The sequence below is a fragment of the Apium graveolens genome, chromosome 8, assembly GCF_009905375.1.
Source record: "Apium graveolens cultivar Ventura chromosome 8, ASM990537v1, whole genome shotgun sequence".
Lineage (NCBI taxonomy): Eukaryota > Viridiplantae > Streptophyta > Magnoliopsida > Apiales > Apiaceae > Apium > Apium graveolens.
This window is the reverse complement of record NC_133654.1, coordinates 157197225-157269313: the sequence shown is the minus strand read 5'-3', so window position 1 is coordinate 157269313 and position 72089 is coordinate 157197225. Positions and strand designations below refer to the sequence as shown.

Here is a 72089-nt window from a genome sequence, read left to right as displayed (position 1 = left end):
CCCGAAGCTTTTGTGTTTTTCATTTTAGTTTTTATTATCTCGTATCCGTTGCAATTAGTTGATAAAAATGAACGATAATACATTCACCCCCCATGTATTAACCTACCGGACCTAATAGAGGATTTTGACCCTATGATACTGATAGATACCATGTTTGGAAATAGAGATATCGTGAAATTTCAAATTACTAATGGAAGGTTAGTTATCACTCTAAATATTAAATCTCATTCAAATCTTGCTTTTAAATTGAAGAAGATTCTAGTTATACATATATTCCATCTTTGGTACTCACGCAAGGTTAGTATCTGGGGACAACTTGCTGCGGAGACTAATAAGAATTATGAGAAGGCTAAAAAGGATCACATTATCATTACAATCGCCACAAGCTCCAACCTTAAAATATATAAGAGTAACCTTTTCAAAATCATTGCTCTAATATAATTTATCTAGGTGAATCATTTGTCAAGGACTATTTAACCTTTAATCAGAAAATTCTACAGGTTCAGTCCAAATTAGTACACTTCCTTCGTCAAAGATCTACCTCAATTTAGAAAATGATTATGTGAATGGAATGAAGATCAGTTATATATTTATGTCTATCTATCCGCTTACATTACATTGAAATATTTACCAATTTTTATCAAATGTTCTTTACTAATAAGTTAACATGTTCTCAATGATCTAAGGCTGCAGGAAGAAGGTTACAAAGTAGCTCCCAACACACAAGGTTCTTCGATTCCAAGTTCATCAGTGCATGTTATGGAAACTATAATAGTGCAATAGCTCAACCAGAAGACTAATTATGATGACTTGGAGGTGATAAAATTCTGTTTTGAGTTTTTCTTTATTTTTTTCTAAGTTAGAATCTATAATTACTAAAGTAAGTGTTATGCTGAGAATTACGCAGAAAATCTTTATGTACTCCGTAAAAAAATCCGTTGTAGAAGAATCCGAAAACTGGTGGTATTTGAGCTGCATAAAATGTGAGGAAGATGCGTACAAGTATGAAGGAAAGTATAAATGTTCGAAATATAGTTCTATTATGTTGGTTCCTGTAAAGAGGTATAGTACAATAAATAATTATGCATAGGTTATTTATTTTAATGCTGAGTTTAATATTTGTTCTCTGCGTCTAACCAATCAGATACAATTATTGTTCTTGTTTGTTGTTAGGTAATGAATTATACACAGGGGGGTGAATGTGTTTTAGTATTTTTATGCTTTTCTTGAACTATTTTGGTTTTGAACAAAGTAGATCAAATCCTGTAGTAAGATGTGTTAAAACAGAAATTAAACATGCAACTATGAATAACACGGATCTTTCAAAATTCACTTAATTTCATATTAAAATTAAGAATGTTTTGCTATAAAATTTCTCGGCTCTTTGTTACTAAAGAGCTTACCTTCAACCTTGAGAGAAATACAAGAATTCCTGATCTAATTGTTACAACTAACAAAGGACCAGTGTTAACTTTATATCATAATTAACTACTGGTTTACACAGTGTATAATAAGAGATGCTATTCACTTTAGTAACATGTTACTTATCATTTCCATTTTAGGAAAAGTATATCTTCCATTTTTGGCTTAGCATATCTTTGCATACAGTGTTAACTTTGATCTTCCTTTGTCGGTTAATCTTCACCCTTGATCTTGCACACTCTTCAAGCTACTTTCTGTAGACTTGTCAATTCAGCTGGTTGGATTGTTTATTGATTATTAATCTTAGATATTGAACTGATCTGCAATTTGTACTTTGAGATTTTATCTCGAGATCTCTAGTTAGGCATATAGAGGACTTGACATCTCGATAAGTATATTGGCTTATCGAGATCTCTAATCACTCTATTGTTGATTTGACTTGTAGAGGTCTCTAAGTTCTCTATAAGAGAATTTGGCTTGTCGAGATCTCTCCACTTCATGTCTTCACTTTGGCTTATCGATATCTCTGAGTTTTCTAGTGACTTATTGACTTGTCGATAACTCATATTTCTCTAGTAAACTTTTGACTTATCGATAACTTAGAGTTCTCTAATGAATTTTGACTTGTCGATAACTGTGAGTTCTCTGGTGAAGAAATGACTTGTCGATATCTCCAATCTTCATGTCTTCAATTTGGCTTGTCGATATCTTTGAGTTCTCTAGTAGCTTTCCTGAGTTCTCTATAAGTCATTCTGGAGTTTTCGAATGACTTCTCTATAACACTAAATATGTCACTTGTAGAGATCTTGACTTAGAACATTTTTCCTAAAATAGATTTATTCAACTCCAAATTTCTTCATAATTCTTCTGAGGCATGATCTTCTTGATCTTCTTCCAGATAAAATTCTTAGGCTTGATACTGTTTATAGAAAAAGACTCCAGTCTGCTCTTTGACATTTTTACAGACTTTAAATGTTACAAGTACAAAATGCAAACTAAGATTACAATACAACTTACTTAGGATTGTCAATATAACTTAGTCTTGTAAAAGTATAGGCATGTCTTGCACAAAAATCTATCCCAATTTGTGAGAAGATTGCTCAACACAAATTCATGCCTGTTAACAAGACTAACCCCAAGTTAAAATGGAAAATAAGACTAATATAAAAATTGACACAATTACAACAATTGTTCATTAAATGATTTTGAGTTTGAGTATTTACAAGCATCAGACGAAGATTGGAACTTCTGATTATTTTCTCATGAGGTCTTTTAAATATACAAGAATCTCAAGTTCCTCTATGATTGGAGTCCCTGTTAGAGCTTCTATGAAATTGAGTCTGTCTTGCTTTGGATAACCATCTAACATTTCAATTCTGAATCTTGAAAATCAGCCAGCTTTTACAATTAGAAATCTTCCATGTTTGGAAATTATGCTCATCCATTTTGCTTTAAGTTCTTCTGATCTTTTGATGTACATTTCAATCTCTTCATCATACTTCCTCTTTTTCTCCTCATATTATGCCATACCCCTTGCTCTTCTTTCCTCCCTTGCATTCAACCATTCAGCTAGAACTGATCACCATGCTCTAGTAGGAATATCCTTGTCCTTCAACAAACTTATCACTCTTTTAAATTCTGTTGGAGAGAGAGTGTCCATCAAATTGCTGCCAAGAAAAGTGAAGGTCCCATCTTGAAAGTAGATTCTTACTTCCTTTAGAGTGACAACCCAGACTCTAAGTATTTCCTCAGCCAGTTGTTGAAAATAGTCTTCATCTGAACAGCACAAATTTAAGGGTAGAAAATCATTCTGCTTGAAACAATTCCAGATGGCCCTTTCAGTAACTTCAACTTTTTTAGTAGGCTTAGCTTTCTTAGGTTTTCTCCCAACAAACTTGAAATAAGTTTTGTGTGATGGTTTGACAGAAGGTACGTCTGTGATTTTCTTTAGAGATGTTTGGCTTGTGGTGATTGAAATTTTTAGAAAAGAGTTAGCAGTTTTTTTGTATAGAAATTTGGGCTTAGAGGTTTGAGGTGGTTTGATGTTTGAGATTGTTGACTTTGAAGGTTGAGCTAAAGGTTGAGCTAGTTTTGTTTGAATTTTTAGGGTTTGTTGTGGTTCTGAGCCATCATGTCTCTTCTTGCTTCTTCTCTCACTTCCTCTCTTCTTCTCATCATCCTTCTTTTCATCCTCCTTCTTCTTTCCTTGACTATTGTCCTTGCTACCAGTTGCTTTAGAGGCTTGACTTGGATTTGAGCCAGAAGGCTTTTGTTTGTCATCCTTCTGCTCCTCATCATCCTCGTCTTTCCTTAAATTGTATTGAGTATTTGGCAACATGGTGTCAAGATTCAAGAGATATATGTCCAAGATTTTTATCATTTCAGCATTCTCATGCTTCTTGTTCCTTTTATGCTTTAAATCAGAATGCAATGTCATGATTAGCCTTATGTTTGATCTGACACAATGTTTAGGAACAATGAGATGTCTTGCTTGACTGGTTGTTGGACATACATAAACTACTCATTTGTGTGGATATAGATAGGCTTCTAGAAAAGCTGTTATCTGTGCCTTTTTGAGATCTTAGAGAAGTTGAGTGTCTTCTTGAATAACTGGATTTACTCTGTTAATCATTACATTCAGTTCAGATGCTCTTAAAGTTTGAAGATATGGAAGAGTCACCTGGAGACACCTGTCCACACCACCATCATTGATATTCATGACAATCCTTTTCTCTAGGAAGTTATCAACTTTCACTACCACTGCCCTTATGAAATTGATGGTCTTGCTCAAAGCTTTCTTGCAGCCCATATAATTATTTTTAAGAGCACTCTTAGTGCTACAAGAAGGTCATTAAATTACCGATCTTGATTGGGTCCTTCTGCACCCTTTAGAAGTCTTTCTTTTCTAGTATCAACTTAAGCACTTGAGCTTTGTCTCATCTCAACAGGCTCTTTAGATTTTGCCTTAGCATCCCTAGATTGTTAAATCCTAGCCTCAATCTCCCCCTTAGTCTTGTTGACAGGCATGAGGAGGGGATTTGGTAACTCTGGCCTTATTTGTTCAGGTAAAGCAGGAAGTGATATATTGAGCTTCCCCATGATGGCCCCCAAAGCAACAGAATTCTGCATTTGAAGATGCTTGTGAGAGTCCACCAGGTTCTGGATGTCTGTTTGTTGACTCTTGACTAGAGAGGTCAAAGCTTGGACTTAGGCATTGAGTGAAGCATTGGAGGTCTGCAAGTCTAAGACTTGTTGTTGAAGAGATTGGATTTGAAGATTTGTAGAAGTGGAGCCAGGATGATAAGAGCTAGTAGATGTTAAGGAGCCAAAAGTTGCTTCCACAGCCTGTTTGATGCCATCCATGAGCAAAGCTGAAGGCTAATATCTGCTCTGGTGAATTTGTTCCAACTTGACCTTTGTGTCATTTGAATGAGTGATTTGTTGTTGGACAACTGTATGAAGAGCAATGAAGGATTGTTTGAGATTTCTGGCTTCTTTTTCAATGGAAGTAAGATCCATCCTTGACATTTGATCAGCAAAATGCTTGAACTTGGAGGTGATCTGTACTTGAGATGGTATAATCTGATCCATTTTATCCTTCACCGGCTTCCTTATCTTGTCTTCATGACTAGTCAACTTGAGTTCTAGAGCTTTACCAAATAGGTGAAAAGCCTTGAGTTGAGCTTTGTAGACCTCGGTGACTACATCATAGACATCATATAGAGTCAAGGCCTTGGCATTGCTTCCAAGAATAGTGGCATATTCATCCCTAAACGTAGCCAAGACTTGATCCATCTCTAATACAAAGTTCTCAGACAACCATGCATCTACATTCCCATCCTGTTCTTCAGCATTCATAATTTTCTCCTTCTGTTTTTCAACATCTTCATTATATGTGAGCATAATGGCTTGATAGTCTTGATTGCTCATGTCAGAAGTGAGTAGATGCTGTGAGATATTTGCCAATCCTAAAATATGCTCAACAAGAAGATCATCTATAGATGTGAGTTGAGAGCCAGATTCTTATAGCCATAGAGAAAGAATGTGTTGTGGTTGAGGTTGTGAGGTTAAGGGTTGAGCTGTTGAGGGATCAGAACCACATGTGACTGAAGTCAGTGTTTTACTCGCAGATTGCTCTGTGTTTATGACAGTGTGTTGTCCTCCACTTGTAGTGGGAATCTCCAATTGAATTGGAGGGGATTTGACTGGGTTACTGTCATGTACACCAGCCTCAAACCCTTGTGCTTCTTGCAAAGCACTGTCACATGAATGTGATAAACTTGCCTCTCCCATTACAGGGTCATTGGCAATTGTACTCCTAGCATCAACTGCTAATGTAATTTCAGCTAGAGTTTTGAGGGGAGTTGTTCCTACATGACTAACCTCCAATTGAATTGGAGAGGATTTAGATATCTCCCCCTCTGGAGTACTACCCTCAAACCTAACAGTATGTGAAGACTGATTTGCACATGAAGGTGCATTTGTGACATTTATGGGATCTTCAGTAAAAATTGATAAATCCCCCATATTTTTTATGGTGTCATCAAGGTCTATCCCATCTAGTAGCCTCTCACCATCTGATTGTAGTGTCTGGGTGGTGAGCAAGGTTTCTTGAACCAAGTCACTTGATTTAGCTTGCACTTGAGAATTGGATTCAAGTGTTGTAGGTGGAGAAGAAATTTGTGAGATTAGAAGTTGTTGTTCAGAAGTGAGTGTTGGCAGCTCCCCCTGAATGGATGAGGGAGCTTCAATAGATGTGCCCTCACTGTGTGTGCCATCCTTATATCTTCTACCATACACTTGGATTTGATCAAGTGCAAGCTGTGCAGACTCTATACAGGATGTATTGGGGTGAATGCTCTTTTTAATAGACACACCCTGTTGAGAGGATGTATCTAGAGTCTGTTTAGTCCCCATTTTTACAACTTCATCCTTTTGGGAGGATATAAAGGTGGCTTGAGTGGTCAGCTCAGATTTCTTACTCTTCTTTATTCTCTTGACCAATGGTGACTCAGCTTCTGTTTGGTCCTTACCACTCTCAGTCAAAATAGTTAAGGTGATCTCATTTCTCTTCTTTTTACTCACCTCATCCTTTTGGGAAGATGAGGTGATTGGTTTCCTAGCTGATATTGGTTGGTTTGAAGAAGTGGTTTCAGCTTGGGAAGGTCCCTGTGGGTGTTCCTGTGTTTGTACTTCCACAGGTTCAGGAACCATAGTTGTGCTAGATTGTACATTGGATCTCATGTCAGGCATTGGGTAAGGGTAAGTCCTAAATTTCTCCATCATAAATGGAGTGATTTTCAGGCTCACATTTACCTTATTCTTTGTAGTAAGTGAACCAAATATTATTTTGGACACTTGTTTACAATTGCCTATTTTGATGCTATCTACACCATTTAACAAATGTATGTCTGTTACTTTATGATTTGAAGTAGACGTAATGAATCTAGGAAAGAAGATTTCCTTACCTCTAGCAGACATGGGCATGGTCAGCCTGGTTGCAAGTTCTTCCAGGATCAATAGACCAACATTCAAGTGTCTGTTGTGGGCTATTGAATACACCAATTTCTGCACCATACTTGAAATGTTGGCATACCCTGTCTTCCTGCATGTGAAGGCCCTCACCACAGAATCAAACACAAAGGACCATTCTTTTCTTAAGTTTGTCATGTTCAAGCTTGACAAGTTGATTCTCCCACCATAGTTGATGAAGTCCATAAACTCAGTCAATTCATCCTGTGTTGGCACCTCCACTAAGTTTGCAGTTGGAAGACCCAAGGCTATGTTCATATCTTGCTCATTAAACTCTATATGTTGGCCTCCAACTGAGCAAGTTACCACCAGAGATACAAAATTGTCATTCATAACAATCCTTACCACAACTGTTGTCCAAAACTCATGCAGAACATCTAAGTACAACACTGGGTTAGCAGTCAAAGCTCGTGCAAGGTAGGATTCATAAAAGAATTTTACAAACCCCTTGAAACTATCAAGGGCTTGGTTAGCATCAGTAAAAGCAAGGTAGTTTGTTCCTTTCTCTGGGATAGTTGCTCTAACAACATTGAGTGCCATTTGTGTTTAGTAAGAGTGAATGGGTAAGAAAAATTAGTGAGAAAGGAGTAAAAACGAGAGAGAAATTGGTTTTGGGTTGAAAATCTAGGTCACTTGAGATCTCGAAAGTTGTAAGTATGTATATGTATCGAGATGTCGGGGTATTTATAATAAAAGCAAATGGCTTATCGAGAAGTCAAAAATAGACATTTGAGTTATACTTATCGAGAAGTCGATTTGGAAAAGAATTACATATCGAGAAGTCATTTTAAATTACTCTTATAGAGAACTAAAAATTGACTTATCGAGATGTCAAATAAATACCCAGTTTGTCCAATAGTGGACTGAATTTGATTCCAATTTTTATCTGAATAAATTCAAAATAAAATTAGAATAATTTTGTCAAAAGTAATTTACCAAAATAATTTATTGAATTAAATTATTTTAGTTCTCAGTTATCTATAAATCTAAAAAGATACTTGTAGAGAACTCTGTAAGTTTACACTTATAGAGAAATCTACAATGACTTATCGATAAGTCATAATAATGCTTATTGAGAAGTCACTCGAGAAGTCAATATATTGGCTTATAGAGAACTCACTCGAGAGGTCTTAAAATGACTTGTCGATAAGTCAGTCAGACTTATCAAGAACTCAGTTCTCTGTATACTTTTGATCAATTTGATTCTGCCTTGTGTTAATTTCACATATTAAAGATGTAAATTAACAACTAAGCAGTTTACTTAGAATTTGAAAAATTCCAAGCTGAAATTTTTGTTTTGAAAAATAAATATGCAGAGATTTATGAAATATTTATAATTCATATTTCAGTTAATTTCCAGTCGAATCAAATTAATTTTGATTTACTAGAAATTAATCTGCTGCACCACATTAGCCGAGTTCTTGCCTTAGGATGAAGAATTAATGTGACGGCCTCAACCCCGGGGTCAGGAGTTGACGTCACCAACAACAATAATAACAAAGATAATATAATGCAAATCAATAATAATACATAATCACGATCCCTTTATCAAGACCTTTTCCAGGTTTAAGTATGACTTAGGTTACAACTATTACCAAACCAACTTATAACAAACAATCCTGAAGCAACTAACTTAATACAACAACTAAACAGACCACCTTTGGTCTGACACAACTAACTCAGAGGATCCTGGTACGGGAGGAACTGGAACTCTGCCCTAACTATGATGGAAAAGTCTCATGGGCATCTGCAATACATATGTACAAAATATTCTGCAAGGGTGAGCAATCAATTGCTCAGCAGTACCGCTATATGAATAACAAGTAAAATAATTTATGGTAAAAGAATTATCGGAACAGAAGTTTTAACTTGTTACAAAACAAGTAAAGCATATATAAACTGGATATCAACATCTAGCATGCGATGTAAAACAATAACATCAGTCGTGTGCTGTGTATAAATACTAAAGTCCAATTTTAGCATGCTATTTTCCTTTCTGAAACCACTGTTCCATTACAGGAATCCACAAACCATTTGTCCAGTTACGGGGACCACCAAACCATAATCATATATATATTGGATGTTATCTGGGGACGGATGATCAGGCCTCCACACAAGTTATCTAGGATAGTTGGCCGGGCTATCACACAAATTGTCTAGGAAAGCTGATCGGGCTTTCACATAAATTAATCGGATCCGCAGAGACTAGCTAGGTCTCTGATTAACTATGCTGGACTAATTGGTGAAGATAGGGTGCGCAACCGAATTAGCCACTTACGCAACGTTATCCAATTTTTGATTTGTTTTATCCAGTTTTCAAAATCACTTTTACCTATCTCTTGTTAAAAACAATTTTGTCACAGCACACTATTCAAAACTTCCTTTCATTTTAATCACATTTTAGAGATAGATACTTTCAGAAGTTACTTTTCCCCAAAACATATTTTAAACAATATTTTCCAATATAAGGGATACGTAACTTAAAATATTTTTGTTCCTGTTCGAAAACAAAATAACAGTTTATTTATATACACTGAACCATAAAAGAATGGTCAGGGGTACTTGCCTTGTAGAGCTTTACAACTATCTTTGATTGATCTTGAACCGATTTGGATGCTCGGATTTATCGCCTTACTATTAGACTACCCTAGATCCGACCTCGACACTCAGGCCCTTTGATTGGAACCTTGCGGAGTTTGTCAACTGATCACTTGGTTATCTTTAGTTTAACGCCAACTCTCGGCTTTCCGACTGGAACCTATAGAGTCGAAATACCTTAATTTAGACATTCGATTATCCTTGACATATCCTCGCTAACAAATCTACCCATTCGATATCAAATCCCAACTCGTAATTATTCGTATTACCATAATACACATAACAGATAAGGTCCAAGTACTCAAACTTGGTTCTGTAATCTCTAATTGAAAAAAATACATATACCCGTCGCTACGGGAAACAAGATTGTCAGTTATTATACAAAATAGTTGATCATGTCCTGCAAGTAGTGTTTGCAAAATATTTATAATTATCTAAGTATATATGCTCGACCGATATTCCCGATAATTCAAAGGATACGTTTCCGAATTTTTTTGGAATTAATTTCCCGAAAATCGGGCAGCGTCTCTTTTGTTTATCGGGCTACCCGTCGAAACATAAATCGACGTCAAATCACAACCACAACCAATTAATCACAGTTCAAACCAATCACGCAATCCAAAAAATCTCGAGAATAACTATTTAACTGCTACCTTCATTTCGAAAAGTTATAAAATAAAAATTATAAATTTATTATTTATTTATATTAGGACTCAGAATCACGTCATCACATTCCACCGTCAGCTCACCGATGTTCATCGCTGACGGCAGCGAAATCGGTCGGTGCCCGAATAATTCAAGTGTCCAGACCGATTTCACCGATTATTCAATAATAATTTTTTGCACAAAACAATTATTTCATGAAACTAATCAATATTTCATGCCGAATTAATAAAAATAATAGCAGCATAAATAATCAAGTCAAGGTAAGGGGCAACAATACGCGCCACGCGCGCAATCAGAAAAGGGAAGGAAATAAAGGACGACCACCAATGGCCGGAAACACAGGGCAAAAGCCCACCACACACTCGAATACTGTAAGACACACACACATACTACTCCCGCACACACACACACACACTGCTACATACACGCATACGTGCACACATAACGCAAAGACACAGCATCGCCCAAGTCACCTCACCGGAAAAGAAGCCGGCGGAGGCCGGCTACAGAGGGGAAAAGAAACAGGCGGTACCAGCACTTACCAAAACCGAAGGAGAAAGGGGAGGAGGAAGAGGGATTAAGAAAAGATCAGGGAAAAAAGAAAGAAATGATCGAGAGGGGGAATTAGAGTGAAGCAAGAGAGAGATTAGAAAGAAAGAGGGTGATGCTGGAGAGATAAGGTGGAAAAATAAAAATTGGGGATTAGTTTAATTATAGTTATCTACTTGCGTATCCCGCTAATCTGAGTTCGCACTGTAATTTATCAATCTAACGAATAACTACGGGTAAAAATTAACCCGTAAATTATCAAAATGGCTTTAAAATATCCTAAATAATTCAAAGTTATTAAAAATAAATTTTCATAATTCTCAACCCATTTTTGAATCGCACTTTATACCCGCAATTTACGATTGAACGAATCAACGCACGGTTTAAATTAATCCAAACAATTTCAAGAATAATTTTAAAATTCTCATAATATTATAAACTTCATAAAATGTGAGTTTCGTAATTTTTGAAGAATTATAGAATTAAATACTGATTTTACAATTAAATACAATCAGAAAATCGTTTAAGGATAAATAATTAATGAAATATTGATTTCTCAATTCTATAAATTCCAAAAAATAGTTATTGAGATTATAAAATCATAAAACCAATTTTAGAGACTATCCAAATATCTAGGAAAATAAAACTGCAATAAAACCACTTTTTAAAAGTGAAAACAACTCAATACAACTATATATTTAATTACGCAAATAACCCTGTTCACCAATAACATAATTAATATTAAACAACACCCTGCTGTCAAAACTAATGCATATATTTTATATAATTAATTATTCAATAATTATACTTTTAAGATAATACAAAATATACGAGTCGTTATAATTAAGCATTCCAATTTCACCTACAAGTCTAGTAAAAGTTGCTTCATCCAAAGGTTTAGTAAAAATGTCAGCTAATTGTTTTTCTGTTGGAACAAAAATGAGCTCAATAATACCATTTGTACCATGTTCTCTAATAAATGATACCTTACATCAATGTGCTTTTTTCTAGAATGATTAACTGGATTAGCCACTATAGATATAGCACTAGTATTGTCACACATAATTGGAATTATGTGTAACACTGGGCCATAGTCCATTAGATGATTTCTAATCCAAAGCACTTGAGCACAATAACTTCCTGGAAACTATGTATTCAGCTTCTGTTGTAGAAGTTGACACAGATTATTATTTCTTGCTATACCAGAATACAAGTCTTTGTCCAAGTAATTAACAGCTTCCACTAGTACTCTTCATGTCAACCCTGCATCCAGCAAAATCTGCATCTGTGTATCCAATAGCTTCAAAACCAGTTCCCTTAGGATACCACAATCCCAAGTTTGGAGCCCCCTTCAAGTATCTGAAAATTCTCTTTACAGCCATCAAATGTGATTCTTTTGGATTTGCTTGAAATCTTACACACAGACATGTAGCAAACATGATGTCTGGTCTACTTGCTGTAAAGTAAAGCAATGATCCAATCATCCCTCTATAGCTTGAAATATCTACACTTTTACCCGTTTTATCTTCATCTAACTTGGTTGCTGTAGACATTGGTGTAGATGTGGGTGAACAATCAACCATACCAAACTTCTTCAATAAATCCCTGACATACTTAGTTTGGCTGATGAAGATTCCATCACTTCTTTGACTAAATTATAGCCCAAGAAAGTAACTTAATTCCCCCGTCATACTCATTTCATATTCACTCTGCATAAGCTTGGAGAATCTTTGGCAAAGCTTTTCATTTGTAGAGCCAAAGATGATATCATCCACATAGATTTTAACTAGGATCATATCATCACCATATTTCTTGTAGGATAGAGTTTTGTCTATAGTTCCTCTAGTAAAATCATGTTTAAGTAGGAATTCTGACAATGTATCATACCAAGTTCTAGGTGCCTGTTTTAGTCCATATAGAGCATTGAGTAACTTATACACAAAATATGGAAATTCTGGATCTTCAAAGCCATGTGGTTGTTGCACATAAACCTTTTCTTCTAGCTCACCATTTAGGAAGGCATTCTTGACATCCATTTGATACACTTTAAAATTTGAATGTGCAGCAAATGCTAGAAAAATCTTTATTGCTTCAAGTCTTGTAACTGGAGCAAAAGTTTCATCATAATCAATTCCTTATTCCTGTGACTAGCCTTTTGCAACCAACCTTGCTTTGTTCCTGGTAACTACGCCATTTTCATCCATCTTGTTCCTGAATACCCATTTTGTTCCAAATAAACTTCTATTCTTTAGTGGAGGAACTAGCTCCCAAACTTTGTTCCTTTCAAACTAATTAAGCTCTTCTTGCATTGCAGATTTCCAATCAGGATCCATTAGAGCTTCTTCAGTTTTTTTGGGCTATACTTGAGACAGAAAGCATGCATGTAGGCACTCATTAGCAGTTGCACTTCTAGTTCTCACACCAGCAGTATGATCACCAATAATTGCTTCTCTAGTGTGACTTCTATCCCACTTCCTTGTGTGAGTCTGATGAATTGTGCATTCATCATTTTCTTCATCATCGGTATGACTTGTTGACCCTTCTTCTCTTTCTCCCCTGAGTTTGTGCTATCAAATTCAGGTGTTTGAGATGAGCTTCCATTCCCATGATTTTCCTGTTCAGTAGTCTCTTCATTCAACATCTGTTGTGCGTTGACTTCATCTTCACCATCAGAATCACTATCAATATTGAGGTTTTCAAATGTAAGGGCTTCAGCTTCATTTTCATCAAGGCATTCCAAGCCTGGACACTTGTCATCATCAAAAGTCACATTTGTGTTTTCCATACTCTTCTTTTGATCAATCACATAGACCTTGTAGGCAATCCTCTCCAATGAATATCCTAGAAAAATTGCTTCAAAAACCTTCGAGTCAAATTTTCCCACATATTCAGAGTTGTCTTTTAAAATGTAACACTTGCTTCCAAACACATGAAGATGCTTTTTCTTAGACATGATTGAGTAAGGTGATTTTCCATGGGCCTTGTTAATAAGATAACTGTTTTGAGTATAGCATGCAGTGCTAACAGCTTCCTCCCAGAAACTTGTTGGCAACTTGGCATCTTGCAGCATTGTTCTAGCAGCTTCAACTAATGTTCTGTTCTTTTTTTCAACTACTCCATTTTGTTGAGGTGTTCTAGTAGCTAAGAATTCTTGAACAATGCATTTTCTTTTGCAGAATTCACTCAATATTGCATTCCTGAATTCTGTTCCATTATCGCTTCTCAATCTTTTTACACAATTATAATCTTCAACCTGTTTTTCAATCTTCTTGATGTGCTCAATTATGATGTGTGGAGTCTCATCTTTAGAGTGCATGAATTCAACCCAAGTGTATCTTGAAAAATCATCCACCATCACAAGTGCATATTTATTTCTTAAAATTGATAAGACATTTACTGGCCCATACAAGTCCATGTGAATAAGCTGCAATGGTGAACTTATAGAATTCACATTTTTTGACTTGTGACTTGATCTTTTCATTTTTCCTTTCTGACAAGCTTCACAGACTTCAATTTGAGCAAACCCCAGATTAGGCATGTCTTTTACTAACTTCTTTTTTACTAAGGTGTTGATTGCCTTGAAATTCAAGTGAGACAACTTTTTATGCCATAGCTTGCTTTGTTCTTCTGATGCCTTGGTGTAGAAGCAACAAATACCATCCTTATTTGTTGAGTCCAAGTCTGCAATAAACAAGCTTCCTTTTCTTGCTCCTTTCAGAGCAACTTCACCAGTTTTCTTGCTGATAAAAGTGCATTCTTCTTTGTTAAATAAAACTTCAAAACCTTTGTCTGCAAATTGGCTAACACTAAGAAGATTCACTTCAAGACCTGCTACTAGTGTTACATCATCAATGACAACATTTCCAAAAATAATCTTGCCATATACCATTGTGAATCATTTGTTGTTATCTCTAAAGGTCACCAAAGGTCCAGCCTTCTCTTCAAACTGTGATAGCAGGGCCTTATCACCTGTCATATGTCTGGAACATCCATTGTCTATGATCCATATGACCTTCTTCATTCTACCCTGTGTTGAGTGGCATTTATGACACTTTATAACGCTCCATTAAGATTTGAATTGGTGTATTTGTCCTCAAGTTGTTGGTGTTTTAATGTGTTTTCTAGTGTTTTTGCATTTCAGGCATTAATCCGGAATTCAGGTGAATTAGCATTGATTTGTTGCTAATATGGTGTTAGGATGGTGTCCAGGGAATAAAGCTCGGGAAACCAACTCATTGCAGCAAGAAAAGAAAGAAAGCAGAATTTTATCCAAGAGGTCAGCGCACCCGCGCTGTCATAACGTGCGCCCGTGCCTAAACTTCAGAGACACAGCGCGCCCGCGCTGATCAAGCGCGCGCCCGCGCCGGTTCAGAATGTTAAAATCCTGATTATACTTGGCTTCTGATTGGAGGACTTCTACTTTGCATGGGCTGCTATATATACCTAAATAAAATACATTTTTCATAAGAGAGAGACATAACGGAGCTTAAGGAGAAGACGACAAGAAGACCTACAACACAATTCAACGTAGGCGAAGAAGAGCTAGTTTATTCTTGTGAATCTTTGTTCTAAGTTGTAATCTTGGATGCTCGTTTCTTGTTTTGTTGAACCTAATACTCTGGATTACGTACTTTGTTTATTATTTGTTTATAAAGACTACGTTTATTATACCATACTTTCATTGGAACCCACGTTGATGATGAGTCCAATTATGGGCTAATCATTATCGTGGGGTTCTAGCGGATTTATTTATTGATTTATTTAGTTAATTTATTTCGATGCCTTAGTGTGTGGTGATTGTATGATAACCTAGTATTGGTTGTGCTTATTCGTGTTCTGAGCGTCGCAAATTTATAAGATAACGTGTTAATTCTTAATGAAGTGAAAGTGAATTTAAGGATTTAGAACTTGCCATGCTAGCATAGGTTCATGTATTATTGTTATGCATGATTCGTAGGTAATTTTAACCATCTTACTTGCCCTATGTAATCACGATAGATAACTTGTGCATTAAACCGTTATATTGTCAAATTCTATAGACATATAGGGTCTCAATATAATTGGTGTCTATTCAGCTTCTATCTCTTTTGTGGATGTCTAGTAGTATGGTATTCGTACAACGAAAGTTGGCGTTTATCAGTTTCGTATTATCTGATTAGTGTCATCACCATTACATGCTAAGGTTAAGAACAAAAAGGCTATTGAATGAAGTACTTAATGAAATTAGAATCCCATGTTTGTGTCATATATTATTCAACTCTATTTAATCTCTTTAGTTAATGTTCTCTAGTATAATTCTCAATAGTTAATAATAGTATAAATAACCCAAATTGTTATTCGTCTTAGCATTGAATAATAGCCATATCATTGTTATATAAGTGCATAAATCATAAGGTTAATCTAAGCCTGTCCCTGTGGGAATGAACTAGAAATAATTCTATATTAATTGCGATCGTGTATACTTGCATGAATTATTAGTGCGTGCTTAGTGACTAACACCCCGCGCACAATGAGTTTTAAGTGTGTTTAGTAACCCAAGCAGTGTTGGGTACTTTCTTCTTGTTAACTGATTTAGCAGAAGTAGAATGAGTTATTTCAGATAAAATGGAGTTCATTGATTGTTGTGCATTTTCCCTATCTGCCGTAGACCTAATTTTTGTTTCTTTAAGGTCTACTCTCAGCTTGTGGCAACTTTTCATTAATTTCAAGTTACAAGGGATGCAATCAAACTTCTCACAAAATGAGTAGGGATCATTTGCATCTATTTTATTGTATTTACAGGCTCCTTTAACTGGCTTGCTAACAACCTTTTTACAAAAGGTGAGTTGGATAATTCACAGAGCCACATTTTTCACATTTCTTTCTTGGAGCATCTGCAACATAAGCAAAATTGTTGCTTTTGTTTATCCCAATTTTCCCAATTCTATTTTCTTCTTCTTTCTTGCATCTTCAGTTTTGATTTCTTTGACATGTGTTTTGGAGCATTGGTTGTCCATGATCTTCTCTTCAGTTTTGAAAGATTAAGTTGCTTCTGTATTTTTCTTTTCATTATCTTCACTAGCAATTTCTTTCTTTATAATCAAATCTTCGTCACTGAAGTTAACTTCACATGCCTTGAACATAGGTGAAACAACCTTTTTCAGCATTGCTGGAACATTTTCATTTTCCGTTGTTTTTCCTTTGTCACATATATCTTTCTTTTTGTTGTTAAAGGCATCATAATCAAGACCAATAGCAATATTTGCACAAGGCTTTTGTTTCTCATGATAGTTTCTAGCTTCTCCTTTAGCACTGCTTCAATTTCACTTGCACACTTGACCTTGTTCTTTAGATATGCATTTTCTTGTCTTACAGCTTCAAGCTCTACCAACAACAGTTCAGCTTCTTGTTTTTCATTTTCAAGCTTCTAATTTATCCTTGTCAGTCTGCTAACTTCTTCATTAGCAGCAACCATACTTGTATGAATATGAAACATTTATGTGCTCATCTTTTCTGCAGTTTCCTTATATTGACTCAAATTTAAATCAATGGTAGTGAGAGTTGGTACCTGTGATTTTGATGAGGATGATTCTCCTTGCTCCAAGGCCATTAGTGCATAATTTCCAACTTCCTCATCTTCATCATTATCAGAATCATCCCAACTTTTTCCCTCTGCAATATAAGCTTTGCTTTTCTATTTCTTTAGAAGAGCTTCATACTTTGCTTCCAGTTTAAAATAAGTTTTGTCTTTCTTTGCTTTCTTGGGTTTCCAGGACTATGTAGCAAAATGGCCTAGTTCATCACAATTGAAGCACCTTATCTTTGATCTGTCAACAGATCCAGTTTTGTAACCATATTTGCTATCAGATGTGTACTTCCCTTTTACTTTCCAGCTGTTGTCTTTGTTGAATGACCGTCCTTTACTCTTGAAGAATCTTGGCTTCTTTACTTTAATGTTAGAGAACTTTCTTTCCACATAGGCCATTGACTGATAAAGTTCATCAAGTTCATCTAGGGTGTAGAACTCATCTTCTTCCAATTCCAGAATGACTTGTTCCTGTGAATCATTGTTTCTTTGCTCACTTGCTGAGGCAACTAGAATCTGAGATCTTGGTTCATCATTAGAGGTCTGATTTTCATTGATAATTAGAGCACTTGAACCATCCACAATATGCCCTTGACCAGTTCTTAATGATTTCCTTTGAATCATCTCTAATTCATATGTTTTAAGAATTTCAAATAGAACTTCCAGTGTTATTCTGCTCAAGTCTCTCCCATATCTGATTGCTGAAATTTTCTGTTCCAAATAATCAGGGAGTGTAAGCAAAAATTTCAAGTTCACTTCTTCAGCTTCATAGTATTTGTCATAGAGTTACAAGTCATTTATCAGCTTATTAAACCTTTCAAACACATCAGTGATGCTTTCTTTTGGCTTAGCCATGAAACCCTTATACTATGAAATCAGTATCCTTATTTGATTAGATCTAACTTCCTCAGTTCCTTCACAGAGTATTTTAATCTTTTCCCAGATCTGCTTAGCAGTGACACAGTTGATAATGTTGTTGTACATTACATTGTCAAGTGACTCTATCAATATCAGCTGTAAGCCACTATCCAGGGAAACTTTCTCTTTCTCAGGATCAGTGTACTCAGAAGGATCTTTTGGAGCATAATGAGCTGGAATGACCATATCACCATCTGTAGATTCCTCAACTCTAACCATAGGAGTGAAAGGCCCATTCTTGAGAATCTGAATGTAGAGTAGATTGGCCATCCTGATAAACAGCAACATTTTCTTTTTCAAAAGAGTGTAGTTAGCTTTGTCAAAAGTAAGAATTTTGATGCTACTGATTTTCTGTGTATTCATTCTTCCAAGATCTTGAATCTGTCTACTTTCAGATTTTGCTCTGATACCACTTGTTAGGTAATGAATTATACACAAGGGGTGAATGTGTTTAGTTTTTTATGCTTTTCTTGAACTATTTTGGTTTTGAACAAAATTAATCAAATCTTGTAGTAATATGTGTTAAAATAGAAATTAAACATGCAACTATGAATAACACAGATCTTTCAAAACTCACTTAATTTCATATTAAAATTAAGAATGTTTTGCTACAAAATTTCTAGGTCTTTGTTACTAAAGAGCTTAGCTTCAACCTTGAGAGAAATACAAGAATTCCTGGTCTAATTGTTAGAACTAACAAAGGACCAGTGTTAACTTTATATTATAGTTAACTATTGGTTTACACAGTGTATAATAAGAGATGCTATTCAATTTTGTAACCTATCACTTATCATTTCCATTTTAGGAAAAGTATATTTTTCATTTATGGCTTAACATATCTTTGCATATTGTGTTAACTCTGATCTTCCTTTGTCCGTTTATCTTCACCCTTGATCTTGCACACTCTTCAAGCTGCTTTTTGTAGACTTGTCAATCTAGCTGGTTGGATTATTTGTTGATTGTTAATCTTGGATATTGAACTGATTTGCAATTTATACTTTGAGATTTTACCTCGAGATCTCTAGTTAGGCATATAGAGGACTTGACATCTCGATAAGTATATTGGCTTATCGAGATCTCTAATCACTCTATTGTTGATTTGACTTGTAGAGGTCTCTGAGTTCTCTATGAGAGAATTTGGCTTGTCGAGATCTCTCTACATCATGTCTTCACTTTGGATTGTCGATATCTCTGAGTTCTTGTAATAACCCCAATTTTTTTGGAATTTTTGAAACTCTTTTGAATAGTGATTTTACCGATTATGCTGAATAAGAAAACTTTTCATGCCACACTATGTAGGGGTTCTTTGATTGATATTCTGAGATTTTATTAGTACTCTATATGGTATATAAGTGTATGTAAAGATCGTCAGAATCCAAATCCGAACACTTTGATTTTTCCCGAAAATCCACCAGATACCGAAAGAATTTATTATAAGGTAACAGGATAAAAAGGATTTAAATTCAAGGATTTTAAGAGGGGATCATAAAAGGAATATAATGTATTGAGAAAGGTTAAGGGAACCCAAGTAATAAGATCCCGGGTATGATCCCTCAAACGATAAACGAAAACGAAAGTTAAGCGAACCGTATAACAGATCAGCGGTCATTAGGCAAGCAATTAAGAGTTAATCAAGGAGGTTAGGGATGACGATGTCATCAAACCAACAAGAAGAGGACAAGTGTGGGAGGGTGACATCACATGATGACCTAAGCATGACATAAGAGAAGGAGGTGTGGTTGATTAATAACCACACAATTTTTCATGGTTAAAAAGGTAATTAATCAAAAACAAAAGCTAGCAACCAAGAAAACAAATCATAAAACACAAAAACACAAAGTTTATTTCACTTTCTTCATCAAAGCTCTCGGCTTTCTTCTTCTTCAAAGAAAGAAAAAGTCAAAATCCTAGATCCAAGCTTTGTTAATTAGCAAGGTAATTATCTAAGGTTCCTTGTGTATAGATATAGATATCCTATAAGTTTAAGCTTCAATTTCCTTCAGAGTCTCTTCCTAAAAATCATGGAAGAAGAGGGTGAATAGTGTTTTTCAAGAACTTAAAATTTTGTTCTTAAGTTTTCATTTAGATTAAGCTTTGGTAAGGACATTCAAGGGTGATTCCAAGCTCCTTAGTTACTTTTACTCACCAAGGAAGGTATAACCTCATACCCTAGCCCTACTTTTGTATATTTAGAGTTTTTTGTTTTGTATGGTTCGTAAAATGCTTGGTTATTGTGTATTTAGAGATGGGTTGGTGTTATGATGTGTTTGGAGTTGTAAATCTTGATAATTAGTTAAAGAACTTAAGTAAGCTTTTAGTTCATGATTGGGAAGTAGTATAAGTTGATAATATTGAGTTTTTGGGGCTGTTATGGTGAAGTATGGATGGAGTTGGTTGTGATGTTGATTGTGGGTTGATTGTGGGTTGATTTGGAGTGATATAAATTTGGGTAATCGCGTAAACATAGCCGTCGTAATGCCCAATTTACCTTAGACTGTTTTTGTTCTTAACATCAGAACCCTTGAACTCACTTTTAGATTTTAAACATTGCCATGATTAGATAGATCATGTTACGAGCTTCGTTTTGATATGTGGTTCGTTTGAATCCGATGTACGGTTTAGGAGAAACGACCGTTTTAAGTAACGGCGTTTCGCGAACGGACCATTACCCCTCGCCTTACTTTGAAACATAGGTTAAAGACCTTAAAGGACTAATTGGAGTATGAATCATTTATGTAAAGTGTATTAGGCAGTTGGTAAGGCACTCGCGAAAGAATCGCCTTAAAACTCTTAATGGTTAATTTATTAAAAATGGTGGAGCCGAGGGTACTCGAGCGACTTAAGTGAATCGTTAAGCGCGAAAGCGAACGTTAGGGCCCTAAATGGTTAAAGTCTAGTTTCTTAAGCGACCGTGGTTTAATTCCGGCTTATGTTGTTGTTCATAGGTTACCGGACCCACTCTAAGCTTAAGTCTATCGGGAGCACTCAGGCAAGTTTTCTACCCGTTATACTGTTGTTGTGATGTATACATATGTATATGCATTATCTTGTGATAGATGCATGATGTTTAATTAGCAAATCTTGCGATATATAGGAGTATGTGATATGGTATATATGCATGTTTGTTTCGTAATCTTGACATATATCTGTTGATTCAGTTGCATAATACCTATGCTAGAGATAAGCAGTAGTTGCGTATACCCTTAGTATATGGGACCCCAAGGTGAACATTTTCTAAAACCGGGAGTCGATGTTCCCGAGTATATTATATATATATATATATTTACATATATATATATTGATATAGTTTTCAAAACTATAAATCGAATAAGGTTTATTCGATAACTTTATTTTATTTAATGAATATTAGTTGAATATTCATTTGAGGACTTATGACTCGGTTTATTTTATTTAATGAATAATATTTGAATATTCATTCGAGGACTTATGACTCGCTTTATTTTATTTAATGAATATTATTTTGAATATTCATTTGAGGACTTATGACTCCGCTCATTTATTAAATAATATTCTTTATTTTATTAAAGAATAATGTTTCGATAATCAAACTTATTTTCAATTATTTAAAATAAAGATTATACTTTCGTATAAGTATATCTTGGGTTATTTAATATCCATTTCAAGTATGAGTTTTAAAAATTCTATTTCAATTATTTTTATAAAGATTATTCTTTATGGGAATATTATTTAAATAATAATATTCAGATATTTTCTAATATATCAGGACTGATTTATTTTATTAAATCGGCATTACTCCAAACATTCTTAAAGATGTTTTCGAGTCTTCAAAATGATTTTTAAAAGTTAGAGCGGATCCCAAAACTCATTTTTTTATATTTAAGATCTTCCTTTCAAGGGGATTTAAATACTCGCTTAAAACCTGAAGGATCCGGCTCTGTGGTGTAATTTATATTCGCAACATGGTTGCTGTTTTGAGACAACAATTTGATTACTTGCCCAATATTTGGGAAGTAAGTCCATCTGATTGAGTCGGCATAAGCGACAGGACGGGGTACGGTCTATGAAGGTGTAAGAGGCTGGGTGACAGTCCATCCACGCGTGAGTGGCCGGGTAACGGTCTAGCGCGAGGTCCGAATGCGGCCAGGGTGATGACCGGCGAGGAATTCATCCATCTACAGTAGAAAAGGTTACTTATTGGTATCTTTGCCTGATCAGCAAGATATCAGGTTTATGTCAAGGTTTTCTCCTTTCCAAATTCATTGGATATTACAACTCTGTTTATAATTTTCATAACAGAGGTTTTCAAGGAGTGTATGAAATATATATATAGGTGTATATATATATATATCGGGACTTAATGAAGTATCTCGTAACTTCATTATTTATAATGATATTTCAAGATTGAATCTATTCAAATCTTATCTTGTAGTCTCATCTATGTGATGAACTTTTGAAACGGATTATACCTTGAACAGTGGTAGTTCAAGTAGTATTCGGAAAATATATAAGTATATTGGAGTATCTTATAACTTCATCTTTTAAACTTATATCTAGTAAATGATTTCATCTGAACTAGGAGTGGCGTAAGTGGTCGAGTGGCGCCGGCCCAGCCTTATTATATTGGCCCAAATGGCCTGGAAGTTCCGCTAAGGCGGTCCATTTCTTAGGAGTTCAGTGTTCGGTTGACAAGTAAATCCGACAGGTTCTCCTCTACATGTAGAAAATGGTGGGGTTGCACTACTACGATTGATCATCGTAAGTGGTCTTCCTGGCGCGGCAAACTCCCGTAATGAGTTCATCATCCAATTGGATATTTCTGCAACACTACCCAGAGCACTTCGATAGAAAGGCTACGGTTGGGCGATTGTTGAGTGTTGGCAGGGTCAAGTTTTCAAAATGATGTTTGCATCAAATGAAGTATCTCGTAACTTCATTGTATTTTGATGATATTTTAAAAGATTTAATCTATTCAAATCTGGTCTTGTAGTCTCATCTATGTGATGAACTTTTGAAACTAATTATAACTTGAACGGTGGTAGTTCAAGTAATATCTGGAAAAGATATAAGTATATTGGAGTATCTTGTAACTTCACCATTTTAAACTTATATCTAGTTAATGGTTGTCTTATGAATGACAGAGACTTTCAGAAAAATGTTGAGACAAGGTTAGATATATGAGATCACCTTGCAACGATATTTTTATATAGTTATAAACTGGAACTCTGTGTATATTATACTTGTTAGAGGATTTCAAAGATTGTGAAAAGTATATATATGTATATATATACTGAATATTTTGCGACTTGGTCGCGTTAAGATATCAGCTTGGTTCATTTCTTCTTGACCAAGACTTTCATGAGTACTTTGAGAATGCTCATATATTGTTAATTATTATACATATTATTTCGGTGGGCTTGTTGCTCACCCTTGCTTTCTTCTTTCATCACACAACAACAGATAGAAAAGATGAACAGGACCAAGCTTCCAATTCGTAAGCGGTTAGGAAACGTTCCGCAGTTTTCTGGAAGCGTTGATGTCGCTGTAGCTGAGGTAGAAATTACCAATAGGCTAGGCTTTCGACTTCTGATGTACCAGACTTATGTATCTATATGAATTGTAATAATGGCAAAGAAATATAAATTTATTCAGAAACCCTTTTAAGGTGTAACGGTTTATAATTGTGGAATAAAATGACTTGTGTTATTTTTGGTATTCATCTCTGAGACTATAACTTGTGGTGTGTGTGTATATTGTGGGGTCACAGTACTCAGTAGTTGGTTGATTGTTAAGATTAAGTATTGATAAGGGAAATGGAACTCGTGACAACCCGAATCCCTGACCCCGGATTTGGGGGTGTTACAGTTCTCTAGTGACTTATTGACTTGTCGTTAACTCAGAGTTCTCTAGTTAATTTTTGACTTATCGATAACTCAGAGTTCTCTAATGAATTTTGACTTATCGATAACTCTGAGTTCTCTAGTGAAGAAATGATTTGTCGATATCTCCAATCTTCATGTCTTCAATTTGGCTTGTCGATATCTCTAAATTCTCTAGTAGCTTTCCTGAGTTCTCTATAAGTCATTCTACAGTTCTTGAATGACTTCTCTATAAAACTGAATATGTGACTTGAAGAGATCTTAACTTAGAACATTTTTCCCAAAACAAATTTATTCAACTCCAAGCTTCTTCATAATTCTTCTGAGGCATGATCTTCTTGATCTTCTTCCAGATAGAATTTTTAGGCTTGATACTGTTTACAGAAAAAGACTCCAGTTTGCTCTTTGACATTTTTACAGACTTTAAATGTTACAAGTACAAAATGTAAACTAAGATTACAATACAACTTACATTAGATTGTCAATTTGACTTAGTCTTGTTAAAGTACGGGCATGTCTTGCACAACACTGGTGATTCCAATGAGGCTTTTAACTTCGTACTAATGGACAAGCTTGTGAAGTGTATGGTTGGACAAACTGCAACCAAGATGATACTGGACAGTCCTAAGATAAACATAACGACTGTTTAAGTAAACTAACAGTCCTAATACCTTTTTCCAGTTTCAATGTAGTTTATCAATGCTTAAAATAAAAATATTGTGTAGGATGAAGATGGCTATCCAAGAAAATCAGAGACATTGCTGTAAAGGAAGTTACATTTGTCATTCGGATAAGTGACGACAATGTGAGTTGGAAAGCCAATTCTATAAGGTCATTGACTGTTTTGATAAAGATTATTCAATCTTTTCTCCTTCTGATACTACAATGGCTGGCTTTGTTGTATCAAGTTCTTCAGAGGTAAACAGAAGACAAAAAAATGTTGTTAATTAACTGTTTAAGTTATTCATTGTCCTAAATTATTTCTTCTTCTACTCAGAATATGGTTGATCTATCAAATTATTCTGAAACTCCCAGCTCTGTTCACTTCACTTCGAAGAAAATAAAAATGGTATGATGCTTGTTTTATATAAGGTTTTATTCTTCATAGTTGATAATGGAATTTTCTAAAAGATGCTACAATTTTTTTTAAACAGGAAAAGTGAAAGAGGGTGATGAATTCTTTGTCAGATTTGTTAACATTGCAACATTTATTTCGATTAGAAGGAACTATCGTCGATTCGTAATAAGTTTTATTTTCTTTCCCATTAAGAAGATTGCTTTGATTTGCTTTTCAAACTTATTTCTTTTTAATATTGTCATAATTTCGTAATTTGTAGTGGATTCTTTGAGTAATGGACGTTTTTCTTCAAGTATTCAAGATTTAATAATCCATTTATTTGGTGTTTATTTTACACTGCATATTTGACGTAATACAGTAAGATCAACAGTAATTGTCTTTGCCAACAAATAAATCGCTCTAAGTTATATGTTAGGTCATATAACACTATAGAAGGGGGTTGAATATAGTGTTTATACAATCAAATCGATTTAGAATACAAGTATGTAACAGTAATCAAGTATATTCAATATAATAAACTCTATTACAATAAAATAGTTGTTCTCTCGGTGATGAACAATATCACTAAGAGCTGCTAGGTTACAATTAATCATGTTCTCGTGAATAATAACACATATAGTGTAAACCCTAAGCTGTGTTTATATAGTACACAGTTACAAGATATCTTCTAATAAATATGGAATATAATTCTGTCTCCTAAAATATATCAATCAGATATTATCTTCTACAAGTCTTCTAGCTGTCCAACTCTTCATGCATATCTTCTATTGTTTTAGTCCAGATCCTCTCCTGTAAATCAGCTGCATTCCTTATCCGAAGTACCCGCATTTAAGTCCCGATATAAATCCTGACGGCCTTAAGTTCTGATATAAGTTCTGACTTCAGTAAGTTCTGATTTCCAGTAAGTCCTGATATTAAGTTCTGAAACTAAACATAACAGATTAGACATGACATCTTAAATATATCTAACAATCTCCCCCAACTTGTAAATTATGAAAAATATACAAGTTACTAGATTTGATGATGTCAAAAATATTTAAGTACAAATACAATGAGAGTTTATTTAGACAACTAACTACAACTTACAGTCCTTACAGCTTTTACCAATTTTACTGAGTCAATCTGAATCCAAAGTGATTCTTGACAAAGTTTGATATCAGCTTCTCTTCTGCATTTCTCAGGACTTGAGCTAATGTAGCCTTGACTTGCTTCATTTCTTCATCTTGACTTCCAATCTGGTAGATTGCAGTCCTAAGTGCTGAGATGTGATTTCTTTCCAAACCATCACCGAGTCTGATTACCCTTGGATGAGATGAGTCTTCATTATAGCACAGACATTTCTCCTTCAGAATAAATTCAAGTTTAGCAGAATTCTTCTTCATTGTAATTTCACTTCCATCATCTTCAACTATCTTTGGAATTAATTCTGCAACCCTTCATCTAGAGATTCTGACTTTATCCCTTATGGTCTTCATGATGAAATTTGACCATCTTCTGGTAATCTCAGACTTTATCTCTAAAAGATAATGAAAGAATCGAAGTTCTTTCAGGGATTTGTTCAACACATCTGATTCTGACATTCTGTATGTTCTTCCATCTTCAAGAAACAGAATCATCTTTTCTTTGATATTACTCTTATCATGAGTATCCAGTACCACTTGAACAGATATAACCTTGTCAAGGTGTTTCTGTGTAACTTCCTCAAGTGGTTTGTCAGTTAATAAGAATGGATCTCTGGTAATTACTTCAACTCATGTTTTGATCTTGGCTTCTTCAGAACCTAATCCAGCTCTGTCTCTTGCTTCTCTGGCTTTCAATTCAATAGTCATAAAATCAGATAGTAGTTGACTTTTCTTAGGATCTGATGGTTTAATATTTTGCCATAGGAGTTTCCTCTTATCAGTAACTGTCATCTTGTTCAAATCAACTTGAGCTCTGTCAAAGGTTGATGTCTTGATGACTTGTTTGGGATTTGCAGATTCTTCTGTAGCTTCACTCTGAACAACTTGAGCTATGTCAAAGGTTGTCTTGAATTCTTCTGTCATCTTTCTTCTTTTTAGAGTTTCAACAGCCTCATCTTCTGTAGCTGTATCATCATAAACTTGAACCATTTTGCAAACAGGCTTCATTAGGATTTGAGTAATCTTCATCTCCTATTTCTTTGTTGGTTCATCAATCTTTCCTTCCCCTTTTGCTTTGGGATCAATTTCAACTTGTGATCTTGTCTTGGGCTTTGAAGCCTCAGAAGTTGACCTTTCCTTGATCATAATGCCTTTTGCCTTAGGCCTTGGAGGTTTCTTTGTATTAGAAGTTTTAAACTTAAGATTTGTCTTCTCAGCTGCAAATCTAGCTTCTTCCTCTTTTAGAGTCTCTAAATCCATTCCATGATTATGCTTGAGAAATAATCTTCTAGCAATCTCTTCATCAAGTGTCTGAATCTTGGGATCCTTATAATAGACAGTAGTCTCCCTTCCCTTAAGCTTCAGAGTTTGTAAAAACTTCTGAGAGTCTTGACTTTCAGCTTGAATCAGAATATCAGGCTTTGTAATCAGAATTTGATCATCAGAACTTGCTTTCAGAACTTGAGCATTCACAGCTTCAAAACTTGTATTCTTCTGTGTAGAAGATCTGCTAGAATCAGAAATTAGTTTCTGTGATGGAACTTTGCTGCTTTTCCCTTGACCTTGACCTTGACCTTTGCTAGGGTTTCCCTGGTCATCTCCTTTATCATCCTTCTTCTTCAGTGTTTAAATAGTAGAGCATTTGGACTTAACTACCTTCTCCTCCTTTTTGGTATCATCTGGTAGGAGTAGAGAGAGAAGAAGTTCCACTGAAGATTGGATTTCATTCAGTTGAGTCTGTTGAGAGGCTTGATTCTGCAGGACCTCAGTCAGTTGGGCCTGTTGCTTTTCTTGAACTTTCTCAATAGCCTCTACTTTTTCATGAATAGGTCTGATAAACCTGTTCTTGTCTAGATTGAGCATCAGGTCCAGCTTATCAGCATTTTCCTGTAGTTTATCAACTTTGGCTTGAGTAATTGAGTGTTGACCTTGAAGACTTTTAGTACTGAGAGTTGTGACTTTAAGTTGAGCTTTGAAATCAGAATTTGTCAACAACTCATCAGCTTTTGCAATATGATTTGACAGAACTTTTGAGCTGGGAATGAAGTCAGATTCATTCCACTTCTTGGTCCATTCCACTCCTCTGTGAGTTTCTTCCCATGGAACAGGAGTATCTTCTTCAACAAACTTTTTAAGTAGTGCCTCATTTCCAAGAATTGGAGCATTTACTGGAGCACTGTCTCCAGAACTTGAAAGAAGCTCATCATCTTCTGACAACACAAGAGTGTGTGTGGCTGTAGGAGATTCTGGTACAACTTCATTTGTTTCCATATCCAGAATTGGAGTAGTTGGTATTTCAGCATTTAATGGAGAAACATGTGGAGTTGTCACTTGTCCTTGTGGTGCTTTCAGAAACAGGACAGATGGAATGTCCAGCCTATGAATGTCAATTTCAGGACTTAATCCTGAATCTTCAACAGTAGCTGTTTCTCTGATTGGAGAGACAAGAGGTGTGATCACTGTGTCTGGAACAGTGTCTTCAGCTTGATTTGGAGGTGGCAAAGCTTCAATCACTATTCGCTCTGATGAGATCAGAGATTCCTGATCCCCTTCCTTAGCTTCTTCATATTGAGCTTGTGTAATTTTCACACCTGCTCTCTTCTTCTTTGATCTTCTGGATGGTGGAGGAGTTGCTTGAGTAGCATCAGATTTTAAAGTTCTTTTCCTTTTTAAAGTACCAGAATCCTCAGCTTCATTCTCCTTCTGAGGAGTTACCTCTTTAGCTGCTACCTCCTTCTGAAAAATTTCTTTTTCAGCTTCTATTATCACAGGTTCTGATGCATGAACCTGGACTTGCTCATCTTCATCTGATTCATCCCTGAGAATAAGTTTTCTCTTTCTCCTTGGTGGAGATTGAGGAACAGACTTTGCTCTCGAAGATTTGGGTCTGGATGTTGTAGCAGATTTTATAACTGGCACCTTTTGGGAAATACCAGAGGTTGGTTTGGTAGTAGGTGCTGATGGTTGTGGCGGAGAAGATTGTGCTGGTTGGAAATAAGTTCTAATGGTAGGCTGTGGTTGAGAGTTGGAAGGTTTTGTTAGTTGAGGTTGTGCTGGTGCTACATCAGGATATATGGTATTGTATGTGAGAGGATCAGAATTTACTAAGAACTGTTTTACTGATTGAGGAATTTGGAGGGGTCTTAGTATAGTCTTCTTATTATCAGTAGATAATAAGTCTGAGAAAGCCCTTTTAGCATGTTTAAAGGGTTCAATTGTCTCACTAAAGTTTTGAGGTGCATCAGAACAACAGAAATTGTATATGAGCTGACAGAATCTAGCAAAATAAACTGTTTTCTATCTTCTTTCAACCTATCACCTATAAAACCTAGCACAACACTAGCATAATTAAAATGGGTTTGATGAAGAAGAGCATACCCAATTTGCTGACTCATGATTGGTATAGCATCAAAGTTGGAGCACTTGTTGGCAAAGTCTTTGGTGATGCAATCGAAAAAGAAACTCCAGTCTCTCCTGATGTGGGGCCTCTTCAATTTTCCCAGCTTGGACAGAGATTTCTCATAACCAAGATTTGTCATCATTTGTTGAAGAGCTGGCTCCCCAACTTGTGAACTGTAAGTACAGTTTTCTGGAAGATGTAAAGCTTGTCAAATAGTTGACAAGGTAACCAAGTGTTCATCTTCCCCTGTTGTGAAAATAATACTTGGGGACCCAGCTTCACCACCATCATCATAAACTCCACTCCTCCAAAACTCCGGTATATGTTTACCGGAAAGAATCTGTGGTTGGGGCAGAGCATACCCAATTTCACTTCGAGCAAGAAAGTCTTGAATGAAATGAAGTTCAGAAGGAGCCTCGTCCTTGTTGAGAATAGCCATGTAGTTGTTAGGAACAAACTTGGCTCCATCATAGATAAGATCCTTAGGTACCATATCTGTAAGAAATTAAGTAAAAAGTTGTGTGTACGAAAGGTGTTTGATAAAATGCTTGTAAGAAATAGCTTCAGAGAATATTAGAGAGTGAGAGAGAATAAGAGAGATTAGAAAATAAGAATAGTAGGTAAAAGATTGTAAAATATTTTAACTCTCTTATTTATACACTCCACGTGACAACGGCTATTTTTGTGAAGCAGAACAAACTTTTTACACCTGGCAGCATGGCAACAGTCAAAACAGTAATGAGTGGGCACGGTAAACATGTAGTAATTATTGCTCACATGCTGTTACCAAAACAAACACGCAACCCATTAACCAAATGATTATCACTGTTTTTATCTCACTTAATTATTTTCTGACAAAATATAACTGTTACAGTAAATACTAAAAATAAGTCAAGTAATAAAATAATGCCACGTAAGCATCAAAGTTTCCATCAGGATTTGCATCAGAACTTGACTATTATCAGAATTTAACGGTCATCAGAATATGGCTTCTGTACTTAAAAAGTTAATGAATGTTTCTGTGATTCTTCACACAAATACTGACTGGTTTCTTCAGAGTTTAATCATCAGAACTTTCATCAGAACTTGTCCTTAGAATTTATGTAAATAATACTTAACTGTTTATCTGAAACAACTTAATCACCATAGTAATTTTTATCATTCATATGGAGTGAGAGTGTGCATATGTGCAAATGATTAGATAAAGATTAAAGTCTGATAAACTTCAGTATATCTTAGAAATAAGGCATAACTAAGAAAAATGCATAAAATCTGTCTTGAATTGTGAAGTCTACTACAGAATAAATTTATGCAAGAGTCCACCTCAACTGTTAGTGCTCATTTTATGCATCTTTTGAAATTATTTTCACAGCGGCTTCTCAGTGTAAATGAGTTACTACCGCTATCAGAATTTATGCTATTATCAGAATATTTCTCCAGTAATCAGAGAATGTGAAAAGTCACCAAGAAAAATTTGTTTTTCTAATGCATTTTACTTAATACCAGCAATGCACTTGGATCTTCCCTTTCACATATTTACTCTAGATCTCAAAGGAGTACCTGATTCCAATTTTTCTTTTCTTTTGTTTTGTTTTCTTCAGATAAGTGAGGCTTATCAAGCATGTAGTTCATCCTTAAGATTTACTGTCATCAGAATTTGACAGATAAGAAGCAATAATCTAGTTTGTGACTTAATAATAAGATACACAAAGTAAATTTGACTGAGATCAAAATCAGAATTTGCTTGTGTTATTGATTTCCACATAAACAACTAATTCAAACATAGGATACATATTTTGTTAAAGAATACTGAGTCAGCATCTAACAAATAATCCTCATTGAATTGAATAGTCACAGAACATTCAAAACACTATCAGAGTATATAGAATCACATCAGATAACAATCAGTATTTAATATATTACAATTTAAGCACAGATTATATGGAGATAAGACAATCTATAAACACTGAACATAAAGTCTGATGCATGAGAATAAAAACTAAACAGATTTTGAGAAAGAACCTGAAATCATTCCAAGTTCATTTACCAATCCTGTAAAAGTAGCTTCACATAGTGGTTTTGTGAAGATATCTGCTAATTGTTGATCTATTGGAACAAAATGCAATTCCACTGTACCTTCCATCACATGTTCCCTTATGAAATGGTAACTTATGCTGATGTTCTTTGTCATTGAGTGTTGAACTGGATTTCCTGTCAGAGCAATAGCACTTTGATTATCACAGTAAATGGGTATTTTAGAAAATTCTAACCCATAGTCCAGTAGTTGATTCTCCATCCAAAGAATCTGTGCACAACAGCTTCCTACAGCAATATATTCTGCTTCTGCAGTTGATGTGGAAATTGATTTATATTTCTTGCTAAACCAAGAAACCAATCTGCCTCCAAGAAATTGACAGCTTCCACTAGTGCTTTTCCTGTCAATTTTGCATCCTGCAAAATCTGCATCTGAGTAACCTATTAGCTTAAAATCTAATTCCCTAGGATACAACAATCCTAGACCAGCTGTACTCTTGAGGTACTTGAAAATTCTTTTCACAACTATTAGATGAGGTTCTCTTGGATCAGCCTGAAATCTTGCACAAAGACAGGTAGCATACATGATATCAGGTCTACCTGCAGTTAAATAGAGTAAAGAACCAATCATACCTCTATAGTTAGTAATATCTACTGATGCTCCAGTATCTTTATCTAACTTGGTGGCAGTGGCCATGGGAGTTATTGTAGTTGAACTGTCTTGCTTTCCAAATTTCTTGAGTAAATTTCTGGTGTACTTGGATTGATTTATGAAAGTAACTTCTTCAGTTTGCTTGACTTGAAGTCCCAGAAAATAGCTAAGTTCTCCCATCATACTCATTTAATATCTTGACTGCATTAACTTGGAAAATCTTTCACAAAGTTTTATATTTGTAGAGCCAAAGATGATATCATCAACATATATATGTACCAAAAGTAAGTCATTTCCATGGTTGAGGTAGAACAGAGTTTTGTCAATTGTGCCTCTGGTAAATCCACTTTCCAGAAGAAATTGAGCTAAAGTCTCATACCATGCTCTTGGAGCTTGCTTAAGTGTATAAAGTGCTTTGTCAAGCCTGTAGACATGATTTGGAAATTTTGGATCTACAAATCCTGGAGGTTGTTCAACATATACCTCTTCTTCTAATCCTCCATTGAGAAAATCACTTTTCACATCCATTTGAAAAACTTTAAACTTCTTGTGAGCAGCATAAGCCAAAAAGATTCTTATGGCTTCCAATCTAGCAACTGGAGCAAATGTTTCATCATAGTCAATACCCTCCTGTTGAGAGTAACCTTTAGCAACCAGCCTTGCTTTGTTTCTTGTAATTATTCCATCATTGTCAGTTTTATTTCTGAACACCCATTTTGTGCCAACAATTGATTTGTTCTTTGGTCTTGGCACTAGGGTCTAGACTTTATTTCTTTCAAATTCATTTAACTCTTCTTGCATTGCTTGCACCCAATCAGCATCTTGAAGAGCTTCATCCACTTTCTTTGGTTCAGTCTGAGATAGAAAGGAGTGATAGAGACATTCATTTGATGTTGTTGTTCTAGTTTTGACACCTGCTTCAGGATCTCCAATTATTAAGTCAGGTGTGTGTGATTTAGTCCACTTCCTTGCAGATGGAAGTTGATCTCTAGAACTGAATACTCCCCCCCATGATCCATGTTATCTCCATCAGCATTTTATAATGCTCCCCCTGAAGTTATGCTTTCTGAGATTCCAGAATTTGAGTTGGATCCTTCAAGAATTGAAGAATCAGAGTTTCCAGAATTATCAGAATTTGGCTCATCAGAACTTGATGAATCAGAACTTGAGGAGCCAGTGACAGGTTCTGATGCTTCTTGAGAGCCTTGAGATGTGGTATGTTCATCAGCTTGCTCCCCCTGAACAGGTGCATTTTCCCTTGGAGTAGTTACCACAGTTTCAATGACATCAAAACTTAACCCGTCAGAACTTACAGGATCAGGATTTAGGTCATCAGAATTTACAGAATCAGAATTTATATCTTCATTTTCAAATCTCAGCTGATCATGATCATTGAAATCTTCAAGTCCAGTAATCTTTTTATCATCAAAAGATACATTGATAGATTCCATGACAACCCTTGTTCTTAAATTGTAGACTCTAAAGGCTTTTGTGGAAAGTGGATATCCAAAAAAAATTCCTTCATCAGCTTTTAGATCAAATTTTGACAGCTGTTCAGGATGAGTCTTAAGAACAAAACACTTGCATCCAAATACATGAAAGTATTTCAGATTTGGCTTCTTTTTCTTCACCATCATATATGTTGTTTTTCCATGCTTGTTTATCAGTGTAGCATTCTGTGTAAAACAAGCAGTCTGCACAACTTCATCCCAAAAATAGGTTGGTAGCTTTGCTTCATCAAGCATAGTTCATGCAGCTTCAATAAGAGTCATGTTCTTTCTTTCTACAACTCCATTCTGCTGTGGAGTTCCAGGTGCAAAAGATTATTGTTTTATTCCATGTTCTTTGCAGAACTCTTTCATGATTGAATTCTTGAACTCAGTGCCATTATCACTTCTTATGATTTTAACAGAATCTTTGACCAACTTATCCAGCTGTCTGACATGATCAGTTAGAGTAGATGCAGTTTCATTCTTCTTGTGTAAGAAATACACCCAGTGTATCTTGTGAACTCATCCACTATAACCATAGAATATTTCTTCTTTGCAATGGACATGACATTGACTGGACCAAATAGATCAACATGCAGTAAGTGATAAGGCTCAAGAATTGAGGATTCAGTTTTGCTCTTGAATGAAGATTTTCTTTGTTTTGCTTTTTGACATGAGTCACAAAGACCATAAGGAGCAAATACTAATTTTGGCAGCCCTCTCACAAGATCTTTCTTGTGCCAATTCCAGCTTTCTTCAATTGATGATCTGCTTAACAGACAGATTGCAGAACCATCAGAGTTTGTTAAAAGTCTGGCTTCATATATGTTACCATGTTTGTAACCTTTCAGAACCACTTTTCCTATAAAATTACTTACAACTTCACAGTGTTCTTCAAAGAAATCCACATGATAACCTCTGTCACAGATTTGACTCACACTTAGCAGATTGTGTTTAAGTCCTGAGACAAGAGCTACTGTTTCAATGATGACATTCCCAAGATTGATATTGCCATATCCCAGAGTCTTTCCCATGTTGCCATCTCCATAAGAAACTCATGGGCCAGCTTTCTCCATAAAGTCTGATAGCAGGGCTTTATTTCCTATCATATGTCCTGAACATCCACTGTCCAGAACTAGGATGTTTTTCTTATTGCCCTGCAATCACAAAGACCACTATTGGTTAGTTTTAAGGACCCAGACTTGCTTGGATCCTTTGGCCTTTTTAAGTTTGTTAGCATTTGCAGCGGATTTAGTTTCAGAGTTTATGCTAACATGCTTTTTATCAGACTTTATATCAGACTTTGCATCAGAATATACACTAGAAGGAATTACACTAACTTTCTTTAAAGAAGGTTTTATTTCATAATAATCATAGTACAAACTATGATATTCCTGACAAGTATAAATGGAATGCCATAAACTACCATAATTAAAACAAGGATTTTGTGGTTTAAACCTAACAGACTGACTCTTAACTCCTGATCTAGGAGGTAAAGAGTTTATATCTTTATTTTTCCTGCAAAAAGAAGCAAGATGGTTAGAGTTTCCATAATTATAGCATTTCTTTCTAGGAGCATTAGGAACAGGCATATAATTATTGCTTTTATTCGCACCTTCCTTTCCAATCCTATTTTTCCTAGCTTCCTTGATCTTGTTCACATTTCTAATCTCTTTCAGCTTATGCTTAAGCTGCTTCTTTGTCATTAAACCTATGTTTACTTCAGCTGGTTTATCCTGTTTTAATTTATCAGAAGTTGACTTTTCTTTGACTTCTGTTTTAGAATCATTCACCTTTTTTAGATTTTGACACATCAGTTTTTGCAAAAAAAATAACAGGATTTACCTTTGGCTTTTCAGATTTCTTGCTAAAGTTTGGTTTAGATGACACAGTTTCCTTTTCTTCTCTATCATCTAGGTAACCTAGACCTTCTTTTCAATTTCCATTTTCTAAGATTTTCTGAGTTGTTCTTCCAGAGTTAGTCCAAGTTTTGATTATCTCCTTTTCCTTTTCCAGTTTAGATTTAAGAGATTTATTCAATTTTAGTAGTTCATCTCTAACATACAAAGCCTTATCTCTTTCTTTCTAAGTTTGATGGAATATAACTAACTCTTTTTCTAAGTAGTCATTTATGTTTCTAAGAGCAAGACTTTCAGATTTTATTCTTTCATTTTCTAAAGTCAGATCTCTAAAACTAATGAACATGGTTTTCAGATATAATCTTAGCTCATAAATATCATCAGTATAAAAAGCAAGAGTTGAATGAGGTACCTTCAATTTAGCAGTTTCAGTACTGCTATCAGCATTTGCCATCAAGGCATAGTTCACCTCTTCTTCAGAATCTGAAGTGTCTGCCCAGTTTTTCTTTTTTGTGATAAGTGCCTGGCCTTTATCACTTTTTCCTTTCTTGTAGTCGGGAGAGATGTGGCCTCTTTTACCATAATTTTAGCATTTGACACTTGAGTTGTCTCCTCTTTCAGACTTTCCTCCTTTGCCTTCAGACTTTCTGAACTCTTTCTTTTCATAACTTCCACCTTTCCTGGAAAACTTCTTGCCTTTTCTGAATTTCTAGTAGGCTATCTTTGTGATACCCTTCACCATAAGAGCACACAGTTGCATCATCTCTGCATCAACATCCACTTCAGATAAATTTTCAGATTCCGAATCATCATTATCAGAATATGATGACTCTGAATCAGACTGTATGATGAGAGCCTTTCATTTGCTCCTTTTTGAGACAACCACTTTAGGAGATTCTTCCTCAGCTTTAAGAGCAACTGTCTTTGACTTTCTTCCATGCCTTTTGGTCCTTTTATCCATCTCAAGCTCATGAGTCTTGAGCATACCATAAATGTCATCAAAAGTAGTTTCAGTAAGGTCATAGTTGTCTCTTATGGTAGTAGACTTCAAATCCCAATTTTCAGGAAGAGCTAAAAGGAATTTTAGATTTGAATCTTCAAGATCATATTCCTTGTCCACCAGTGACAGATCATTCAAAAGTTTGGAAAACCTGTCATATAAATCAGTTAATGACTCATCAGCTTTTGAGTCAAACTGCTCATACTCTTGTGTAAGTATGGTCTTCCTGTTCTTTTTGATGGCTTCAGTTCCCTGGCATCTTGTCTCCAAAGCATCCCATATTTTTGAAGTCTTGCATCCAATTACCCTGTTTGACATGACATTATCAATTGCACTATGAAGTAGATGCCTTACTCTGGCATCATTGGCAATAGATGAGATGTCTTCAGGTGTGTAATCACCTTTCTCCTTTGGTATCATCTTTGCTGGTTGATCAGCAACTGCAACAGAGAGCTTGGTAGGCTTATATGGTCCATCATTAATTCTATCAAGATATTCTGGATCTGTGGCTTCCAGAAACATAGCCATCTTTACCTTCCATATAGGATACACAGATGGTCTCAGTATGGGAACCCTAATAGTCTCATATCGACTGTGGCTTTGATTGTTTTGAGTATCTTGAGTTTTGGTGGGCTTAGGTGGAGTTTGTGTTTCTTCAGACATGATTGTAAACTGGATCTCACTGTTTGTATATCAACAGAGAGGCTATGATACCACTTGTTAGGTCACACAACACTATAGAAGGGGGTTGAATATAGTGTTTATATAATCAAATCAATTTAGAACACAAGTATGTAACAGTAATCAAGTATATTCAATATAATGAACTCTGTTACAATAGAACATTTGTTCTCTCTCAGTGATGAACAATATCACTAAGAGCTGCTAGGTTACAATTAATAATGTTCTCGTAAATAATAACATATATAGTGTAAACCCTAAGCTGTGTTTATATAGTACACAGTTACAAGATATATTCTAATTGATATGGAATATAATTATGTCTCCTAAAATATATCAATCAGATATTATCTTCTACAAGTCTTCTAGTTGTCCAACTCTTCATGCATATCTTCTATTATTTTAGTCCAGATCCTCTCCTGTAAATCAGCTGCATTCCTTATCTGAAGTACCTGCACTTAAGTCCTGATATAAATCCTGACGGCCTTAAGTTCTTATATAAGTTCTGACTTCAGTAAGTTCTGATTTCCAGTAAGTCCTGATATTAAGTTCTGAAACTAAACACAACAGATTAGACATGGCATCTCAAATATATCTAACATTATAAGATCCCAAACATCTTCTTTTCATAAGAGGATCTGCCACGTATTGATTAACTATTCCATAGTGGAAGTAAATATGTTTCTCTGTTGAATATTATTAGTTGTAACGGAATAATTCCAAAATATGGTCAACAATCCACACAATTTATTAAACTTGCTTTTATTGCTCCAGTTTATCCGAATACTTATATTTACATAGTTTTTGTCTGATTAGTTATATTTTTCTAATCTCCGTATATCACAAATAAAGAAGTGTACAAAAGCTAAAAATCTGTTATATATTCAACTCTATACATTGTGATCCTCCAAGACCAATATGAAACACACATTATAGTAGATTATACATATATCTTATGACTTAAATTTTTCTGTAGTTAATCGGAAAGAGCATTTCAAATTCTAAATGCTAAAAAGATATAATAATTCAAGTTAACATTACTAAATAAATTCCAACATAGCTTGCCCGTCATGATAAAACTTTTACACAAAAATAGTCTTGGAATAGTCTGAAAGATTAACAGAAGCAAATTTGAATCTAACTTAGGCAAACATAGTACTTCAAGGCCTATCTGGGAAAGTCACAAGAAAAACTGTTGCCTCATCTTCTTCCAACAAACCGAAGACAACTGTTTCATGTAAATCAATATTATTATCTCTAGAAAACTGATTCCAGCCACCTGAGAATCTTGGAAATTACTGTGATTTCACAATAGTGACATCCCAATCCCCATCAGCAGTTCTTAAAGTTACCATGTCACCAGATTCCCAATTGTGATTTGGTTGTTGAATGTAGCTCGGGATATACTAAAATGAAGATGTAAAAAAACATTAAAAGGCAAAGTATTAAAAATAGTTGGGCTGCTGTGTTATAATTTTTTTAGTAATTTAGATATCACAAATTAATTATGTACCGCTCCGTAACATGTGTTGTCCACATTGGATATTGTCATAACATGAGTAAAAGTCATGTTGCCATTGTTATGGACATCGGCTTCCAAATTTACAGGAATCAGAACAGGTTCTTGAACAATCTCCATATCTGATTCTATATTATAAAGAACAATAAGTTAAAAATAAAATAACCAGATATGTAAAATAGTTCAAAAAAATTACATATATTGTGAAGTAAATTTAACCTGAACTGGATGAATCTTCATCAAGCAACACTGCTTCAACATTTGATTTGTCAAATATCATAACAAAAAAGTTTCCTTCACCGAAGTAGGTGAACAAAACTTTCTCAGTCTCGCTCAAACCATTATCTTGCACAAGATCTTGAAGGCCATGCATTTTCTTCTCAGTTTTGGAACAAGTTCCTTCATATGGACTTCCATTTCTCATGTAAAACTGGACTTTAGGTGGGAGCAGCTTCCCAAATGCCCTCCAGAAGTCCGGGTATTGGCTGTTAATGATTAATAATTAGGTACCAACTTTAACATACAAAAGTATTAAGTAAAACAATTACTAAAGTCCAGCTTGCTTATATTGCATGTAGAAACTGATTATCAAAATTTTAGAAAAAAAATAACCTACTGTAACAGGAAAATAGGTTTCTTAAGATTTCTCCGACTTGAACTGCAGGATTATTAAGAAACACCGGGAACTTCCATCATATACCAGTCACTAGGTCTAAAAAAATAGTTCATTCATAAGAAGCAAAATTTAAGATTAGCAGTCCAACAGTTTAACAAAGAATAGTTTGTGTATCGTACCTTGATCATATAATGTGCCACGTGGAATTGTCCTATTCTTGAAGTATATAACCTCGCAGAGGTCATCCTTCAAACAATTTACAAAGAATTTCATGTTCCCCTTATAAGAGTAAATCATATCGGAACCGAACAAACCGCGACAGTCAATGTTGAATTCTTTCATATGACAGAGAGACTGTTCAAACCTCTTGAAACTCACATACGTTTCATGTCCAGTAGCAAGTACAAGTATTAGTTTGCTTGGAATAGATTCTTCAAGACTATTAATGAAGTTATCAGGTAGTTTCCGGAATTTGACAAAATGATGTATGCATTAGTACTTTTAAATTATTAAATATTAACTCCAATTACACTTTTCAGTCATGCAATAAGATTAAATCATGAGGAGATACGTATTAGTATTACAATACTAATTTGCATACCATTTCACGAAGGTCTCTGCCTTCACGTGGAAGAGTTGCAAAGAAAGATGGATGTTCCTCGTTATAGTGCCTAAGCTGATGTAGACATATATCAAGAGTACACATCAAATTTAGAGGCAAAACCTCTGGATATACGATAGTAGATTACAATCATTATAGAAAATTTTAGTATACCATCTCTGAGTCCTTCAAGGTCTGCATATTTGCACTACGGAAACCAGAATTTCCACTCATTTCTGCAATATAAACAACCAATATGGCTCTTACAGAATGTATATAAATGTGTGTTGGCATCTCTGTAAACTTATTAACACATATTTCACATAAAAAGTAGAAAGACAGTTCCGATGCAGTGCAGCAGGTATGTTTATTATATGGGATCATAACTGAAGAAAGCAGAGTAAAGCGAGATTCAAGATCAAGATACAGAGTCAATACAGAGATATCATAATTTGATACGTACTTAACACTAAATCCCAAGATAGATTAGAACTAAATAAAGGCACTTGCTAGATATACCTTATCAAACAGATTAGGTAATGTATAAAAATTACTAAAGCCTGCCATATTCACCATTACTAAATAATCAAAATTTTGGCTCCGAGTATATCCACACCTAACGTACAATTACGGAAAAGTAGGGGATATTGAACTAATACCCATGACTTCAAACAATTAAAACACATAATTGGTTTTTCATATAGCAATTTCTACATTAACCTCAAAGTAACAGATCATGTAACTGCTCATAACTATATGATAAAATTTACCAATTTATGCAGTTGGACTAAAATATTTGAGAAATACATTTAAAATATTATACATGGGGGAACTCAATATTTATTTTTGAATATCTTTCTATGGTATCAAAACTAAAGAAAATAGTGTAAAGTAAATACGAGACCAAGATGTAGAGTCAAGACAGAGATATCATAATTCCATACGTAATTAACACAAAATCCGAACAATAATTAGAGCTAAATAAAATGCACTTGCTAGACATATGTTATCATATAGATTTTTTAACTTAGTATATAGTATGAAATAAGCACAGTAGACCACAATTCAAGATAACAGAGTAGAGCAAGATGATATAATCGAAATTGGGCACCGAGTATAACCACGGGTAATGTACAATTTTTGTAGAGTATCGCATTTCGAACTAATTCCCATTACTCCAAACAAATAAAACACATAATTGTGAATGGATATAGCAATTTCTACAGAACTCTGTTTAGTACCAGTAACTATTCAAAAACAATAACGATTGGATTAACTCTTTACATGCATTAGTTAAGAACAATATAAATTGAATGACTAATTCAATTAGCATACAGATCAGTCCACAAAAACTATAACAATAACTACTAACCGATTGAGACAATTGAAGGATAACAGAGTTCTGTAGAAGTAATCGGGCATGAATAATATGAAGAATTAGTACCTTTTGCAGATTTTGGAGTGATGCAAGCTTATCGAGGTTACCGTGAGGATTGATATGCTGCCGGCAATGGAAGATTTTGTCCGAAAATCCTAAATTTGCATGCAGCCCCCTCTTTGTACCAAGGTAGAAGTCAATTCAACTATTATTCTAATATATCCTATTCATAAAATAATAAAGTAAATTTTTGAGATGATTTAATTATTTTTGAAATATTATTGTATCACTAATGATTTTATAAATATTTTATTTTATTTACTTAATAAATAAAATGAAATATGTTAAAAATATATAAATTTTGCACAAATCTTTATTTTGCATAATTGTTCGTTCATAAAAATACTTAGGTCAATTAAAGTAGAATTTGGCATTTTTAATATCTTTTTGAAAAAAAGATGAGTTTGTGGATGGAATTTTGTATTAACGGAGGAAAAAATATATTTTCATTTTTTTATAAAAATTATTAAACAGAAATTCAGGAAAATATTTTGTTAATTGAGAAAAAATATATGTTAATAATAACTTATTGAAACGAAAGTAGTTCTTTAAATTTAACGATAACTTCTTAAAACGGAAGCAATTCGTTAAAACGAAAGTAGTTCGTTAAACTCCCTCTTAATGATAAACTAAGATTTCGTGACGGAGAATGATGCTACTATTTTTTATCACTTGACAATATTATGTCATTATAAATGTTTGGTATTAAATAACACATATATTACATTTTATAAAAATAATTAATCTATTGTATAATTATTTTTTGAATATAAATTAAGAATCTCAATATGAATAATATAATATTGATGTAATTTTCTGTAGAAATTTGAAATTTTATGATCATATTTACTTAAATCTAAAAAACAAAAAATATAACATGTGCGTGCCACGATCACATTATTTGGGAACGAAAAGGAAAAATGGTCAAATTTTATTTCGTTCGAAGATGGGGCATTGGAACATATAATTACTATCCAAGTTATTAGTATTCTTTTTACTAAATATAATCTAAGAAAAAGTCAAATTTTTAACTTTTTCCTTCATTTTTTATAATTACGAAAATAACTAAACCCATGTGCGTAGCACGGGCATATTTCTAGTATTCCTAAAAATTGCTAGCAAAGAACTTTTCAAATTACGCTAAATACCCTCCCTTCCAATTAAAATTATACTACTCTTTTGTCCTTTTTAGTAAATGTACTTTAAATATGGATCCTCCGGCTAACAAAACTACTCTTTTTTACAATAAAAAATTGATTCAAGTTAAATAATTCGATTATACGGGTAAAACCCATGTAAATCAGATCAAATCTAATATTGTAAAATCAACCGTTTAACGTGATTGTCGCCATAACAGGCCTATCATTCGTCCTTGATTCCTCCATGTACGTAAAATTCAAATTCAAATTTACACCTGCTTTTATCACGCCGATGGTTCGCTTTTACGATTTCTGTATTTTTTTGTTTAGTAAAAATAAAAACTCTATATTGTTTTGGGGCTATAGATTTCTGTAATGTTTTTCCATGAGTACATCTGGAAATCTATCTTCTCAGAGACGGCCTAATATTGATCCATGATCTTTTTTATATACACACAAAGGTAAGAGTCTCTGATGCAAACACACTATCTATAATTTGTTATATTATGTTATGGTTTACCGTTGTATGTGTTCTAGGTTCGAGGAAAAAAAATAGTCAATTGTTTACAATTTTCTCTTGGCAAAGAGAACTCTACGTAGTTCGACTATTTTGCTTTCTCTCAACTTTCGTCTTTGAATGGTTGATAAATGAATATGAGTTAATCATTTTGTATAGCCTTTTTTGTCATATTCTCTTTGCAGATGTATCAACAACACGCACGATGATGATAAAGTGGTGTTTATAATTGATTTTTTTTATTTATAATTTTAATATACAATATTCCACAAAGTGTTCGACAAAATGCAACAAAGAAAAGTTTTCATTCAGTTTGTTAACTCATATTTTGTTGGTAGGTGTCACATGGTGGCATCTGCATTCTAATATATATGTTATTTCATTAAGTTTGGTGATTTGGTGAAGATCTTAAGAAATTATTTTTGAAACAGGTTATGCAGATGTTTATTTATTTATTTTTGAAATTATTTTTCATAACATTTTTTATTCAATATGGCTTCCTATATCTTTCAAGTCTTAATAATAGTCTTTGTATTATTTTTGTTTAGAGTTTCAAAGAGATTTCAAACTCCCTAAAATGTTAAGAATGGTGATTCTTTTGTGTTTGTTGACGGGGTAGAACGGTGTTTAATGGACAAATCATGTATGTCATTATCTTAAATTACAATAATGTGCAGAAACTATGTTTAGTTTACATTCACTTTGATTTGTTCTCTATTTTAAGGTCAGAAGCGGCTTCCGCTTGCAAGTAACAAAATAATGTTTGAGTTCTCTAATTTGCTTCAAGGTACTACTTTATTGTGTACCATAATATTTTCGGTTGGCTCATTTTTTAAATTTTAATCGTGTATGAATGGTAGATGTAATTTCTAGCATTGGTGCATATTACAGTTACATATCTCTACAGTATCAGGTTGTGATCTTTCTTAATGTGAAATTTTAGTAATTTAAAGCCTTTTAATATTATCCATGATTGATCATGTGTAATATTGTAGATTATAATATATATTTTTTGATTATGGTATAAGTAGCAAACAACTTATTAAAAAGTGCATTGCTATAAAACTTTATTATAATTTCTATAACTTCACACTTATAGAATGTATTCTCCTACTATTCTCTCCTAAAACTTAAAATCTCATTAAGTATCTAAAATTAATGAGTAATCCATTTGTAGATAGCTAAATTATATAATGAATGTGATACAATCTTCAAGATCATAGAAATTATAACAGCAGTCATAGGAGGTCATCTGCATAATTTATTAGTTATAATTATGTTGTTTTTGATTGGTCGATGAAGTTTGAAATTAATTCTATCACTTTAAATTGCCTGTGTAGGTTTTCAATGGATAGAACATGCTCTGATGTCCATTTCAGATTAGAGTATTGATGAGGTACAATGTAATCCTCTTTGACGATTAAATAATTAAAAAATTTCTTAATAATAATTAATTTCTAGTTGTTGGGAATATTATGGAAACAAGTACATTTTCTTAGTTGTAAAGTTCAAATCAATCTACTTTGTGTAAATAGGGATCAAAGAGATACTCTATTTTTTTCTAGAATATTCTCTCTCTTATTTTGCTAAATCAAAAGTTATGTTACCATAGTTTTCACGTATCTTTACATTTTTTACCATATTTTTTAATTCCAGACCGATTTAACTTATTTGTGATGCCAATCTTGACATATTTTCTATTGGCTCTACATCTACTTATACCATTATACCATTGGGTCTATAACAACAGGCTACAGAAGCTTTAATTAAAGAACAATGATAATATTTACAATCTAGAAGTGAAGTTAACTGAATACATTAAGTATCACAATAGATACCAAGGTTACCTTTTCAATTCAACTTTTCGATAGATATAACAATGGACAATTTTGTATGCTTGAATTTAGTGTTTAGTTGTTTTCTAATATGTACTCTATAGTTTATTAATTGATAGAACTTCAGGCATTCTTTTAAAATCTCTCTTATTCTATAACAGCTGTATGGCGTTGAACCTGTTGAAAGTCCTATTCTTTCTGGTGAAAATCAGGTAAGTTATATTTCGCATATTACACTTTAATTGTAAATTTTAAACCCATTTAAATGCAAATATATTAAGTATTATAAACGTTCAAATTATAAACTGGAATATAGTTTAATTTAATCCGTTACGTCCTATTGGACCAGGTAAACGAGGGACTTAAAATTTTTGACAATTCTATTGATCAGGCCTTTTGTTTACAGTCCGAATACTTGAGATTGCAACCTACTTTAAAACTGAACAGTGCAATTTAGTATATATATTTGACTGAATGAAGTTTAAATAAGATTTATCAAGTAGTGGTTATCGCAAAACTCAGCTACTATGTTTGTTATTGATACAAAATTGGCTGGTTGCTTTTATGTTAACAGATCAAGAACTTCTACATTTGCTATTGATACACGATTGGCGGATTAGTTATATTTTTCTAACAATATGCTATGAGAAAGACCAACAAAATTGCTCTTTTTAAATTCCTAATCTTTAGCCTATTATGGATGGATAGTGTTTATTGATTGATAAATATCGTATTTCCTCCAAATAATATATATTTGTGTGTTTCCAACTACTTGAATTGCATATTACTGTGTTAGATCCCGCTATTTTCGCCTTCTAAAATCCTAGGAGACTAATAGTTCCTATTGGGCAAGGTTACAAACAGTTAATTTTTCTTTTCAAAATATGGTAGTCACATTTTATGTCTCAGGCTTTGGTGTTTTTACAGTTTATATGACTTTTGGGGCGAAAGGAGAATATTAATTCAATTATAAATTTTTAGTTGCTTAAACTTAAATTTTTTTATCAGTGATATGCTACTAGAGGATAATATAAATTCTAAATCTTCTTGTGGTTTGTACAAAGGTGATATGTGCAGGCTGAGGCTATTGCAAGTGCTAGGTGCAGAGGGCGTTAAATTGCAGGTGAAAGTTTACTTTACTTTTTAGATTTGGATTCATAGTTGTGTGGATATATAAATAGGAGTTATTTTTGCTGATGAAGAAGTTTATGCTTACTTTAGTTGTAAAATTATAAGAGCACGAGGTTGTTTTTATTTTCCTGTATGAAATATTGGTAAGTATTCACAATTTATGTATATTGTAATTAAAGTATTTGGATTTTCTACTTTATTTTTTCTTCTAATTAGTTTATATAATACTGCTGCATACCAACCAAGACTCCACTTGACGTGAACTCAGAGAGAAGCAGTGGAAGCGCTCATCATGGAAATTCCACAATCCACTCTTAAGGCTGTTCCAACCGATTGCGGCGAGTGCCCGATCTGTCTGAAAGAGTTCAATGTTGGAGATGAGGCATTATTTAATTTATTATTTTTTTCTTGGATTTTTATTTTATTAATCTTGATATTTCTATTAATTTGGAGAAGATCTATAGAATCATTTATATTTTTTGTTGTATTTGATTATTGCATTTGGTCACTTCTTTGGGTTGATTTGCAAGAAGTTGGTTTTTAATATATAAATAGCAGGTGATATGTTGAGAAGTCCTTAGCATACGAGATATTGACCTAACATGACTATAAAAACTACATATGCAAGTTTACTTGAATCCAATTATGGCTTTTCCTATTTATTGATGTTTATACTAATATATGTGCAATGTAGGTTCGTGGTCTTCTTTGTGATCATAATTTTCATATGGAATGCATTGACGAGTAACTTGGTTTGAATGTGAAATGTCCTAGATTTTGATGTTTTGTCTAACCTAACCTAGATCTTAATGCACTATCCAATACTCGTGCTGACCACTCACCTGCGATTGTGACAACAACTCCGTATGTCAAACGCAACCTCCTAGGTTAGTAGAGAAAATGAAGGGCTTTCCAGTAATGCAGATTTGGCTTTAGAAGCTGCTAAAAATGGTGGATTGCCTACGGACATGTAGCCAAGCAGGAGCCCTGAGCTTGGGCAAACACTTGCAGAACGTTCTTCTGACATCCATACTAATGTAAATCATTTAAATTGCAACTTTTGTCCATAGATACTACATATAATCTTACATGTAAGAAATGAAATTAAAAAAAAGCTGATTATTTTTTTATCCATTCCAACTTTTTGTATGCTTTCTGTAGGCGTTACTTAATTTTATATTTTAATTAATTGAGTAATCATGTATTATGTATACCAAAACTTTTTTGTAGTTTCATATTAAACAGATTGAAAATTCTCGATTGATTCATTATTATAGCTTTGTTGAGCTGAATATTTTATTCACGGCTGTATTTGATGTTTATCAAGCGCCCAGCTGTGTATGAGCTGTGATTTTGGTTGCAAGAATTGGGCACGTTTAAAATATTGAGGACTTTTTGCTTGCTAGATCTCTTACATATTATGTGAGAAATATAAGAATAATTTCACTACTTCTCGTAATATGACCTCCTCTCAGGGTTCGAAATAAGGATTGGAATGTCTATTGTCTACCATCATCCGCCTCTTATTGCCACAGTTATGACCAAAACTGTGATTATAACCAAAAAAATTCTTAACTTTTTTTTATTTTTTCTAAAGATTATCAGTATAGTTTATTTTCCAAAAAATAAAATTTACATCTTTACTAAAATGAAACATGAAACTTGATTGACAAATACGTATAAATAAAAATAACTGCACTGAATGAAAAAAAGGAAAAATTTTCACGTATAATTTTTTTCACAAAATCAGGTATGTTAGGTTTTAATTATAATGGGCTCCTATATTTACATAATAACGTGCACACCTTTCATGTACGTGTGCACATCCAAAATTCACTATGGTCTATGAGACTAAAATCATTATGAGACTAAAATGCTCTAAAACTCCTTTACATGTTAAATCAATTATCTAGCTAATTACTATTTCATTTTATTGAAAATAAAGTTAAGATTTAGACTCCTTTCGGGTGAAGTGAAAATAAAAGTAAAATGATCACACAAGTTTTATTTTAATCAAGTTGATAAATTGCAATCTTGACAAACTAACAGTGGAGTGGGTATTTAAGATTGTTAATTTTGGGGGCGCACATATAAATGGAGTGTGTGTATATATCACCGACCTAATTAAACATCCCAATTCATTTATCACATTATTTTATATTTAATTTTGTACATGTAGTACTACTTTAAAAAATGGTTGTTCAGGTTTTTATGGAATGTAAAATTTTAAAAAAAAATCGTTTTATAAAGTCTGTAGTTCTTAAATGTACTCAATAGCAAATTGTTTTATAATTTTGTACTCAATTGTAAATGTAGGAGTTCTTAAATTTATGTTTTGACCTCTTTTATTTTGTAGTTTCGGGGAGAAGTTAGTAGACAACCGGTAAGAGGATCATTGAAGTTTTAAAAAGAATTTGATGATAAAGTTTTTTAAACATTAATTTGGGGGGAACTTATTTCATTTATTATATAAATAATTTGTTGATTAATTCACGATTTTACTTTGTGATTATCGCTTATTTATTTCTATTGTTGTTGATGTTTTATTTTAAGATTTAAAGTATTTAGAATTTGATAAAAATACATGAGTTAGCTAAATTTGAAATATTTTGTATGTTCTGAATAATTTCCGTGTGTGAAGCACGGGCTATATTACTAGTTAAAATAATATCTACAAAATGATATTCCCTCTTCCCAATCATTTCTTTATCATTTCCTTTTTGGATGTCATATCCAATTCTTTACATTTCAAAACTTACCAAAAATATTCAATGGGTCCCACCACTTTTTCACTTTTCCTTGCTTTTTACACTACTTTTACTCTACTATATCTCCCTTTTATACATTAAAAATCAATGGCTCTCACCGTTTCACCTATTTTCCGTTCTATTTTTCACTACTTTATACATATTTCTTAACATCCGTGCCCAAACCAAACCAAACGTAAAGATTTGGTCGGGACGAAGGGAGTAACATTTTAGTTTTGTTAATATTTACTTGAGTATTCTTAATTTTTTTTAATATTATATTAGACAAATTTTTTTTTCTACCAAATCACAACTCTTTCATCGCTTTCTATTATTTCTTTTTTTTTCTGATTTCTATTATTTGGATACTTACTCTTACGGCGGAGCTGCTTGATCGCCACCATCCACGATCTGGAATTATTTGCACTCTTGCTATAGTTGAACAGTTGTACTCTTACTACGGTTAGCGTCCTTGAAAAATGATGCATGGAGCGGACAAGTTGATAGGTTCCAGTTGTTATCTAATTTTTTGACTTATAATACACTTTCAGACAATTGATGATTAAATTTATTAATGTAAATTAGAATATTAACAAAGAAAAATATTTAAAATATATATGTTTGTGTTGATCAGATCAAAGAACAATGCTGATCAGGGAACAATGTGTTGGAAAATGTGGATAGTAGCCCCACATTGTCGAGTCAATTTGAGCCATTGTTTGAGTGGATGAATGTCGTGTGCGCGCGACAAGTGACACTTGGAACGTGTTCTCTTCCGCGAGAGCTTTCCGAGACACTTTGAATCACTCAAAATGACTAAGAGATGGATGAGATATGATCATCCAAAGTTAGTCCTTTAGTTGTGAAAATTTGTGTAGAATAATGAAAGTCCCACATTGAATTTTCAAAGGAGAATGCATAGATTTATATAATAAAACACTTATGTAGTGTTCAAATGTGTTACTTATGTATTACTCCAACACCTACGTGCGCGCAGGGGGGTGCAAATCTTGGGCTTTCGAGGGGAAATCTGAGGCTAATGAAGCCTTCGAACTTGCCCACGTGTGCGACGTGCGGACACAAATGTAGCAGAAAATTGGCCCGAATAAATACAAACTAGTTTTGCTAAATTTAATTTCCACTGGGTTTGGGCTCTTAAATTCTTAATTCGTTTTTTATTACGAATTATTATAATTGATTTGCTGAAATAATAATTCTGATTCAATTACGGATTTGATTATTAATTAACGCGTTTTATTCAATTACGCGTAAAGTAGCGCACACGTTTCCCTCGAGCCTATATATTATCATTATCAAGTTTAGGGTTTATCATTCATTCGAAACATATCTCATATCCGCCTCCTACACAAAAACCCTTTTCTCTTCCGGTGATGGTTTCTTGCCCGTTCTTGTTCGCTGAAGGCGTTGTTCGTGCAGCAACGCCGTTTTCTCGTTTTATCCTGGGAGGCTAACGACTCGCACATACGGTGATGGCCGTAATAGCTTTAAGGAAATAGTATACGCTGGACTCGAGAACTTCTCTTGTTATATCCTTTTATTGTCTTTTCTGTTATTCGTATATTTGTTTGTATTATTCGCAGATTGTGGCATGAGAAATTTGATGAGGTTGTGTTGGTCAATGGCTTCAAGATCAATTAATGTGATAGTTGTGCCTATTACAAAGATAATGAAAGCAGTTATGTCAAGGACAATGACAATGGTTATGTCATGATGACATTGTATGTAGACGATCTACTTATTGCCGGAAGCAATGACAAAGTGATCAAATCTACAAAGGACGTGTTAAAGGCAAGATTTGACATGAAAGACATGGGACTAGCAAATGTGATTTTAGGAATCCAAATTTCTAGAACATTAGAAGGACTCACACTGAGTCAACCTCATTATGTTGACAAGATCCTTGAGAAGTTTCTTAAGGATGACCTTGAGAAAACCAGGACACCTGTGGATATGACTTTACATCTATCTAAGAACAAAGGTGTAGTGGTTTCCCAGTTAGAATACTCGAGGATAATCGGAAGTCTGATGTACCTAATGAGTTGTACAACACCAGACATTGCATACTCAATCAGCAAGTAGGTTTACGAGTAATCCGGGAACTGATCACTGGAAAGTGATCATAAGGGTACTGAGGTACTTGAGAGGAACTCGAGACTATGGACTACACTATGGAAGATATCCAGCAGTATTAGAGGGATATACTAACGCGAACTAGATATCCAGTAAGAAGGCTCTAAAGTCTACGAGTGGCTATGTGTTTACACTAGCTGGCGCGGCAATCTCATGGAAATCCTCAAAGCAAACTGTGATAACTCATTCCACGATGGAAGTTGAGTTCGTGGCACTAGATAAATGCGCTGAATAGGATGAATATATACGCCAATTTTTAGAGGAAATTCCAAGATGGCCAAAGCCTGTGACTGCAATAGGGATACATTGTGACAGTCAATCCGCTATTGGTAGAGCACAGAGCACGATGTATAATGGAAAGTCTCGTCATATACGACGACATAGTTCTATTAGACAATCGATCTCAACCGGAATTATCACTATTGACTATATACCGTCAAAGGATAATATCGCGGATCCGCTAACCAAAGGTTATTAAGAGAAGTGGTTGAGAAATCATCGAGAGGGATGGGCCTTAAGCCTGTTGCTTAACGGCGTCATGGTGGACACCCAACCAATGCTGACTAGAGATCCCAAGAACTTGGTTCAATGGGTCAACTAAATCATGATGACCAAATTACTGTGGGGAAAACCCCTGGTCTGCTCCTATAATGAGGAAACAGTGAGACCCGTATGGTACGAGGTTAAGCTTTTGAGCTTTTAATGATCTTTTGGGGAATACATGGAGTTCATAAGTGAACGCATGGAATTCAGTTGAGTAAATGCGGGTTACTCTATAAGATAAAGATCACCTATGTGGGAGAGAAGTGGGGCCGCTTCATAGGAGAATTGCGAGACACAATTCTTTAGAAACTCTCGCAGAACCAGGACGATTTTCCATGGCCAAAATGGACATACTCATGAGAACTGAACGAGTCAGAAAGGATATAGTGATAAGTATATCATCGTTTACACAAATGGTCGAACAGTTCAAGGAAAAGCATGTCTACTGTCTACCAGTAAAGTCGGTATGCTTATTCGAGCGAAGGTTCAAGGAGCATTCTCTACCTATCGTATGCTATATCTGATCGAAGAAACTATCACCAAGTCAAACTCCGTGTCTGTCTATCTGGTGTGTACTACTGAATATCAATCTCATCCATGTGGGGGATTGTTGGAAAATGTGGATAGTAGCCCCACATTGTCGAGTCAATGTGAGCCATAGTTTGAATGGACGAATGTCGCGTGCGCGCGACAAGTGACACTTGGAACGTGTTCTCTTCCGCGAGAGCTTTCCGAGGCACTTTGAATCACTCAATATGACTAAGAGATGGATGAGATATGATCATCCAAAGTTAGTCCTTTAGTTGTGGAAATTTGTGTAGAATAATGAAAGTCCCACATTGAATTTGCAAAGGAGAATGCATAACTTTATATAGTAAAACACTTATGTAGTGTTCAAATGTGTTACTTATGTATTGCTCCAACACCTACGTGGGGGGGGTGCAAATCTTAGGTTTTCGAGGGGCAATCCGAGGTTTGCGAAGCCTTCGAGCTTGCCCGCGTGTGCGACGTGCGGACATGAATGTAGCATAAAATTGGCCCGAATAATTACAGACTAGTTTTGCTAAATTTAATTTCCACTGGGTTTGGGCTCTTAAATTCTTAATTCGTTTTTTATTACGAATTATTATAATTGATTTGGCGAAATAATAATTCTGATTCAATTATGGATTTGATTATTAATTAATGCGTTTTATTCAATTACGCGTAAAGTAGCGCACACCTTTCCCTCGAGCCTATATATTCTCATTACTAGGTTCAGGGTTTATCATTTATTCGAAACATATCTCACAGCCGCCTTCTACACAAAAACCCTTTTCTCTTCCGGTGATAGTTTCTTGCCCGTTCTTGTTCGCTGAAGGCGTTGTTCGTGCAGCAACGCCGTTTTCTCATTTTATCCTGAGAGGCTAACAACTCGCAAATACGGTGAGGGCCGTAATAGCTTTAAGGAAACAGTATACGCTGGACTCGAGAACTTCTCTTGTTATATCCTTTTATTGTATTTTCTGTTATTCGTATATTTATTTGTATTAATCGCAGATTGTGGATTACACAATGTATATAATGGATGGTACTGATTCCGCGATCTCTGATGAGGGGATAGTATATGTGAAGTCACATGTCGCCGTTAGAGGTACCCGGTTCACATAGTATCACCATTGTTACAGAAATTGGGCGTTCCGGCGATAAATCGGCCGATTTATCAGCAAGATTGATGTTGCCGATCTAGTTTTGGTGAATCACTCCATTATACGGTTTGAGTTAAATCGGGTCAAAACTCGGGTCAAACAGAAAAAATCGGGTCACTATAAACATAGTTGATCGATCGAAGTTGTAATCAGGATGACTTGAAACTTGGATGACTGCGTTGGTGTAGTGACATCGGAGTTGATCTTGACTAGATTAAAATTATCGACAAAATACGAAATAACTTCATCAGTAACATCTTGATCTTGATGAGACCCATTTTAAGAACTTAAGAATTGACCTTTGCCTCATTGCAGAGGTCAATTCGACATGTGAGTAGCTCAAATCGAGACTCCGATGGAGCGAAATGAAGGAGTCATAAGAGGATGATTCTTTGTTAAACTCAGCTGAAAGAGAGAGAGGTAAATGATGTTTTTGATTTTCTTGAACCGGGGATAAAGGGGAGAAGGGAGAATAATGAAAAGAGGTTTTTGGTGGGAGAGATTTGAGGGAGAAAGAGGATTTTAGAGAGAGAGAGGTGAAGTTTTGGGAGGTAAAGTCATGGGTATCGTGGCAGATACGTGTTGTTTACTTGATTTCTATTTTATGTTTATGTACAAGTTTTTTTATTTTTCTATGATGTACTACACATAAATATATATATTATAATATTAATTTATTTCCGATTTTCTACCGATTAATCCTCCGATTAATCCCCGATTCACCAATTAATTCTTATAAAGTCGCTTAACCGATCTTCCCCGATTACCGATTTCTATAACACTGAGTATCACACTGAGTAGCATATTAAATTAATTAACCATAATTTGCATTGTATCATTTGTACAAATAAAATTTTATCCGCAACCGCATCACAAGAATAAAAAAACTGTAATGTGTGATATGGTATGAAGAGGTGTGGTGATTCTGGTAAATGGGTTGAATTTGAATTTTTTAAGAGCAAAGAAAATATATATCAACATGTTTATGCACATAAATGAATTAAAACAGAATTTTCTCAAATAATAATTGTATATTAATGCAAAAATAATGCGAGTGAAAAGATGATGCTTTGGGTACTTTCAACTTTGAAGTTTGAGAAATAAGTAATGATTTGTGGGGAGGGGCAGGGGGCTACTTGTTTAAAGTTGATTGAAAAGTGGTTTGGTCAAATATCAACTGTGGCTCCAAGCTACATAGATAAGATAGTATGTAGTGGGGTCGATTTGAATGGGGGTTTGCAACTTTGCATTTGTATTTGTAATTGTATAGCGGGAAGGAGACTTTAATTATGATGACAATGAGGAAAATATTGCAATGTAGGACTAGTGATGCTTTGTCTTATTAAGTCTGTAATTCGAAGCGAGCCGACTCGAATTTGACTTAATAAATTGAGTTCGACTCGACTCGAACTCGTTATCGAGCTCAAACTCGAACATATTTTTTGACTTGATAAAAAACTCGAGTCGAGCCGAGCTTTTTTGAGTTCGACTCGAGATCGACTCGATAAACTCGAACTCGATTCCTTTTTTTTTAAATATTTATGTGTTTGCTAATATATGTGTCATTCAATTATCTAATAAATTTAGTTTTACATACTAATTTACTAGTTTTTCATAATATATCGGCATTACTACGTTTTATTATATTTGGTAAAAATTTTAAATTAAATTATTTTGTTAAAATTTATTTAATTATTTTTTTATAGTTAAATGTTAAAAAATATGAGCTTAATTTATTTATTTTTGAAAATATCAACTCTAATTAGTTTAAATATACAATAAGTCCTGTCTAAATTTTAAAATAAAATAATAACTTAATAACTTCATTTTCGTTAATATAATTAATTTTAGGGGGTTTTTCAAAAATTCCTAAGTTATAATTTTTTTTGCAAAAATATGGTGCAACCTTATATGCAACTTCGTTCGTATTTTTGCAAAAAAGATGGAAAACTTGAATATATTTGATAAATTTTCTTAATTTTTTAAGCTATTTTTGTTTTTAAATAAAAATATATTATTAAAAAAATTATTAGTAAATAATGATATAATTAAAAAATCTGAATTATGAGTTTCTATACTATAGGTTACTATCACATTATACTATTAAATAAACTATTTATTCCAACTCTTTAAAATGTACAATAAATTTCTGATGACTAAATCATATTAATAATTGAACTTTAGTTTCATCACGTAATAATACAACTTCTCAATTATTTTATTCTTAACTATCAAATCACATTAATTCTTTTAGGCTAATTGTGTACAAGATATAATACTTACATAATTATATTTATATGTAATGATTAATAAATCGAACGAAAGACTTTTACATACTTAAATTTAAAAATGCAACTAATATTGTAAATAATATTTAAAAGATATATTTATAATAAGTAAAATTATTTAGACTAATATATTTTAAATGTTATTAGAATTATTAGTATGTATTTAATATCTCAATATTACATCGGCTTATCTTTCAACCAGCCGATCCATGAATCACTCGATTAACATTCGAGAAATTTTGCATATATTACAAAATTCTACAAAATCACTTGTTCCAACATGATCATAATATTTGAGAATTTTTGCATGTATTACACATAAAGATTAGATTTATTTTGATTGAGGAGAGAAACAATCAATTTTAGAAGTATTTTCAAGAAAATATGACTTATTAATGTGTATAAAATTATTAACCAAATCAAATGTATTAAAATTTCAATGTATTATTTAAAATATAGTGATTATTCATTTATATTTACATTGTTTGTATAAGACTTTTAAAATAATTATTCGTTGATGCATTTAACGAGGATATTCATTAAGCCCATTTCCCCAAGTCGAACTCGTTAAAATGGGATAAACTCGAAAACTCGTTTAAAAACTCGAAAACTCGATTAAAAAACTCAATAAGATCGAACTCATTAAAATGGAATAAGCTCGAAAACTCGTTTAAAAACTCGAAAACTCGCGAGTAGCTCGAACTCGAATCGTTTATTATCCGATTCGGGCTCAAACATAATTTTCAGGCTCAATTTTTTTTTTGGCTCGACTCGATTAAAAATATCTTGAACTCGAACTTAATAAGTACAAACTCGACTCGACTCGAATTACATTCCGGGATTAACCTAATTATTGCAAACACCTCTTAGACACATTTGGATAAGGAAGTAGGACATGTGTATAGTTATATATATATATATATATATATATATATATATATATATATATATATATATATATATATATATACTAGATGAGTTCATGGTCGATGCCCAATTAATATCTAGTGCATTTGAATTGAACGTGTTAGTTTACTTAAAAATTATTTTAAGTATATATTAAAGAAAAAATCATTTATTAATATTTTTATAATATTGCAAAAATAATTTATTGTGTATGTTATATAAAGGTCATAGAAAAATTTTATTTCACAAATTTTACTTAATATTTTATAATATTGTGAATCAGTCAAAAAATAAACAATGAATGAGTAATTAGAATGAGAGAGGATAAAAAATGGGGAGAGAGAGTTAGTGGAAAGAGTAATGTTAAGTAACCCAAAACTCGTACCAAAATAGTTAATGAGTGAGAAAGAGAGGATGGGAATTAATGAAACGAGAGAAGTAAAAAGTATGAAAGAGAACATTTTAAAGCAATATAAAAAATGAGATTAATGAGATTAAATAAGAAATTGACACGAGCAACATCTTGATACATTAGCTAGGATCACATCTCTGTGTTAATATATTGTAGATATTATTATTATTATTATTATTATTATTATTATTATTATTATTATTATTATTATTATTATTATTATTATTATTATTATTATTATTATTATTATTATTATTCATATTGCATTTTCTCTATATTTTCTAGCTGTGATTAGCCTTATAAAATTATCTGTGCATTAACAGGTTCCGGATTTTATCAAATTGGATATTAAAAACAGTGATGCTACGTTTACCGGATTCAATATCATAAATTATTCTCAAATGATGCCAAGAAATGAAATTTTTAACTGATTCAAATGATGTAAATGCAGAATGATTCATTACATCTACTAAAGTTTTAATCTGTTATAAAAAAATTATATAAGATTTTGAAAACAATTTACCTCCAACACCTTCAGCTAACTTCTTCATTAACATAATATTAGGTATGCAGACTTAGCTTTGATGCCTGTCACCCAATATTTCTTATAATATATAATTACGCGGAAGATAAATTAATATCATAAAGATGAGCATGCACTATTTGATTTGTAAATGGGCTTTCGCGTGAGAAGAGTGTTAGAATACTAATAAAATTCATAAAAGAGACATTCCTTTAACATGTTGAAAGTTTAGAGCACCGGTCCTTTAACATGACCAATTAAAGAACACAAGAAACTCAGATTCGTTTTGGAAAAAATATCCAGGACCCTATCACATTATTGAATATAAGAACATGCATATTGTGATAAATACAAGTCCTATGTTATTCCAGGATAAGATCTAAAGTCTTCGTACGATTGGCCTTCAAAATTGGCCATAATTTATTCCATCTGCCAACAATCTATAACGGCATGATTCTATAATGTATTTAATATTTCGAATAATTTCAAAGACTCGAGGGTTTTTATAGCTCTAATAAATGTCAACTTTGTGTAATGGAGCCATGGTCTGGAACACTTTTGGGGGCAATTGCAACTTTTCCGATTAAACACTTTTAAGACATTTTTCTTTTTTCCAATCAGATCATTGAAATTAAAAAAAAAACAATATTAGTTCATGCATAGTCAAATGAAACAATTTCTAAAACGGCTATTCCATTCATAAAATTGAAGTGGTTCAAATATTTCATCAAATTTGTTACTGTCGTTATACCATCAATATCTACGCCATCAAATTAAAAAAACACAATGATAGAATTGAACCATCAATTCCAAGTTTTCTATTCAAATTCTACAGGTATGGGCTGATCTTGTGTTTCATTCTAGCCTTAACATTCAGAATATCATGTCTCCTAGTTTATCCCCTTGGTCCATCTTTAACAGTTTGATCCAAAAATCCAAATTTGGATCATCACTCATCCAAATTTCTGACCAACTTCAACAGTGTGATCCAAATTACTTTTTAAATATAATAATATATAAATATCATATTAAGCAATTTTATCTTAAGTTTATCGTTTAATCATTATTAACAATTTATATAACATATCATAAATTAATTAAATAAAAAAAATTAATACACATAAAAATATTAAAATTGTGCACTTAATTCAGGAAAAACACATTTATTGCAATAATTAACATACAAAATATCATTGATACACACTAATTTTCCGAATTAGTATATTCTTCCCACAAATACTCAATTAATGCATCTACATGCAAAATGTACCTCTTTATTTTTTATTTTTCTATGGCGATTTAGGAATTTTTGAAATCGGGTATTTTAATGAAATTATATTTTCTCATTATTTTAAGTTTTATTTTAAAAGTAAATTTTGTTAACTATTAATTATATTATGTTATTAATTATATAATTAAAAAATCAAAAATTAATTTAAAATCTCATAAACTATAAATAATAAAACCATTATTTTATATTAAACCAAGTGATCCAAATTTGAATCAGTGAACAGTAGTGATCCAAACTGATCCAAATTTGGATCACCATTTGGATCACTGTTGGAATGAAATTTGGGATAATCTGCCTCAAATTTGGATATTTGAATCACTGTTGAATTTGCCCTTACAGTTCCATAATATTTTATGTAATGATTAAATCTATTCATTACAAAGAATCAACCCAATACATGTGTACAAAGCTCACCTCATCAAGATTATAGTATATTAGGCTTCCATGTAATCAAAACCAAAGTTGAACCAGAAAGAATAATTAACATAATTTAATATTTATAGTCAGCCCAAAAAATTAAACCTAACAATCTTAGTTATTAAATTAGCACATCCCAATTTTTCCGGTTCCCTGGCATTTCCCCCCTACATATCCAGAAAGGTATGTATAGCCCATTTTACATTTAATATTAGTGCATGTCTATTACTGTCAAATACTCCCTCCGTCCCTTTCGATTGTTTACATTTTTTAGAGAGTGTCCGACACGCATTTTAAGGTGCATATAAAGTATGATTCTGTAACTTTTTTTTACAATTTTCTTTTTCTGAATAAAAGTTGAATGTTTTAATTTTTATTCAGAAAAACAAAATTGTAAAAAAAAGTTACAAAACTATATTTTATATGCACCTTAAAATGCATGTCGGAAACTCTCTAAAAAATGTAAACAATTGAAAGGGACGGAGAGAGTATGAAGCAATTACCATGGTCATTATCTACTCAAAAGGTAATGAGATGGCAGGGCCATGCTATAAGAATACTCTTTTTAACTATATATAACCCCATGGGTATAGGTACTCGTTTCTAATAAAAATAGCTTAGGTTTATATACCATCAATTATTTGTAGATCCCACACACTACACTTTCTTAATCTCTTTACTGCACAAAACAATCTTATACCAGCAGAGATAGGGCATTTTATCTTACCTTCTGTGAATTCAATCACATGCCTCTGAAAACAAGCAAGAAAATCATCGGGCAGGTGGGGAAATTTCCTCTGTAAAAAGTTCCGCATAAAATCAAAACTAAGTACAAATGCGATTTGCATTTTTTCAATCGTAAATCCAAGTACATCTACAGCTAAGAAAATGTGAATATAGGTCTCACTAGTAAGTTATAAAAACAAGGAACCAGATAACTTGAAGCAAGTATAAGCATTCTGCATTCATAGATGACAAAAAGGAGCTTAACATCAGGTTTCAACTTTCGACCATAGGTTCGGGACCAGAAGACTCCGTCTGCTGTTTGTTCGATTGACGAACAGAGTTGAAAAGTATGTCCTTGATAACCTGTCAAGAAGAGACGACATATCTTAGACAAGAAAAATAGCTGTAGGGAAAAAAGCTCAACATTGTCCCAAAAGACTACAGTTATGAGACAAGAAAATAAACTTACCTGTGACATTAAACCATGAACTTGCTCCACGGTTATTTTTGCACTATCCCTTGTGATTTTCGCAAGTTGAGACTCTTCCTGAAATTAGTAAAAACACTAAGCATTCTAGAAGGGCGAGCATACAAGTAAAAATCCATATATAGTTATATATGCATTTCAAATTTATAGCATGGTGCTGTTGTCTAGATTCCATATGCCAAATAATCAAGTACAATCTCCAGCTTGGTGCAATAGAAAATGCAAAATACTGTAGTGCTAAAAGAAGTCTAGACTTTAATTCTCCCCTTCCCTCCCCCCACTCCCACTAAATACAAATAATATATATCAACCTTCGACAACAAAGAGAATTTCTATTCAAAGCAAACTGAAGAGCATCGATATGTTGAACTGTCGCAATATAGCAAACTAATTAACTTCTTACATTCTGGTTTGTTCCGTCAAATATGAAATTGTCACTTTTTACACACTTTCACTGTTTCAGGTGCTAACTGCTAATATTGAAGATTTTCATGTCACAGTGTCCAAGTAGTTTAGCCTTGCTAATCTGAGAAGATGAAAAGGTAAGTTATGAACAAGAAAGTTGGTGCTGACCTCTTTTTTCCTCTGTTGGGGTGCTATAAATGGCGCAATTCGTGAATGAGCCAATTGACTCTCAGCATGCTCCAATTTATCGGCTGCATGATCACGATTATATTATTGAAGGTTCTAAATTTCTAATGTCATTTAATCTGGCTACACATACACATAAATTATCATATCTCAATTAAAGACTAAAATACCCAACAATACTATATGCATTTGTACCTAGATCTGATATTTGACCAGCAACGTAGTCTGCATTTCCAAGCAAAGGGGAAGAAGAAAGGGTATTTACCCAATACTTGTTCCATAATAGATCCAACAGGTGGGAATCAAGTGATGACTTAAAATATGTTATGTCCAACGAATAGTACTGGTAATCAGAGATGAAAAGTCAGCAAATAATATTAAGATTCAAGACTTTCAAGGAATGTAAACTGGGCAAACATTTTTACCTGTTTACAGTGCACACCAAAGTCTTCAATCTTGTTCAACGGAATGGTCTGGTATTCCGAGACAGGATCATCTGCTGGCTTATATCCTTCAGGGTATGTACGAAAAGCCCCTATTTCAACTTTCCCAGCTGAAACAGTTCTTGTCGGATCAATAACAACTGCTAAAAAAGGCTCCTGAAATTGTTGGTTTAGCATTTGTGTTGAAACATCAATACCGGAAAGCCAGCATCCATAACCGGGATGGGAATGGTACCATCCAACAACATTCTCCAAACGTCCGGCCTAAAAAGAAGAGTCAAGTAAAAAAATGGCCCCTACTTCACGCAAACTACTAAACTATTATACAGTATGAATCCACATCTACCACTTCCAGAAACTGAACATCTTGCTTACGAGTTTATGTGAATATAGGTATTACAACGATACTACTACATACTTGACTAAAGATATATAGAGTAAAAACAATGGCATACTATTCTATAATTTACAGACATGCATTACGTGTCTAGACAATACAGACTCAATTCTTATATAAAACAGAAAAGAACAATGCATCTTTTGGTAATGCAGACTCACCAATTAAATTATTAGTGATGTCGGCATATAACTATTGTTAAAAACAAGGTACTGAGAAGCAAAATAGTTCTCAATATACAAAGTAAGAACTTAAGGAAGTAAGACGGATTCTCTACATGTTTTACCAGAGTAGCAAGATGTTATGGTTGTCTATTTAACAAGTTCCAAAAAGAGGCACACCTGTCTCACTATTACTAGCACTACGTGGTTGTGGTAAAAAGAAACCACAGCCAACAACTAATGGTGGTAGCATGAAAGACAAAGGATAGATTCAACTGTAACAAAAATTATAGTGGTGGTGACAGACACATATGTTGTGTTGAACACATGACTGCATTGATCGCATCCACATTTTGATAGCTTTACAAATATATTGTTGAGATAGTTATTAATAAACAAATCCAGGAGCCGATAATGGAACAGGTAAATAGATGCTTTTGTCTATAGGTTTACAGATGAAACTGTAATATGAATATAAATACATTAGCCTCTAGTGTTCTGTAATGTAGATATGACAAAGACAGTGGCCGAACTGAAGCCTAGCATGTTTAAGCAGACTTTATCTCAATAATACACAAAACAGAACTATTAAGGGTCATACAGTATCTAATATGACCATTACAGCAAACTGACTTTGGTTTGTTATCTGAATTTACTCAATGCAACAGATATAGGAAATATATAAGTTTTTACTAAATAATCATTGCAACAAAATAGGTGAACTGATGATTGATCAACTTAGGTAGAAGCAGTCAAGACGAACACAAAGGTCACTTCCACAGCCCAAGTCAAATATAATAATAGATAATGCAAGTATACCAGAATAGTAGACAAGAAAACGTGGTACTTAAAACCATAACACATGTAGAATGCATGTTGCCAAAAATAAAAAAATGTTTTACGTAACTATTTCTATGTAGGTATTATATGACTAATTTTTTCTTCGAAACGGCATATTAAGGGCATACTCCCTCTGTCTAATCATTTTATAATTACAATTTTCTTCCAATTTCATAATTTCCACGCAGGTACTAAAGTCTATCAGCTAAAAATTACAGACTAATATAAAACTAGCACCAAGGGGAAAATTATATACAGCTTTCCATGTAACATTTTACTGTTTCTTTATTGTTTGTCATATTAAATATCTGATTCACTCAAACAAGGTGTGCTCCTCCCCAAAATGTTTTTTTAACCCTTTCTGCAACCTTTGAATGTCATGATATAGTCCTAGCTCGAATCCCTCGGTTTTTCACAAAGTTTTAGCAATGTCTCAAATCTACAAATTATGCCGTTCCAAAGGACTCAAAAAAACATTTTGGGATCGATGTAACTCACATTCCGCATTCACAGAGTTATCTTGTGTTGAAATAAATTAAAAAACCTATATGATCAACATGCATAAAGTTTACATCCTCTCGCACCAATAAAGATGGAATAGCTGGTTCAACATGCATAATAATATGTTACAATAAACATTTATTTTCGACAAAAGACACATTTTACATTGTCAGGTATAATGATCTAGTACTAAATATAGGCCCCAACTAACAGTGAACTGGATCAAATTTACAATGAGCTAGTACGAGGGAAGTAAATGGCTCCTATTCAAGAAGGATTAAATTGAGTGTAGTGTGTATACACTATAAAGATCTTTCGAAATGGTAGACTGGTAGTTGATCTGAATGGATAATACCAGGTAGATCAGTGAGGAAGGGCCATTGCAGAAGGTGTTACAATTGTTGCAAATAATCCTACACTTTATTAATTCATGTATACTTTATATTAACTCTTTCACAAAAACTTTATCTCTTATCTAAATCATAACCTTAAAACCCCCACTCACAAGGTTTTGTGGTTTCCAAATTTAGGGTCTTTAGGTTTCCACATCAATAACACCCAACGAATAAACAAACCTAATCAGAGCATCATTCATTTCCTCAAGGACTGGCCAAATATTCAATCAGAACACATACAAACCAAATATTAACTACACACGATACGTTTAAGACCACTAGATGAAGTGCTTGTCAAGCAACTCTCCACTCCATATACACACTCTTCCAACAATCAGAACTTTCACCAAAATCAAAACTACAAACCAAACAGGGTTTTACCCTTGTAAGGTTTTAACAATCAATGCTCTGTTTGCTTAAAATAAAAAGCATTAACAAGGGAGGGTTACACTTGGGGTGCCTTTTGAATCCTGGGATTGAGATTCCCATTAACCCTGTTCAAATCCCATGATTCAAAAGATGCCTTCCATGCAGGACAGCGGGTCAAAAAGCCCAAAGAAAGTATTTGGGAACAATACAATAGGGTTTGGAAGCCCATTTATTAGCATATTATAAAATAGGCTTAAGTATATTGTTATTGCTCTAAACCTAAATCAGCCCCCATCCCCTATCACCTTATAGTTATACTCTGGAACTCTTACTGCCCAAAACAAAACAAAAAGACCCCCAATGATTAAGGTTTTACTAATTCTAAAAATTCATTTACAAACGCATCCAAGAAAATAGTGCAAATATATTGAAATCTGATTCCAATTCCCAGGGTTTGAATCCACTGAAAACCCCACTAATGAGGGTTTCACTGATCCAAAAAAACCCAATGATTAGGGTTTTACTAATCCCAGGGGGGAGGGGGGGGAGAGAGAGAGAGAGAGAGAGAGGGAGAGAGAGAGAGAGAGAGAGAGAGAGAGAGAGAGAGCAAGGGGACCTGTTTATTAGTCTGAGAATAATCAACCATATACTCATAAGCATCGGCCTGAGCATTAACCCTAGTCTCAGTCCCTTCAACAGGCAAAGCAAAAGCATCCATAACTATAATCGCATCCCCATCTGTCTTCCCTTGCATCAATCCCATCACTTCTATTGTCCCACCTGAACGCGCGTGCACCACCATCTTCAACAAAGCCAGTGCCGACACTTTCACTCTCTTAAAAAAGTGTGGGTCATTCACCCATGGCTTCTCTTGCTGGAACTTGCTCTGTACTGACTCGTCGTAGTAAAAGATTGAGTCTGTTTGCGTAGATGGCTCCATTGGAACGATGTCGTTTTCGAGTTCCCATGTTTTCTGGGCTATTGATGATGATGAGGATGAAAGTGGATCCATTGTTAAGGTTAATTAGTTGCAGGGGGCTGGGAGTGGGAGAAAGAACAACGAGAGAATATCAATAGGCTTTTAATCAAGACGCAACTAGGTCCGTTTTATACCCCTTGCAAATTGCAATTGCAATTTATATATTTTACTTAAAGTTAATTAAATTTTTAGGTGTCACCAACTTACCCTATTTTAGTTTTAAAAAAATATCTTATAAAATTATGACTTAATTTTACCCAATTTTAATTAAATTTTTTGGGGTCACCAACTTAGGTGGTGGCCCTAAATGTCACTTCGGGTTAAAAATGGTCTTAAATGTCATTTCAAAACGATATATCGTATAATATTTATGCAAAAGACATAAAACGATATTTCGTGTAACGTTTTGGCATTTTCAAATTTTTTTATGCACAAAACGGTAGATAAAGTAGCGTTTTGGTACAAAACGCTATATGATGTACCGTTTTGAGACAAAACGCTACTTCAACTAAAGTTTTGCACATTATAAAAAAAATAAAGTACCAAAACAACACACTATGTACTGTTTTGCATTAAAAAACAAAACGTAAAACGAAGTACCGTTATGAAGTGACATTTTGAATCATTATTTTCAAAAGTGACATTTTAAACCATTTAACACTCAAAAATGACATTTTGGTCCATTGTTCTGCCAACTTACCCTTCGTTAGTTTTTTATAACGAAGCGGCTCAGACTCAAATCTGTTACATTGACCGTGAAGTTCTAACAAAAACGGAGCATAAATGTCCCCATACAAAGACATAGTAAACACACATTACTTCACTAATTATCACTGCACATGGTCATAAATTACTCTCCAAATCCAATTAAAACTTCAACAATGTTAAATAAATCATCCTCAGCTAAACAAAACATGAATTAGCTAAAAGAGCTCGCTAAAAGAGCTCGATTTCAGGAATTTTACAAAATTTACAAAATTAAGTAACATTTCTTCTTCAAATGCTGCCCCATATATATTTGGTATAACTTGTCGTCTACTTCCGGTACCGATAGAAAGCTATCTATCATCCTCATCGTGTTATTTTCTATTGATTTCCTTAATTTCGGCCAACAATGTTGCAGAATGAACTGAAAAGGTTCATGCAAATGAATATAAACAGCAAACTTGCCGAAAATAAGATATTATAGTAGCTTATTTTGGCGCAGACCATCATCGTTTTCCCAAATTTAACATTCTATTGCAAATGGTGCCATTAAATCTTTTGTTCACAACATAAAGGTTAATTGTTGGTGTGATCTTTTGTCATACATTTTTAGATCAAACTAAGCATGTTTTTCTTCAAATGGTGGCTTCGTTTCTTTTATCGAATTCGAAAACACTCATTTCTCAAAATCCCAAATTAAAGTTCAAAACAACTATCAGACTACTACTACCATTGGAAATCAAGATCTTGTAAAAATCCAATTCAAAATCACCCTGACCCGTAAAGAAGAAGACATATTCAATTGTTCAAGCTGTTGCTTCAAAATCAAAACTCTTGGTAAAAGTCCAACTGGGTTTAGTTAATTTGGGGTAAATTTGTGTTCTTTGAGCTCATGTTTGATGAATTTTGATAATTCAATTGAAGCATTTGACCTACATAACGGTGTTAAACACAGTCTAACAGACTCGGTCGAAGCCCTTGATGATGATTTCAACGGATGATGATTTCAACGGATGATGATGTCAACGGATAATGAAATCAGTATTTGTCACATCAGTTGATCTTCGAGGAGGAGAAGGAAACAGGAAATTCAAGGTGGTGAAGGAATTTATCTCAGAAGCAATAATATAGGTTTTCTTGTTGTTAATAAAATAGGATTTCTTATACATTGGTAGTTGTGCTCTATATAAAGCATAGTTTAGGTTCATGTTATAAGCATTGCGACATTTTTATATCTTTTGCATAACCTAGCAGTTTTCAAGGATAATTTGTTCATCCTTTCGAGAGAGTACTTGTGTAATAAGTTTTTATAAAATTAATATAAAAACTGTTGATTCTGTTGAAGTTTTGTCGAGTTGATTATATTAACTATATTTATCCCCTCCCTCTACAGTTGATTAAGGGCCTAACAATTGGTATCATAGCTTGATGTTAACGTACAAACAGTTTAAGATCTGAAAATTAATCAACCATGTCAGACAAAGGAGAAGAAGAAACACAGAATCTGGATCTGAAGCCACAACCCCCAGCCACATCACAGATAAGCAGCAATATGAGTAGGTATGAAGCAATCAAGGTGCCCATCCTGAAAGTGCATGAATATCCAATCTGGAAAGTCAGGATGACCATGTGCTTGGAAGCCACATATCCTGAATATCTGAACAGGATCTATGATGATCCTCACAAACCAATGAAAGTAGTTGTTTCGCTTACAGGGGAACCAAAGAAGGTGATAGACAAAGACAGGAAGGACTATACTCCTGAAGATATCTCGTCTATCATGAAGGATGCTAAGGTTAGACATATTATGCACAACAGTCTTATAGTGTTATGTCCAATAGAGTCATTGGATGTAAAACAACAAAAAAGATATGGGATGCTTTAAAAGTAAAGTGTCAAGGTACAACTGCTATCAAGAAGAACAAGAGGACAGTACTTACTCAAGAATATGAGCACTTTCAAGGGACAATGAATCCCTAAATGAGATCTATGACAGATTTCAGAAGTTGCTGAATGACTTATCCCTTGTCAACAAAAAATATGATTTGGAGGACTCAAACTTGAAGTTCCTACTTGCTCTTCCTGAAAAGTGGGACTTTAAAGTCACATCAATCAGGGATAACTATCAACTTGACATCACACCTCTAGATGAGATCTATGGAGTTCTGAAAACTTATGAACTAGAGATGGAGCAAATGAGCAAGAGGAAATGATCAAAAGCTAGACCAGTTGCACTCAAAGTTGAAGAGAAGCCAAAGGAGAAAGCTAGAAGGAAAAGCTACTCCAAAGGGAAAGCCATGATTACTAAGTCAGATACTGAATCATCAAATTATGATGATGACTCAAATCCTGATACTGAATCGGATACTGATAGTGATCACAACAACAATGAAGATATGGATCAAATGGCTGCCCTACTGGTTAAAAGTTTCAAGAAGATGGTCTACAAAAACTTCAAGAAAGGGAGAAGATTTTCCATAAAAGGTTCCAGTTCCTCAGACTCTGATAAGAGGAACAACAAAAGAGATACTGATTTGAAGGAAGCTAGATCTGGAAAACCTGACAAGTCAAAAGAGAGATGTTACAACTGTGATGGACTTGAGCACTTTGTTGCTGACTGCAGAAAACCCAGAGCTGAGAAGAAACAAGCTTCGATCTCAAAGAAGAGAAACTGGGATGATTCATCAGACTCGGGTGATGGGGTCGACTATGCTCTCATGGAAAATGCTAATGATGAGATCGACAATGTTGAATTAAAGGTACCTCAGTCTACTCTTGCATTTGATATCGATGATATCTATGAATTAAGATTATTTATTAAGATTCTGCATGTTAGTTTTAGGGATCAGACCTTAGAGAACAGTAGAATTAAGAGTGAAAACTCTGTGCTTAAGAAAAGGAATGATTACCTAGAAACTGAGTTGGTTTCCATGCTAAAAATTCAAAAAGAAAGAGAAAATGTTGTTTATGTTAAAGAAAAATTGTTAGAAAAATATGCTTATCTAGAAAAGGAGCTAGCTAAAGAAAGAGAAGTCATTAAACTTTGGACTAACTCAGGAAAAACAACCCAGGAAATCTTGGAGAATGGTTGTTGGGGATCTGGATTAGGATATTCAGCTAGATCTAATTCTGATAAGAAAAGTGAAGAAGAAATTGAGAAAACAGAACCAATAAAAACTGATAGTCAGGTCAAATTGAACAAGGTTCAAATAAAGACCATTAAGTTTAATTCAAGTGTTAATAATGTTAAATCAATCCATGAGGAAGGTACTACCTCATCACCTAGAACAAATTTAATTACTAAAAAGAATGAACAAGTTCACATAAACTCAGTAAATATTGGTTCAATGACTCAGAAACAACTTAAGCAAAAGCTGAAGGATCTACACATGAAAGATAAGAGGAAAAGGTCTAGGAAAAATAGGAATGACAAAGTAGGTGTTAATAAGAATGGAAGTTATGTAACCCCACCTAATGCACCTATAAAGACCTGTTCAAACTGTGGTAACCTAATCATCTTGCTAATTCTTGCAAGAAGAATAAAGAGATAAAAGTTGTTGCTTCTAAATCAGAGTTTAGGAATTGAACAGCTAGATGTAAACCACATAATCTGTTAGGAATATGTTATGAACTTGATGATAAGTTAAACAAAACCCCTTAGTAGATTTAACTAGTGAATTTTGTAGCTCTCGACGGATGTTCTAATATAGTCCCGACGAATGAACTTTATAGTCCCGACGGATGACAACTGAACATCCATCGAGAGTGTAGCTTATGTAACAATAAGTATTGTAGCACATTTTTGTAAACAACATGTTTTAGTTGAGTAGATGTTGTAGGATTCTGTAAATCATGATGACTACTAGATTGATGTACAGAATATGTTGGCTAACTGTAAATATAAGATGCCTTGTAATTCTGTACAAGTGAAATAGAGTCAAGTGACAGAAAGACTCCCAACGGGTAATCAACAAAGACTCCCGACGGATCACTAAAGTTCCTAACAGATAACCAACAAGACTCCCGACGGATGACCAACATAGTCCCGAAAACTTATGAGCTTGAAATACAGAAAGATAAAAGGATGCAGAAAGGAACGAAGAAGGGAGGATCCATTGCATTTGTTGCTGAGTTGGAAAAGGCGAAAGAGATGAAGGTGAAAGTTGTTGAGTCTACATCAAAGGTCTGTGAAAGTAAGGGTAAATGGCTGGTAGCTGAAAATGAAGAACATATGAGCCAAGATGAAATGGATGATATAAATGAGCATCTAGCATTCTTATCCAGGAGGTTTGCCAAGCTCAAATTCAAGAAGAATTTTGGAGCAGCCAAGCCAAATAGAAACATGGTTGATAAGTCAAAATTCAAGTGTTTCAAATGTGGCTTAGTAGGGCATTTTTCCAGTGAGTGCAGAAAGCTTGATTCTAGTAAAAAGAAGTTTGAGCCTGTTGATTATAAACATAAATACTTTGAGTTGCTCAAGAAGAAGGAAAGGGCTTTCATAACTCAGGAGAATGACTGGGCTACAGATGGATTGGATGAAGATGAAGAAATCAACTATGTCAATCTAACCCTAATGGCCAAGTCAGATGAAACAGAGACAAGTTTATCAAGTAATCAGGTAATCACAACCTAGCTCATTTGTCTAAAGATGAGTGTAATGATGCAATAAATGACATTTCTACTAAATTATATCACATGTGTGTTACACTCAAGTCTCTCACTAAAGAAAATAATAAAATTAAAGAGAACAATGTGTTTTTGAGTGAAAGAAACAATGTGCTAAAGACTCAGCTTGTTGAATTTGAAAAGATGAAAATTGAAGGCAAGATTGTTAAGGAAGATTTAACTGAATCTTTGACGAAAGAAGAGAATTTAAGGAAGCAGCTTGAGCGAGAACAAGAAGTAATTAAAGCATGGAAATCATCTTGAGATGTTCATGCTCAAATTACTAAAGTTCAAGGTATAGAATCCTTTTGTGATGTAGCCTGAAAAAAGAGCAAAGAGAAGCTTGATTCCAATCTAGTTGAAGGACTTTTTACCGATGTGGACTCGACGAATGATGAAAATGATCCGTCGGATAATCAAAAGGATTATTCGTCGAGAGACAAGGAGCCAAATCTGTCGGTTGTGAGTAAACCAGTTAGCAAAGCTAATGTTGGTCATATGTCTATCAAGAAATTGAATGACAGACTGGAAATGATTGAGGTTAAAACAGAAGATAAAAGGAAAAACAATAGAAATGAGAAGGTAGGGATTAACAAACATAACAACTACACACCTGATAAATATGAACCAAGAAAAATCTGTGTTAAGTGTGGTAGTGTTAATCATTTGTCTGTTAATTACAAGCTTGCTATGCCTACTCCCATGTCTGCACCTTCTTTTCCCAACATGACTACCATGCCTGTCATGCCTATGAGTGCTATGCCTGCTCAGAATATGAATGCACAATTTGCTAATATACCATTTGCACCTAATCCTTATTATGTTGCATTTAGTATGCCACAGATGTCATTTAGCATGCCTTACTGGAATAACATGTTTGCAAATAACATGCCTTTTCATGTAAACCAAAATGTGCATGATAATTATGTTTCAATGACTGGTTTCAAAGGTTCAACTCAAATGACTAAGGATGAATCTGAGATCCTCAAATCAAATGAGGTCAAACCTAAGAAACCAAAGAAAAAGGCTAACAAAGGAAACTTGGGTACCAAAATCATCTTGATTTGGTTTTGATGTGTGCAGGGAAATAGAAAGAATCTTTGGTATCTAGACAGTGGTTGCTCAAGGCACATGACTGGAGATTCTACCCTGCTCACTGAGTTCAAGGAAAGAGTTGGCCCAAGTATCACTTTTGGAGATGACAGCAAGGGTTATACTGTGGGATATGGCTTAATTTCAAAGGATAATGTCATCATTGAGGAGGTTGCCCTAGTGGATGGACTCAAACATAACCTGTTGAGTATCAGCCAGCTTTGTGATAAGGGCAACTCAGTCATTTTCAACTCAGAAGCCTGTGGTGTGACCAACAAAAAGAGCAACAAAGTGGTTCTCACAGGAGTAAGAAAAGGGAATATGTACCTAGCTAATTTCAACTCATCAAATGTAGAATCAGTAACTTTTCTTCTTATTAAAGCAAGTCAAGATGTGTTAGGTCTTGTAAAAGGGCTATTTTAAGATAAAGGGGGCTTGAATAGCTTAATTACCAATTTGAAAATTATTATGGCATTTTAAAAATATTTATCCCGTTTTAAATATTTTACCGATGCAGATTATATATGCGGAAATAAAAGACAAGGAAGAAAAT

The 72089-nt window shown here is 34.0% G+C and overlaps 1 protein-coding gene and 2 long non-coding RNA genes across 7 annotated transcripts; 1 reads left to right on the top strand and 2 right to left on the bottom strand.

Annotated features, from left to right (window-relative positions):
* Positions 1-38544: 38544 nt before the first annotated feature.
* Positions 38545-39926, bottom strand: LOC141676874 (uncharacterized). Its single transcript, XR_012557187.1, has 3 exons — positions 39559-39926; positions 38937-39427; positions 38545-38829 (listed from the first exon to the last, which is right to left on the bottom strand). It is a non-coding gene; the product is annotated as an uncharacterized LOC141676874 (long non-coding RNA).
* A 2933-nt stretch (positions 39927-42859) lies between these two features.
* On the top strand, positions 42860-46792 carry LOC141676976 (uncharacterized). Of its 5 annotated transcripts, XR_012557268.1 has the most exons (6): positions 42860-42982; positions 43103-43197; positions 43978-44040; positions 44594-44649; positions 45250-45300; positions 46153-46792. It is a non-coding gene; the product is annotated as an uncharacterized LOC141676976 (long non-coding RNA). The 5 variants fall into 5 exon arrangements; XR_012557270.1 differs by lacking the exon at positions 43978-44040; XR_012557269.1 differs by having other exon boundaries at positions 42884-43197; positions 43983-44040.
* Positions 46793-59999: 13207 nt separating this feature from the next.
* LOC141677713 (COP9 signalosome complex subunit 5a-like) lies at positions 60000-65192 on the bottom strand. Its single transcript, XM_074483752.1, has 6 exons — positions 64712-65192; positions 61415-61696; positions 61185-61332; positions 60972-61054; positions 60381-60458; positions 60000-60274 (listed from the first exon to the last, which is right to left on the bottom strand). The coding sequence occupies exons 1-6, from the start codon at positions 65105-65107 to the stop codon at positions 60185-60187; spliced, it is 1077 nt and encodes a 358-aa protein (XP_074339853.1). The 5' UTR covers positions 65108-65192; the 3' UTR covers positions 60000-60184.
* Positions 65193-72089: the final 6897 nt, after the last annotated feature.

What these genes read in the sequence shown, in the direction of transcription:
- LOC141677713 (XM_074483752.1), bottom strand. Translation starts at nt 65,107, where the DNA reads ATGGATCCACTTTCATCCTCATCATCATCAATAGCCCAGAAAACATGG. An exon ending in TGGTCAAATATCAGATCTAG is followed by an intron (nt 61,055 to 61,184) that starts GTACAAATGCAT and finishes GTGATCATGCAG; the next exon opens with CCGATAAATTGGAGCATGCT. An exon ending in TTCATGGTTTAATGTCACAG is followed by an intron (nt 60,275 to 60,380) that starts GTAAGTTTATTT and finishes TCTTCTTGACAG; the next exon opens with GTTATCAAGGACATACTTTT.